This window comes from Meles meles, chromosome X (genome assembly GCF_922984935.1).
Source record: "Meles meles chromosome X, mMelMel3.1 paternal haplotype, whole genome shotgun sequence".
NCBI classification, from domain to species: Eukaryota; Metazoa; Chordata; class Mammalia; order Carnivora; family Mustelidae; genus Meles; species Meles meles.
The window spans coordinates 84,551,428-84,623,516 of record NC_060087.1 but is presented as its reverse complement, the minus strand read 5'-3'; the positions used below and the strand labels follow the sequence as shown (position 1 = coordinate 84,623,516).

Sequence of the window (72,089 nt, the reverse complement as noted above, 5' to 3'; positions counted from 1 at the left end):
TGGGAATCCTTGTCGTGTTCCTGATCTCAGTGGGAAGGCTGTCAGCTTTTCTCCATTGAGAATGATATTCACTGTGGGGTTTTCATAGACCGATTTTATGAAGTTGGGGAATGTTCCCTCTATCCCTGTACTTTGAAGCATTTTAATCAGGAAAGGATGCTGTATCTTGTCCAATGCTTTTTCTTCATCAATTGAGAGGACCATGTGGTTCTTCTCCCTTCTCTCATTGATTTATTCTATCACATTGTTTGATTTGCAAATGTTGAACCACACTGGCATCCCAGGTATAAATCCCATCTGGTCATGGTGGATAATCTTTTTAATGTACTGTTGGATCCTATTAGCTAGGATTTGTTTAGAATCTTAGCATCCATATTAATCAGGGATATTGGTCTGAAATTCTCCTTTTTGGTGGGGTCTTTGCCTGGTTTCGGGATCAGGGTAATGCTGGCTTCATAAAAAGAGTCTGAAAGTTTTCCTTCTGCTTCAATTTTTTGAAACAGTTTCAGGAGAATAGGTATTATTTCTTCTTTGAGAGTTTGGTAGAATTCTCCCAGGGAATCTGTCAGGTCCTGGGCTCTTGTTTTGGGGGAGGTTTTTGATCAATACTTCAATTTCGTTACTAGATATTGGTCTAATCAGGTTGTCAGTTTCTTTCTGATTCAGTTTTGAGAGTTTAGTTTCCAGGAATGCATCCATTTTGTCTATGTTGCCTAACTTATTGGCAGATAACTGGTGGTAATATTTTCTAATGATTGTTTCTATTTCCTTGGTGTTAGTCGTGATCTCCCCTTTTTCATTCAAAATTTTATTAATTTGGGTCCTCTCTCTTTTCTTTTGGATTAGTTTGGCCAATCGTTTATTGATCTTATTGCTTCTTTCAAAAAAACAGCTTCTGGTTTCGTTGATGTGTTCTACTCTGACTGACTTATTTTGCTTAGCATTTTATTCTCTACTTCCGTCCATGTTGTTGCAAATGGCAATATTTCTTTTTTATGGTTGAATAATATTCCATTGCGCATATATATATATGTCACATCTTCATTATACTTCATATATTGATGAAAACTTGAGCAACTTCCATACTTTGGCTACTGTAAATAATGCAGGTATAAACATAGGAGTGTGTGAAAGGGTGCCTGGGTGGCTCAGTTGGTTAAGCATCTGACTTTTGGTTTTGAGAACATGATCTCAGGGGCCTGAGATCGAGCCCCACATCTGGCACCACACTCAATGAGGCGTCTACTTGTCCCTCTCCCTCTGCTCCTCCCCCTGCTCCCTCTTTCTCATATAAGTAAATAAAATCTTTGAATAAAATAAAAATAGGGGTGCATATATCACTTTGAATTAGTGTTTCTGTATTTTGGGGGTAATTACCCAATAGTGCAAGTACTAGATCAAAGGGAGGTTCTATTTTTATCTTTTTGAGAAATCTCCATACTGTTTTCCACAGTGTCCGCACCACTGTGCATTCCCACCAATATCACAAGAGTGCTCCTTTTTCTCCACAACCTCACCAACATCTGTTGTTTCTTGTGTTTTTAATTTTAGCCATTCTAACTGGTGTGAAGTGATATATCATTGTAGTTTGATTTTCATTTCTCTGATGATGAGTGATGTTGAGCATTTTTTCATGAGTCTGTTGGCCATCTGGATGCCTTCCTTGCAGAAATGTCTGTTTATGTTTTCTGTGCCCTTTTAAATTGGATTATTTGTTTTTTGGGTGTTAAGTTGTGTAAATTATTTATATATTTTGGAGACTAACCTTTTATTGGATATGCTATTTGTCAATATCTTCTCCCATTCAGTAGGTTGATCCTTTAGTTTTGTTGATTGTTTCCTTCACTGTACAGAAGCTTTTTATTTCAATGTAGTCCCAATAATTTATTTTTACTTTTATTTCCCTTGACTCAGGAGACATGGCTAGAAAATTGTTGCTACAGCTGATGTCAGAGGAATTATTGCCTGAACTCTCTTCCAGAATTGTAATGGTTTCCTGTCTCACATTTAGGTCTATCATCCATTTTGAATTTATATTGAGTTTATATTTGGTATGACATAAGAAAGGGGTTCAATTTCATTCTTTTGCCTGTTGCTGTCCATTTTTCCCAACACAATTTGTTTAACGAGACCTTTTTTTCCCATTGCATATTTTTCCTCCTTTGTCAAAGATTGAGTTTATAGTTATGGGTTTATTTCTGTGTTTTGTTGTCTGTTCCATTGATTTATGTATCTATTTTTATTGTGCTAGCCATTTTGCTTTTATGAAAGAACTACATTAGTATCTGTTTTCACTAATGGAAAGAAATCTGAAGAGGATTTTCACTTTCATGAAAAACATCTCTTACTTTACTAATGTAGGTCTTTTGTATAAGTGAAGAGGCATAACACCAATTTCAGACAGCAGGAGATGTCTGTATAAGATAAAATAAGCTTTAATTTAGAAGTGGTCACAAGAGACAAATATAATAATTATATAATGATAAAGTGGTCAATTAATAAAGAAGATGTAATCGTTGCAAATATTTATGCACCAACATTGGAGCACCTAAATACATAAAGCAAATGCTAACAGAACTCAAAGGAGAAGCAACATAATAATAGATGACATCAATACCATCTTAATTATGGATATATCATCCAAAGAGAAAATCAAAAAGCAGATTTGACAGCACTGTAAGACAAAAATGTGCCTAACAGACACATAAAGAATATTCTATTCAACAGCAGCAAAATACACATTCTTCACAAGTGGACATGTTAGACTACAAAAGAAGTCTTAACAAATCCGAAATGACTGAAATTATACCAATAATCTTTTTCTATAACAACTGTATGAAACTAGAAATCAATAACAGAAGGATAATTGGAAAATTCACAAACACAAGGACATTAAACACACTCCCAAATAATGACTCAAAGAAGAAATTTTTAAAAAGAAATTAAAAAAACTTTGACATCAATGAAAATAGAAGCACAACATACTAAAACTTATGGGGTGCAACAAAAGTATTTCTAAGACTGGGGTTTATAGCTATTAATGCCAATTTTAAGAAAAAAGAAAGACCTCAAATAAAAAACTAACATATCTCATAGAACTAGAAAAAGAACAAAGTAAGCCCAAAATAAGCTGAAAGGAGCAAATAATAAAAAAATTAAGCAGAAATATATGAAATGAAGAAAGGAAAACAAGAAAAATTATCAAGAAGAATAAGAATTAGTTTTTTCTGAAGGATGAACAAAACTGACAAATGTTTGGCTAGACTAACCAATAAAAAAAGAGAGTAGACTCAATAAATAAAAGTATAAATGAAAGAAAAAACATTACAAGTGATACCACAGAAATACAAAGGACCATAAGATATCACTATGAATAATTATAAGCCAACAAATTGAGTGACTTAGAAGAAACACATAATTCCTACAAACATACAACTTACCGAGACGAATCATGAAGAAATAGAACATGACCAATAATAATATTGGTGTGTGAACAGTAATAAGTAAGGAGACTGAATCAGAAATCCGATACCTTTCAACCAAGGAGAACCCAGTACCAGATGAATTCACTGGTGAAATTTTTTTTAAGATTTTATTTATTGGACAGCAAGAGAGAGAGAGAGAGAGAGAGAGACGGAACACAAACAGGAGGAGTGAGAGAGGAAGAAGTAGGCTTCCCACCAAGCAGGGATACTGATGCAGGGCTTGATCCTAGGACCCCTGATCCTGACCTAAGGCAGATGTTAACGACTGAGCCACCCAGGTGCCACTTCAATGGTGAATTTACCAAATGTTTAAGGAAGAATTAATGCAATCCCTCAAAAGCTTGGGGAAGCAAACACTCCCAAGCTCATTTTATGAGGCCAGCATCACCTTCATACCAAAGCCAGAGAATGACACTACAAGAAAATAAAATTACAGGCCAATATCCCTGATGAATATACATGCAAATATTCTCATCAAAATACTAGCAAATTGAATTCAACAGCACATCTAAAAAAATTATACAACACAATCAAGTGGGATTTAATCATGAGGTGAAAGGATGGTTTGCCATGTGCAAATCAATGAGATACACCACCTTAACAGAATGAAGGATAAAAATCATATAATTTAAGTAGATGAAGAAATTTTTTTTCTAAAATTCAACAGCTTTTCATGATAAAATATCAAGGGACTGGGTACAGTACAAGCCATATATATATAAGTAGCTCATAGCTAACATTATACAAAATGGTGAAAAATGGAAAGCTCTTCCTTTAGAACAGGAATAAGACATGGGTGCCCACTTTCACTAGTCTTATTGAACAAAGCACTAAAGTCCCAACCAGAGAAAATAGGCAAGAAAAAGAAATAAAAGGTATCCATAAAAATCCTCAACAAAATATTAGGAAACCACATTCACCATTACATTAAAAGGATCATTCACTAGGACACCTGGGTGGCTCAGTTGGTTAAGAGTCTGACTCTTGATTTTGGCTCAGGTCATGATCTCAGGGTCGTGAGATGGAGCCTGACATCAAGTTCCATGCTGCGTGTGGAGCCTGCTTGGGATTTTCTCTCTCCCTCTGCCTCTCCCCCATCCCACTCATGTGCTCTCTCTCTCTCTCTCAAAAAAAAAAAAAAAAAAAAAAGTATCATTCACTAAAACCCAATGGGATTTATTCTGGGAATGCAAGGTTGGATCAGTATTTGCAAATCAATGTGATACACCACATTAAAAAACAAGAATAAAAATCATATGATTAGGGGTGCCTGGGTGGCTCAGTGGGTTAAGCCTCTGCCTTCGGCTCAGGTCATGATCTCAGGACCCTGGGATCAAGCCCCACATCGGGCTCTCTGTTCAGCAGGGAGCCTGCTTCCCCCCTCTCTCTCTGCCTACCTCTCTGCCTACTTGTGATCTCTGTCAAATAAATAAAATATTTAAAAATCATATGATCATCCCAATAGATGCAGAAAAAGCATTTCACAAAAATCAATATCCATGCATGATAAAAACTCTCAACAAACTGGATTTAGAGGGAACATACATCAACAAAATAAAGGCCATGTATGACAGACCTATAGCTAACATCATACTCAATGGTGAAAAACTGAGGACTTTTCCTTGAACACCAGGTAAAAAGACAAGGATGTACATCTTCACTACTTTAATTCAACACAGTACTGAGAATACTAGCCATAGCAAACACAAAAGAAAAAGAAATAAAAGGTGTCTAAACTGGTAAAGAAGAAATAAAACTGTCAGTATTTGCAGATGACATGATACTATACATGGAAAACTCTAACGACTCCACCAAAAAAAACTATTAGAAGTAATCAATGAGGGGCACCTGGGTGGCTCAGTGGGTTAAAGCCTTTGCCTTCGGCTCAGGTCATGATCCCAGGGTCCTGGGATTGAGCCCTGCATCAAGCTCTCTGCTCAGCAGGGAGCCTGTTTCCCTTCTTCTCTCTCTGCCTGCCTCTCTGCCTACTTGTGATCTCTGTCTGTCAAATAAATAAATAACATCTTTAAAAAAAAGAAGTAATCAATGAATTCAGTAAAGTCATGGGGTATGAAATAAATACACACTAAATGGTTGCATTTCCATATGCTAATAACAAAGTAGCAGAAAGAAAAATTAAGAAAACAATTCCATTTACAATTGCACCAAAATACAATACGATACAATACAATACAATACAATACAATACCTAGGAATAAACTTAACCAGGACGGTAAAAGACCTGTCCTCTGCAAAAAGTAAAATACTGATGAAAGAAATTCAAGATGGCATAAACAAATGGAAAATTATTCCATGCTCATGGATTGGAAAAATTAATATTGTTAAAATGTTTACACTACCCAAAGCAATCTGCAGATTCAGTGCAACCCCTATCAAAATGCCAACTGCATTTTTCACAGAACTGGAACAAATAATACTAAAGTTTGTATGGAAAAATGTAAGACTCCAAATAGCCAAGGCAATCTTAAGAAAGAGGAACAAAACTGGAGGTATCACAATCACAGATTTCAAGATATATTAGAAAGCTATGTAATCAAAATACTATAGTACTGGAATAAAAACAGACACAGAAATCAATAGAACACAATAGAGAGCCCAGAAATAAACTCATGCTTATATTTTCAATTATTCTATAACAAAAAAGGCAAGAATGTACAATGGGGAAAAGGCAGTCTCCTTAATAAAAGGTTCTGGGAAAACTGGGAAGCTACATGCAAAAAAAAAAAAGAAAGAAAGAAAGAAAGAAACTGGACCACTTTCTTATTCCATTTACAAAAATAACCTCAAAACTGATTAAATACCTAAATGTGAGATTGAAAACATAAAACTCCTAAAACAGAGGCAGTAATTCCTTTGATATTGGCCTTAGAGCTTACCAGCATTTTCCAAGATATGTCTCCTCAAGCAAGGGAAACAAAAGCAAAAATAAACTATTGGGACTACCAAGATAAAAGGCTTTTGCCCAGTGAAGGAATCCATCAACAAAACAAAAGCACAACCTACTGAATGGGAGAAGATATTTACAAATGTTATACCCAATAAAGAGTTAATATCCGAAATATATAAAGAACTTCTACAACTCAACACCAAAAAACCCCACAAATAATTAAATTAAAAATGAGCAGAGGACCTGAATATACATTTTCCAAAGAAGACAGGCATATGGAAAACAGATATATGAATAGATGTTTACCATCACTGCTCACCAGAGAAAAGCAAATCAAAACCACAATGAGATATCACCTTACACCTGTCAAAATGACTAGAATAAAAAAGATAAGAAATAACAAATGCTGGTGAAGATGTGGAGAAAAAGGAACCATTGTTCACTGTTGGGACGATGTAAACTGGCACAGCCACCATTGAAAACAGTATGGAGGCTCCTCAAGAAATTAAAAATAGAATTACCTTATGATCCAGTAACTCTACTACTGGACATTTCTCCCAATGAAAACAAAAACACTAACTTGAAAAGATATGTGTATCCCTATGTTTATCACAGCATTATTTACAATAGTGTACATATGGAAGCAACCCAAGTATCCATCAATAGGTGAATGGATAAAGAAAAGGTAGTATATGTATACAATGGAATACTACTCAGCCATAAAAAATAAGATCCTGACATTTGCAACAACATGGATGGACCTACATGGCATTATGCTAAGTATAGTAAGGCAAAGACAAATACCATGTGACTTTGATTATCTATGGAATCTAAAAATGTATGAATAAACAAAAACAAAAAGCAGAAACAGACCCATAAATAAAAACTAATGGTTGCCAGGGGGGAAGGGGGAATATGGGCAAAGGCGAGTGTGAGGTACAGACTTCCAGCTGTGGAAGGAATAGGTGACAAGGATAAAATGTACAGGATAGGAAATATGGTCAATGGTATTGTAAAAGCTTTGTATGGTGACAAATAATAGCTGTACTTGTGAGCATAGCATAACATACAGAGATGTTGAATCATTATGTTGTACACCTGAAATTAATGTAAGTAACATTGTGTGTCAGTTTTAAAAAAGAAAGAAAAGCACCTAATTTGGAAAGGAATAAGTACACTTATTTGTGTTTGCATTTAAAATAACCTTATATTAAAAAAATCCTGGGACACCTGGGTGGCTCAGTCAGTTAAGCATTCGACTCTTGATCTCAGCTCAGGTCTTGATCTCAGGGTTGTATGTTTGGGCCCCAGCATGGAGCCTACTTAGAAAAAATCAAAATAAAAATATGCTAAAGACTCAATCAAAAACTGTTGGAACAAATTCAGTAAAGTTTTAGAATATACAATCAACACTGAAAAAATCTGTTGTGCTTTTTTTCTTAAACATTTTATTTATTTATTTAAGAGAGAGAGAGAGAAAGAGAGAGCACAAGCCTGGGAGAGAGGCAAGAGACAAAGGGAGAGGGAGAAGCAGGCTTCCTGCTGAGCAAGGAGTCTGATGTGGGACTTGATTCTGGGACCCTGGGATCATGACCCAAGAAGAAAGGCAGATGCTTAGCTGACTGAGCCATGCAGGTGCCCCCAGTTGTGACTCTATATACTAACAACAAAGTATCTGAAAAAGAAATAAAGAAAATAATCCCAAATTACAATAGCATCAATAACAATAAAATACTTAGGGATAAATTTTAGCAGGTGAAAGATCTGTACACCAAATACTAGAAAATATTGATAAGAGAAATTGAAGAAACAAATAGAAAAATGTTCTGTTCATTGATCAGAATAATTAGTATTGTTAAAATGTCAACACTACCCAAAGTAATCTATAGATTAAATGTAATCCCTATCAAAATTCCATTGGAATTTTAACAGAAATAGAAAAAAAATCCTAAAATTTGTGTGAAACCACAGATGACTTCACATAGCCAAAACCATCTTGAGAAAGAAGAACAAAGCTGGAGACATCACACTTCCTGATTTCAAATTTTATTACAAAGATACATAATCAAAACACTAAGGTATTATCATAAAACCATACAAATAGAAAAATGGAACAGAACTGAGAGCCCAGATTTAATCTCACAAATATATGGTAAGCTAACAGTTGACAAGAGTGCCAAGAATACTCAGTGGAGATAAGACATTGCCTTCAATAAACTGCTGGGAAAACTGGATATTCATATGCAAACAAATGAAGGTTGACCCCTATCTTACACCATTCACAAAAACTGACTCAAAATGGATTAAAGACTTAAGTGTCATACCTGATACTTCCTCCTAGAAGAAAACAAAGGGGAAAAAGCTCCTTGGCACTGGTCTTAGCAACTTTTTTTTTAAATATGATGCTGAAGTCAGAAGGAACAAAAGCAAAAATAGACAAGTAGGACTACATCAAACTAAAAAGCTTCTGCACAGCAAAATAAATATCAGCAAAATGAAAAGGCAACCCACAGAATGGGAGATAATATTGGCAAACCAAATATCTGAAAGGGGGTTAATATAAAAAATATATAAGAAAATCAGACAACTGTATAGTAATCATCATCCTCATCTGATTTTAAAATGGGCAAAGGACCTGAATAGACTATTTTCTTCAGAAGATATACAAATGGCTAACAGGTGCTTGAAAAGATGCTCAACACCACTAATCATCAGGGAAATGCAAATCAAAACCACAATGAGATCTCACTTCACACCTGTTAGAATGGATATTATCAAAAAGCAAGAGATAATACCTGTTGCCAAGAATGTGAAGAAAAGAAACTCTTCTGCACTGTTCGTGGGAATGCAAATTGGAACAGCCACTGCGGAAAACCGTGTGGATGTTTTTCAAAAAATTAAAAATAGAATTACCATATGACCCCAAAATGCAAATTCTGGGTATATTTTCTAAGGAAAGGAAATCAATATCTCAAAAAGATATCTGCACCCCCATGTTCCTTTGCAGTATTGTTCACAAGAGCCAAGACATAGAAACTACCTAATTATGCACTGATGGATAAATTAATAAAGAAAATGTAATACTTTTAAAATGGAATATTACTCAGCCATGAAAAAAAGAAAATCCTGCGATTTGAGACAACATAGCTGGAACTTGAGGGCATTATGCTAAGTGAAATAAATCAAAGAAAGACAAACACTATATGTTCTCACTTATGTATGGAATCTAAAAAAAGTCAAACTCATAGAAACAAAATAGGTAGTTGCCAGGTAGGTGTGAGAAATGGGGAGATGGAGTTCAAAGAGTTAATAACTTGCAGTTATAAGATGAGTCAGTCCTGGGTATCTAATTTACAGCCTGATGACTGGAGTTAACTGTATTGTAAACTGAAGTTTGCACGTGCACACACACACACATACACACACACATACATAACTACACAAGGTGATGGATATCAACTAACCTATTTGTGTTAATCATTTCACAATATATATGTATATTGAATAATCACATTGTTCACCTTAAACTTGCACAATTTTTTTGTCAATTATATCTCAATGAAGGAGGAGAAATTTTGAAAAATAAAATAAATTAATTTAAAATTTAAATTAAATCAGGGTGCCTGGGTGGCTCAGTTGGTTAGAGCCTCTGCCTTCGGCTCAGGTCATGATCCCAGAGTTCCGGGATAGAGCCCTATGCGGGGGAGCCTGCTTCCTCCTCTTTCTCTGCCTGCCTCTCTGCCTACTTATGATCTCTGTCAAATAAATAAATAAAATCTTTTAAAAAAATTTTAAATTAAATCTAATAAATTAAATTAATTATTAATTTAAATAATTGCAAATAATTTTGTAATTTATAATATAATCTCATAATTTATAGTTATTATTTATAAATCACTGCTTAAATATTAATAATCATAATTAATAATTATTAATAAATTTTATAAATTAAATTTAAATAATAAAATTTAAGTTAAAATTTAAAATAAAAGTAATCTTAACTTCCAACCTTAAAACAAACTTTCACACATTTAAATGTATATGAAAAGTATTTACTTTTAAATTCAACTTGACCTTCTGATTTTGATTTTAATTTCCTATAGGTGTACATACAGTAAGAGAATCCAATGGATAATATTATTTCCTTTCCCTTGATGTTGCTATTACCCTGTGCAAATTAGTAAACTGAAACTCTGATGTTGCTATTACCCTGTACAAATTAGTAAACTGACACTCTGGATTCTATATAAGCCTTGTGATTTTATTAATTATGAGCTCACCATATATAAATGGATGCTATATTTTTGTATGAGGAAATTAAATTCTGAGCTGCTATGGTTGAGGTAGAGATATTGTGGATTCTTTAAAAAGTCATCTAGGTAATGAGCACCATCATGAAAGCCTTCATGAAAGACAACGAGCTGGCTTTGGCAACACAGACATATTCTTTGACCTGGCCAAAACATTTTCCATTTTGAAATTCCAAGAGTTTCAACGGAGTTATATGAGAATTTCAGTACCTCTCAGCCCCAATCAATATAATGCTATTATATTAAAGATAAGGTAAAATGATAAAAATTAACTGGAGTAGTCTGATCACAGATGTGAATAATGGATATAACATTCCAGATAACCCACAATGCTTATTATAAACTGCAATAAGAAATCCTGTATATTTCTAACACCAGAGAACATTTACCTCAGAAACATACAAAATCAATTCCATACACTACAAAAGAGACACTAGGAATTGTTGGAGTAGAGGCAGATTATTTAATAAATGATACTGGTATTATGTGGAAAGAATCCATGTCCATTTTCCTCTACAAAACACAAGCCAAATTCATTCTAGATAAATGAGTGTTTCTTTCTTTTCACTCACCCATTCCTTTTAAAATATTTAAGATACCAAAAAAAATTTAAGATACCTAGTTTTCCTGGAATTTGCTTATGTGTATCAAGGTCTAACTTTTTTTCCCCAAATGCCTAGGTAAATATTCCAACACCATTTACCAAATGTGTAAAAGAGTTAACATCAAAGACCTGAATTTGCTAGCCTTATAAAGGTCTGCTTGCACGGCTGGCCCTTGGTGGGATTTTATTAGTAGTAATGTATTAGTAATTAATAAATGAACTAATTAATTAGTAATTAATTAGTCAGAAGGATAAAAAAGACAAAAGGGAAGACCCAAGTACTACCATTAGGAATAAGAGAGGTGACATCACTAGATAGTCTACAAATATCAAAAGGATAAGTTGATTGACAAGGTTGTGGCGAAACAGGAACTCTCCTACATTGCTGGTGGGTGTCCAAATGTGTAATACCCATTTAGAGGGATATTTGAGAATACCTAATAAAACTACACTGCACATGCATATCACCCATCCCCACTTCTAGGATCCACTATCCCCATTTCTAGGAATCTACCCTGAAAACAGACCTCTAACCATACAAAAATATATTTGCATGAGGTTATCTGTCCAGCATTAATTATAACACCAAAATATTGGAAATAAATATCCACATATAGAGTGATTGAACAAATTATACAAATTATAGTAGTGACACAAGGGAGTGTTATTCAGGTGTAAAAAAATGAGAAAGGTATCTATGTATCAACTGGCTTCAAGTCTGTAAAATATGCAAATAGATTAGAGGGATTAGTAAAATTTACTTTTCCTAACTATATTTTCCTTAAAAAAAAAAAAAAGAGGTTGATATCCTGTGGCTATTTCACAGTGAGCTCTGGCCAAAAGGGATCAACACAAATAAGGCAGTGCCACAATGGATCACTGTAAATCATGAAGTCTAAAGCTCTGGCCAGAAAATAAAAACAAGGAAGGGTCCCCAGAGACCTGTGAGACCATCCATAAACCATTTTCTGTAGGTGGTTCCTAGAAAGACCTTCCTTTAACGCTCAAGACTGAAAAGGAAAGGACCTCAGATACAGCAGGTAGAGCAGTGACCCTTATCCTTATGTGGGAGGGAGCTATGTTTGTGTGTGTTGCGGGGGCGGATACAATGGGACTAGGCTCTTTCAGAACCTCATATCCAGGGCAGACACCCAGAATGCTGCTGCCTGAGATGAGATCCAGGGATCCTCTTGGGAGTTGAGAAGCTTGCTGTAATACCAATGAGAAATCCTATGTGAAGGGCCCAAAGCATCTAGGGTCCTTCCTCTTAAGTGTGTTGCCTCTCACAGAGCTGGCGAGATTTAGCTTAGTTCCTCTCTTGCGTCTCCAAGCAGCCGGAGCCTTGGAGTAAGTCAGTCTTGTCCACCCCTCATCCCCCACTACAACTCTCCCCCAGTATTGAGCTTAGCCATCCCCACCATTTGAAAGACAGACAACAAAGAGTGCCAACTAGGTGACAAAGGGAGTGGTAATGTAGGTCACATACCCTATCAGTTCCCATCCCTGCCTTTTCAGAAAAACACCACTGGTGTGCAGAAATCGTCAATTCACTGTTTCTTCTCTCGGGCACACCTGAAGCCAACTTCCTCCGTGCGTACACCGCCCACCCCCACAAATAGAAACAGTGTCACACAGAGCTGGGCAGGGAGGCTGGGAGTGGGGCAGGGATGTTCAAAAGGAAGGAGAGAGCAGAGAGGAGGGTCAGGGGCACTCCCTGCGGTACAGGGAGTGGGTACACCAAGTCTCAGTCACCACCTCCCACAGATCCCATTTCCCGGCTGGCCTCGCACCCACTTCCTCCAACAGCAACCGCTGCTTCCCTCCACGTCTGCCTCCCTCAGGATCACTTCCTGCCTCTTGAGATCTCAGGAAAAAGAGTGACCCCGGCTAAGACGCTGGCAATAGGCCGAGGCGCTCTGCGCTCTAGCAACAAATGCTGTAATTCTGATGGCCCAAGAAATTCTTTTCCAGGTTACCTCAGCATGCAGAGACACCCACCCGCCCACCACAACACATTACCACTCCTCCCACGGCAGTGTCTCATTCGTCAAGTGTATGTCCCTCCTGCCCCTTTTCCGTGCTGCACACCTCTGTGTTTGCCCAGGACAGAGCCTGGTCACGTGAGCCACCACCAACATCACGTGACCGTGCACTCAGCTTGCCTGCTGCACCCTGCAGCATGGATGGCAGAATCTTCTGCCCCTGAAGTGGAGATGCTTGCTAGAAGAATCTGAAGCTTCCGTCCCTGGTGAAGATAGAGAGCTGAAGGAAGGCTGGATTTGGAGCCAGAGCTTCCAGCCCTAGCGCTAGACCTGGGCCCTGCTCTGTTAGGAGCACAGGGCTGGTGAGGAATATTCGATGAGGAGTTTGGAGATGAACTGATTTTTATTATTCTGTATGATACTCGGGCAACATATTAACACACACACACACAACAATCGACCTTGAAAAATACTGATAAGCAAAACAAGCATTCAAACTCCAATGTCCACTACCAGAACGATCCCTGTTTGCTTGTGGTTTCTGAAGGCAAGCAAAACTGCCACTTTGTCTTGCTTCCATAAACCTTGAATACCAGAGTCAAGAAAGAAAAAACCAAAACACTCTGCATTCTCAGACAAGCAAAAAAAAAAAATAAAATAACAGGGTCAGCATATCTGGTTATCTTCCTGAAAACAAAACAAAACAAAAAATCAACTTTGTATATTTCCCCTTAACCTGCACTCACCTTCAACCCCTACCCTCCATCCAAAATAACTGTATACCTGACTTTCACTCCTGTCTGAATATATATTACCTTTTTGAATGTGAAAACCCTGTGGTATGATTCAGGAGCTCTGGCAATTTTAAAGTTTATTCCCTTTAACTTACATATTTTTATTTGGTAAGCCAGTTTTTTTTTTTAATTGTGGCTCTTAGATTTATTCCTTTGATATGTTTTATGTTATTACAGATTTTTCCCCATCATCAAATATAAGCTTGCATAAACTTGGTCCATTCACACACATTTACTTTTATAATGGAGTTATAGTTTTCTTGTATACCAATCTTGTTTATTTCACCAAATAAAGCATCAGAGCTTTTCTTAATTCAATTTAAAATCTTACATCATCACTTTTAGTGGCTGTATGGTATTACTGTAACATTTTCCATGGGCACCACCCTGAAAAAATGGTTTTCCTGACTCAGTTATTGCCTACTTTCTTCTTATTCTTTTAATTTTTAGGCAGTATCAAAGAAACACCCATACTTTTTGCAACTTCTCAGCTCTTCAAAACTTACCTCATCCTCTATATCCTTTAACCACTCCAGGCTAACTGGATAACTCATTCCCATGGAAACACCTTTCTCAACTCCATGCTTTTCTTCATACCACCCAGTCTTTTTCAAACGTTCCAGAGCCCAACTTAATTGGATCCTTTTTCTCTGAGGCATGCCCTGAGTAGCAGCCCATGGTAACCTCTGCATTTCAAGTTATTAGAAAAAGCTTTTTCAAGGAGCATATTATGTATGCATTAATTATCTATGTGTGTTTCTGTGTTAAATTTGCATCTATATTTTAAGTTCAAGAAGGGTGACTTCTGACAACTTGAACACAACTTTATTGAAAACACAAATAATACTCAAATAGACCTCAATACACTAGAACAATCGTAAGGGTAACTGGTTTACTTTTGATGGCTCAGTTCACTTTGGCTTAAATACTAAGTGTCACAATCTGGATAAAAATGAAAATACCAAATGTGCTTTCAGTTCTAATATTCATTTGGCATCAGAATAATGATTCAGCTCATACAGAGTTGGGCAAAGTCAGTGTTGGCAACAAAAATGTACATTACAACACAGAACCAACTATGTAAATCAAAACATTAGTCAAGGAATTGCTAACTTAGGAACATAAGGGCAAAGGCAAGTGATTAATCATACTAATTTTCTTGGTCTGCCTCAGGGTCCTCTTGACCATCTGTTTTGCTTTGCAGTTCCTTAGCAAATTCCTCAACTTCATGGAATGCAGAAATAAGTGGCTCAAGACTGAAATCATCATCAGTGAACAACACTGACTCCTCTTTGATATTGTTACCAATATTCTCAAACATTGCTAGAACAACTTGAATATTGTCATTCGTCTCTTTCCTGTTAAAAAGCCTCATAAATTCTGACATTGCTTCAGCACTGAGTAGTTCTTTTGTTATGACAGGATTTTCAGACAAATTCATTAGCATTTTCAGAACATGAAACCTTGTTTTGGTATTGCCCATAGCTAACAAGGAGAGAAATCCAGACATATACTTGACAACTAGTGTGTGGTAGTCAGTAGTTGTAGTGAGATGTCTAACCATCCTTATTCCAGATAGCTGTTCAGGGGAATCTAAGCTGCAAGCAAGGGTTTCTTCACACACCTGACACACATATGTCTGAATCATGTTTAGATTTGGATAAGGTTGAGCCAAGCGAATCATATTTTCCAAAAAACTTGTCCTAACTCGGGAGGAAGGATAATTGAGCAGGGTTTCAATAAGTGAGACAACACCTGAATCCCGAATGAAATCTCGGGTAAATTGAGAAGCACTTCTCATACCCATTGCAATTTTAGATATCTCATGAATAAAAGGATCTCGGACTTTGTCCATTAATAAAAGGAGTTCTTCAAACTCTTCAGAACCAATTTTGAGCTCACATTGTATGCAGCTGCAGGACCAACTCTCAGGCTCCACACTCTCTTGGGTTCTAAGATGCTCCCGAATTTCCCTGACTGACCTATAGGATGGATCATACAGAAATGGGAACTCAGGTTCAGGCTGATCAGGCTGAAGCAAAGATTCCTGCTCTTCCCCTTCTGTGTTAAGTTCCATGTGCTTGGGCTTTTCTCCAAACATTTCAGAGAACAGACATGCTGCCTCTTTTGGAAATCTAAAGGGGACTGGAGATGGGAAGCCAACCCTACCCCATGGACCAGGCTTGAATTGAATGGTGACCTCTTCCCAGCTCTGGGGCCTGCGCAAGGCATCAGGCTCCTGCTCAAATGAACACTCAGACCTGCGAATGGCCCTGAACACAGGCCTAGGATTTGATTCAAAATGGGACTCATCTCCTGCCCAGAACCAGGACCCCACTATGGCTTCATCCTCCTCAGCTACTGTCCTGGTCTCATAGTTGGTCCCATACCCAGTCCTGTTATTGGCCTCATCTTTAGCTCCAAACCAAGACCCAAAAACTGTCCCTTCCTTGTTTTCTGGCCTGGACTCACAGGTAACAACAGTTCCAGTCTCATTAATGTCCTTCTCTCCAGACCAGAACCAGGACTCAACAATTATCTCCTCATCATCCTCTGGCTGAGATGCACAGCATTTCTCTGCTTCTGCACTGACTTCCTTTGCAGCACAGAACCAGGATCCAAAAATGATTTCTTCTTCAGTGCTTGACCTGCTCTCTTCTACTGCCCGAGGCCCAACCTCTGTACTATCTTCTTCTTCAGCCCAAAACCAGGACCCAACAATGATTTCCTCTTCCTCAGTCACTGGCATGGACTCAAAACTGGCTCCTGCCTCCAAATTGGCCTCTTCTTCAGCCCAGAACCAAGACCCAAGAGTGGCTTCCTTCTCTTCGGCCTCTGGACTGGAATTGTTGCAAAAGCCAGTCTCCTTCCTAATTATCTCTTCCCTGGCCCAGAACCAGGACCCAACAATAGCTTCCTCCTCAGCTGCCAGCCAGTCCTTTTCTCTAGCCTCAGCTGCTGTCTTAAGTCTGTCCTCTTCCCCAGCCCAGAACCAAGAATCAATAATGTCCTCCTCCTCAGCATCTGGCCTGGATTCTTCTCTGTCTGTAGCCTCTCTACTTGTTTTGTCTCCTTTCCAGAACCAGGATGTGATCATGGTCTCCTCCTCCATTAGTGCCTTGGCCTCTTCTCCAGTCCCATCATCTATAGTGACTTCTTCTGTAGCCCATAACCAGGGCCCTATAACGATCTCTGGGCTTGTGTATTTTCTGGACCAGAATGGTGAGTCAACAGTGTCCTGTTCCTCCCCTGGCCTTAACTTCCAGCTGCCTCCATTGGCAATATACATGCAGGGATCATCTTCATCCCAGAAGCAAGACTCATTATGCATCTCTTCAGCCCCTGCCATAAATTTACATCTGGCACCAGCTCCATACTGCATACTGACCTCTTCTGTGGTCCCAAACCAAGATGACAGATTAACCTCTTCCTTGTCCTTCAGACTAGACTTGTTGCTGACCTCAGTTCCCACATAAGCTTCTACTTCATCCCAGAACCATGACCCAAAAATGGGCTCCTCCTCAGCTCCTGTCATGGTGTCACAGCTGACTTTAACCCCAGAATCTATCTGAGCCTGGTTTCCAGCCCAAAACCACTCCCCGAATATTGTCTCTTCATCTTCTGGACTGGTATCTTCTCCAAACTCAGCCTCTGTATCGACCTCTTTTCTATCCCAGAACCAGGGACCAATGACCTCTTCTTCCTCAGACCTTGGCCTGGATGCACAGCTGGCTCTAACATCAGCTTCTACACTGGTCTCATCACTGACCCAAAACCAGGGCCCAAAAATGGTCTCTTCCTCAGCCTCTAGGTTGATTTCTTCACTTTCCCAGAAGCAGGAACCAGCAATGACCTTTCCTTTATCATATGCTACCACAGATTTGAAGGCAGCCTCAGCTCCAGCTTCCATACTGATCTCTTCCCCAGAACCAAGCATGGAATTACCAGCAGACTCTTCCTCAGCCCTTGGTCTGGATTTACTGCTGGCATCAGTCCTCATACTGGCTTCTTCTTCAGTCCAGAACCAACTGCCAACAATTGACTCATCCTCCCTTTGAGAACTATACTTGACACTGGACCCACCAACTACACTGGACTCTTCTGTAGCCCAGAACCAGTTCCCAAGGAGGAACTCCTCTTCAGACCTGGCTTCTTCCTTGGCCCTGGCTCTGGCCTTAGTTTTCACCTTTTCCTTTGCCATTATTCTGGTCCTGGCTTTCTTGGACTTGGGCTTTGACAAGTTATCAGTCTTTTCTCTAGGACAGAACCAGGACTCTTTTTTGACTACATCTATAGATCCAGAAACAAAATCAATGGAAGCTTCTTGCTGGGCCCTGTGCCTCGCCCTGACATTGGCCCCTTTCCTGATTCTGGGTTTGGACCTGGATTTGGCTTCCTCCCTAGCCCAGAACCAGGACTTCACAATGTCTTCACATTCAGATCCAGAACCGGACTCAGAGATTTCTTTCTTGGACCTAAACCTGGACCTGTTATTGATTTCTTCCTTGGGCCTAGACCAGGCATTAGTCTTTTCTCTGGCCCAGAGCCAGGATGTCTTAAAAGATTCATCCTCAGAGCCAGAACTAGACAAGATATAGTACTCCTGATTGATAGTGGGCCTAAAAACGACCTCTTCTCTAGCTATGTGCCTGCATCTGGCACTGGCCTTTACCCTGCCTCTAGGATGAAACTTTGTACTGACATCTTCCCCACTCCAGAACCAGGAACTCATAGAGGATCTGTCTGCCCAACTGAAATCATACTTCTGAGAGATCTCTTGTTTGGACATAGGCCTGTGGCACCACCAGGACCCAACATTGGTCTTCTCCTCTGACCCAAACAAAGGCTGTTTTCCTGATTGGTACTTGATCTTGGTGCCAGAAAAGGACTCAATATCCATACTGATCAGTTCCCTATCCATAGATAATGTCTTAGATTTAGCAGCTGACCTAGACTCAGTACTGACCAGTGGCCAGGCTATGGTATTGGTCTGGGACACTCCCCCTGTCTTCAACATTGCTTTACTATCAAACTTAGTTTGGGCCCAAGAATGGGCTTTATCTGAGGGCCTCGACCCAGGGATTGCCTTGGCCTCATTCCTAGGATGCATTGCACCTACTCCCATGGGTTCAGCTTTGGGCCTTGCACCACCTACTACCATGGCATCAGATTTAGGCCTTACCCCAGGAATTACCTGTGCCTGGGTCCTAACCTTGGGTCTGACCACCAATGGGACTTCATTCTCTCTTTCAGCCCCACCCCCAACCTCTTCTCCAGCCTTCTTTTCAGGCTTTGCCTGGGCAGCAGGTTCAATCTCAGCTCCAGTCATGGTACAAGTTACAGAAGAGGCATAGTTAAGTAACCCCACCCCAGTCTCAGCCTCTACCACAGATCTCTCACAGTTCTGTATCTTCACACTCTGATCTTTCAGTGATTCAGGTGGTATAGTAAGAAACAAATGTTAGAATCAATCACTAGTCCATGAGTCAATCAACCTCCTTCTGAAGCCTAGCCTCAGTCAATATCACAGACAAAGTGCAGGAGGCATAACCAAGCTGGGGGATGATGGATGTTCCCGGCTGGGTGCAGACCTGTTGAGGGTAGTGATCAGCAGCAATTCCAACACCACCAGAGCTGTCACTGGAGGTGGATCTACGGAAAGAGAATGACATGGGCTTTGAATCTCTTCTAATTGTGTTGCTCTGTGCAGAGATTCACACAGAGACTGGACTTTGAATGTTTAGCAGGACAGTTGGGACTACTTAGAAAGTCTTCTGTCATCCTCATTTCACCCATGTTTTACCCCAGAGTTTGCCATGTTACTTTGCCTGACACAAAACAGGTATGAAACTGGTAAGTGTTAGCAATGGGAGAGGTTTAGGAGCCCCCAAAGTACCCTAATCACTCTTAGGCCAGTGTTGATTTCCACTTCCCCACCCAAAGCTGTACCTACTCTCATACCAACCTATATGGATGTGGTGTGATTTCCCCCTCCTTCCCTTGATTCCAGTGTTGTCAAACCCTAAAGCAACTTGGAGAATATCCTAGGAATAAGTAAAAATAAAGGAGAAAATGGAGCCCGACTGCTAGATATATAAGAGGGCACATTGACCTCTGATGCAAGTATCTCTTACCATAAGAGTTCCATTTGTCTGTTTCCTGTCTCCTTGTTCCTGCTCTCAGGTCTTCTACTTCCCTTCAGAGCCAATCCACAACTACCCCAAAATTCCTAGTATCTCCTGCAAGAAATGGACAAGGGATGCTGTGGCAGTGTGTAATTTGGCAGCAAACAGGAGAGGTGGAGGAGGTCGCAGACCCACGTGGATCAAAGACACCTGCCATGATCTTACTCTAAAGTGCTCCCCTGATTTACCCACCTTCACACAAACCTCCAGAGATCTGAACCAGTCTCCTCCTCTCTCCTTCCTTACAGAAATGAGCAGCCTTCAAGCAAGTCTATGGACAGACACAAAGGTAAAACATTCAGGAAATAATGGTAGCAACTGAGTGCTTGGTGAACTGACCAACATCAAAAATAAGAGTGTCCATATTATCTTCTAACATTTAGGGTCCTGTTGATAAAATATTCACATTAATTTAAGCCCTCTGTTTTACAGTTCTGGATAACAATTCTTCACATGACACTCTTCCCATTATTCCTTTCTCCAATTATGAGAATTAACCACTAGGTGTTCACACTCCCTTGTACTACAGAAATGGGGGAAAGAACACAGCACATTCCAGAAAACAGTACGTGCAGTGGCACTTGTAATTATGACTTGTGTCTCACCCTCACGTCCTAGCCCAATTTTAGCAGGAATTTTGGGTGGAGGTGAAGGAGGAAGGCAAGAAAAGTGCTTAGAAAGCTAATACAAAAGGTAATTTTGGAAGGTATTCCTGGATGCCTGACCTGTCCTGGTCCCACCAGTCACCCCATTCCAGTGGTTTCCACTAAATGGCTGCTGCCCATTTCCCGAACCACTCCGCCCCCCCGCCAGTGCCACACACCTCCAGAAATCCAGGCCATTGTCTCGCTCCTCCTTTTTCTCAAGCCTCTCCTCTACAGATGCAACCTGCAGGAGGAAACCGCCAGAGCTAACATGCAGAGAGAAGACTTTGGCATCAACCAGGCACCTGCAGAAAGGACAGCACCCACGGTGCGGGGCCCAACAGGTCTCTTTCCAGAATCAGGGCCCAAAGCAGCCAACGCCAAGGGGCATCCGCTCCCGCAAGCTGGGCACAGAGCTCCGAGCCGCCCCGCCCCGCGCCGCGGTGGCCTGTCTGGGCACTCCACACCCCAGCTCCCGCTCCGCTATTTCTTCAGCAGCAGCCCCCACGCCCTCGCGGCCACAGCTCTCTGCCGGCAGAGGCACCGTCGAGGCGGGTCGCGGGCGCCTGGAAAGCTGGCCGCGGAGTGGCGGGCGCAGTTCGCCTCCAGAGGATCCGAGGGAGCCTCTCCGGCCAGCCCCGGTGCCCCGGGCCCGGCCCACGCCAGTCGCCGCCTCTCCTCGCCAGGGGTCCCGCGGCGTTGCGCACCTCTCTCAGGGACCAGCTACTACAGGGTCGCCTCCTCCTTGCCAGGCTGTCAGGGTCTGGGGTCCGGGCAGCCTGGAAGTCGGGCGACAGTGGGGGTCCCCCGCCTCCCCCCACGACACCCCCACTTGCCCTCACAGGCTCAAGGTGCAAGTCGTCGGCCTCCCCCTCCTCTCGGAGCTCTTCACTCGGATTCCCACCGCCGTGCATGCGGCCAGAATCGCAAAAAGGCGTCCCGCCCCCCGCGCTACTACCCCAAACTGGGCAGGGGCTGCGCAGGATGCGGCACGAAACTCTCGCAGCGAGGTGTCTGGAAGGGGGGCGGAGGAATATGGCGAGAATGGGCTCGACGCCCCCTCCCCGGCCCACCCTAGTTCCGACCCAGAGGGGGCGGGGCCAGGAGGAGCCCGAGACTAAGGGGCGGGCTCACGGCAGCCCGCCCGCCTCTGCAGACCTCCGCGGGCGACCAGCCCCTCGTTGCTGGCACTGCAATCTATGGGACCTGGGGACGGTTGGCGGTGGGGGCTGGGATCCAGAGGTCGGGGGCGGCGGGGAGGGAAGGTGTGCGGCGGGAAGCGGCGGATGGATATCAACCGTCCCTCTCGGTGTGTGAGAACCCCCAGGCTGCTCAGTGTCTGTCCACCTCCCTCTCCCCACTTCCCTCCACCATCCTAATTGGAGGCGGGTGGGCCAGGGGCTGTCAGGACAGCAGGCTGGGAGGAGAGAGGCGACCTAAAGCCCGACTGCCCCGGAGGTTCTGGGGTGGATGGCCCTCTCCCTTTCTTCCTTCATTGCTTCGCGGGGCCACGGAAGGGAGGAGGGTGGGGAGGACCCCCACGGAGGCCTCACCACTGCGCCTTTTCTAAAGGAAGGCAGACCTGCGCCTGGACCCTGAGAAAACCAACCCCTGCTCTGCGCCCATTCTTTCTGCCACGCTGCTGTTTCCCTGCTCATTTAAACTGGCAGCATGCTTTGCCATTTTGCAATCCCCACAGTTGCCCAAGAAGGAGGGCCTTTTTTCCTTGTCAGGACCCGCACTGGGTCCTAGGATCTTTCCTGTCTGTTGCCCCCATGGCCAGGGGTCGGGCGGCTCCTAGCTCCTCTTCAACTGTCCTATTAAGTCTTCTCTCGCAGTCACATCCAAGCTCTCATGATCTTTGGTCTTGTGGAGTTGTGGCAGGATCAGAACCAGCTTGGATCTCAGCCACCTGCCATACACGCCAGTCTAGTTTCCCCAGCCATTCTTTGGAAGAAGGCCCCTTCATGTACCTACTTCCCCAGGACAGAGCCTGCGGGTTCTTGAATCTTCTGATTCCTTTACCCCTACACCCTTCCTCTCGTCTTGAGCCCTTCCTTTCTGTGCTCCATGGGGCAAACAGAGCAACGCATTTAAGCACGACTGTGGTTGAGCATGAACCTGCTGGGGCCCATTTTAAACCCAATTAAATGGAACTTTCACTATGATAGGAGGAATAAAGGTCCTTCAATGACCCAGAAGCTGGAATAGGCAAGGAAGCAGATTCTGCCCAGGATCCCTTAGAGAAATGAAGCCTAACCATCACCTTCAATTCAGACCAGTGAGGTCCGTTTCGTGTTCCCAACATCCAGGGCTGTAAGCTAATACATTTGTGCGATTTTAAGCCACCAAGAATGTGGTAATATGTTACAGTAAGAGTAGGAACTAAATTTACTCACCATCTTGTCTTGAAATTCCATTTCCCTTGATTTACTTTACTCAACCCCTGGGAAGGCCAATTTGGGGGCTCATCTCTTACTCCTATAACTACCCTCTCCAGCAATCCCCTGTCTCTGTTTTCTAAAGAAAAGAGACTTTTGCAATGGCCTTTTAGGTTCATCTTAGAGAAAGTCCCCATTTGCTGAAAATCACTGATAGTTTTGATGATGAGAAGGGACTATATTCTTACAATGAATGTTCACATATTTTCATTTAGGTTTTATTTATATTTAAACACTTATTATAACTGTGCAATATTTAAGTGATAAAAAACCATCTGGAGATGATTCTCTACAATATCTGGACTGACAATGGATGTCAATTATCAGAGGAGGGCTGCTTTTTCTGTGCTGTTTAAATGGCTTTAACTGAACTGTGGATCATTTTTTCTTTGTTCCACAGCATACACTCTTGGTTGAATGCCAACCTTCTTGGTTGAAGAAGGTAGTCGGAGCTCTGCTGGGATATGTGGGTGTGTGTCAATCTCCTTGCCTCCTTGAACTGTTCTTTCACTTTCTTAAATTCTCTGGTGCCTTTCATTCATTCAAGAAATACCTAAGAGTACCTTCTTTATCCTAGGCACTGGAGATACAGTAGAAACACAGGTGAAAGAAATCTCTGTTCTTGTGGAAGGTACACAGTAACTTTCTTTCTGTAGTCTCTTTCTTACTCAAATTTTCATTCTATAATTTTATGGTTATACCAGCGTAACGTTGTCTGGTAATTCTCAAGGTGATCCAGTATTGATTCCAAGATATTTACTAACAGGGGAGTAGACCTACCACAAACTGAAAGAGTACAGTGTGAGACTTTGAAATTTTGTTGGACAATTTTTTCTTAATCCATTTACAGAACAGACCCCATTCATTGCTCTTTAATATTTATTAAACTGAGAAAAGTCCTATTTTAAGCTCTGTATGTATTAGCACTTAATGTGTATATATCAGATAACTTAAGTGTCATCTTTAATATCAGAGAGTATGTAAAGTTTTGAAACAGGATATTGATCTATGTCTTTGTGGTGCCAAGTAATAGTCTATTTACTTTCTTCTAAAATGAATTCTGGTCTGATTGTCATTCACACAAATGAATTGGTCTGATTGGACTGGTCTGAGTCATAGATTCACTCCCCAGTATCTCTACTAGCATCTGTCTAACACTGACTAGCTTCTGAAATCGAAATTTCTGTAGTGTTAAGTACTTGCCATTGAGCTTTTGACTGCCAAGGCATCCACTTCAAAAGACATCCACTATACTATATAGGAAACTCTAAAGAGTCCACCAAGAACTATTAGAACTGATAAACAAATTCAGTAAAGTCATAGGATACAAAATCAATGTATGGAAATCTTGCATTACTATACAGCAATAATGAAGCATAAGAAAGAGAAATTATGAAAATAATCCCATTTACAATTGCACCGAAGTAATAAGATACCTAGGAATAAACCTAACCAAAGATGTGAAAGCCCTGTACTCTGAAAACTATAAAACACCGAAGAAAGAAATTGAAGACAACACAAAGAAATGGAAAGAAATTCCATGCTCATGGCTTGGAAGAACAAATATTGTTAAAATGCCTATACTACCCAAAGCAATCTACACATCTAATACAATCCTTACCAAAATACAACAGCATTTTTCACAGAACTAGAACAAAGAATTATAAAATTTATATGTAACCACAAAAGACTGCAACTATCCAAAGCAACCTTGAAAAGGAAAAGCAAAGCTGGAGACATCATAATTCTGGACTTCAAGTTATATTACAAGGCTGTAGTAGTCAAAAGAGTATGGTATTGGCACACAAATAGACACATAGAGCAATAGAATAGAATAGAAAACTCAGAAATAAACCCATAACTGTATAGCCAATTAATCTTCAACAAAGGACGTAAAATTATTCAGTGGGAAAAAGTGTTTTCAACAAATGGTGTTGGGAAAACTGGACAGCAACATGCAAAAGATAGAAACTGCACTACTTTCTTACATCATATATATAAATAAGTGCAAAATGAATTAAAGACCTAAATGTGAGACCCAAAACCATAAAAATCCTAGAAGGGAACACTGGTAAAAACTTCTTTGACATTGGCCATAACAATTTTTTTCTAGCTAGGTCTCCTGCAGCAAGGGAAACAAAAGGAAAAACAAACTATTGGGACTACATCAACATAAAAGGTTCTGCACAGCAAAGGAAACAATCAACAAAACAGAATGGGAAAAGAAATTTGTAAATGATATATCTAATAATGGGTTAGTATCCAAAATATATAAAGAACTGATATCACTCAAGATCCAAAAACCAAATAATTCAATTAAAAATGGGTAGAAGACATGAACATATGTAGAGATCAAAATGGAGTCTCTCATGTTAAGTAGGAGCCTGTGTCAAGCAGGGGCCTGTGTTAAGCAATGACACAAGTAGTTAAAGATACTGCATCCAGGAAATATTGTTGGGATCAGCATCAGCTGACACCCCAGAACTGAGAACAAACAGAACCAGAGGAGGTCTGCAGGGGCCCAAGACTGATTAAATCCCTTTTAAAAAAGAGAGGATTTTTGCAGCAAAATGTCAGATTCTTCAGACATGACCTCTCTCTATGACCACTTAAAGAAGGCAATTGCCACCAAAGGCTCTGCCCAACTATCTCTGAACAGAACTGAGATCCTTTACTGCTTGAACATAAGGAGCAGTTAGTGCCAAGAGCTGACCTGGACTGGACCAACACATTCTCTCAACTGCAAGCCCACAGACTAACTTTGCGTTTGGTTCATTAACTTCCTACACCCTTCTGTTATCTTGTTTGTTGCGAGGTTTCTCTTATGTTCTACTCTGTGTGCTATTTAAGAAGCCAAGTTTAATCATATGGTGAAATGTCACTGAGTTTGGAATCTGGAACCTGCTTTATAATTGTGATTAACTCTGTCTTATGACTGAATAAAACTGACATTGTGGAAAGACACAAACTGTGTGTGTGCCTTCATATTGTGCTCATGATAACAGACATTTCCCCAAAAAAGACATCCAGATGGCCAACAGACACATGAAAAAATACTCAACATCACCCATCATCAGAGAAATGTAAATCAAAACTACAAGGAGATTTCACCTCACCCCTGTGAAAATGGCTAAAATCAACAACAGAAGAAACAACAAGTGTTGGCGAGGATGTGAAGAAAAAGGAACCCTAGGTATTGTTGGCAGAAATATGACATGGCACAGCCACTGTGGAAAACAGTACAGAGGTTCCTCAAAAAATTAAAAATAGAGCTACCCTACAATTCAGCAATCTCACTACTGGGTATTTACCCAGAGAATACAAAAACACCAATTTGTAGGGATACATGCACCCCTACGTTTATAGCAGCATTATTTACAATAGCCAAAATATGGAAGTAGCCCAAGTATCCATCAGTTGATGAATGGATAGAGAAGATGTGGTATAATATACAATGTAATATTATTCAGCCATAAAAAGATTGAAATCTTGCCATTTGCAATGACATGGATGGAGATAGAGAGTATAATGTTAAGCAAAATAACTGAGAGAAAGAAATACCATATGATTTCAGTCATAAGTGGATTTTTAGAAACCAAACAAATGAGCAAAGAAAATAGAGAAAGAAAGACAAACTTAATTACAGAGAAAAAAACTGATGGTCACCAGAGAGGAAGTGGGTAGGAAGATGGGTTAAATTAGAGATGTAGACTAAGGAGTGCACTTGTGATGAGCACTCCTTAGTCCACATGAGATCCATGAGACACCATACTTGGGTGGTGTATGGAATTCTTGAATCACTAAACTATACACCTGAAACTAATATAACACTATATATTAACTAACTGGAATTACTAACACCATGAGACTTAATCCATGAGACACCATACATGGGTGGTGTATGAAATTCTTGAATCACTAAACTATACACCTGAAACTAATATAACACTGTATGTTAACTAACTGGAATTAAAATAAAAACTTAAAAAAAAAGATACCCATCTTGAATAGACAAATGGGTTGATATATGATCCACCTCTTAGCAAAACAACCAGATAAGGAACTCAGCCACCTCCATCCATTAAGTTACCTTTCAAATGCCCCAGTTAACCTAAATAACCGAGTCCTTGACTCATCCTACTTTTTCCTTCCCAGATTTAATTCCCACTCTTATGCCTTAAATTAGCCATTAGGAGTATACTTGTGGAATCCTAGGCTCCCCATCCCCAGATTCTCATAAAGGAAGTGTTTTAGGCCTGTTCTCCCTCCCACCCCCCACAACATTTCTACTCCCATTCAATTGACTGGAATTCAATCACCATTTATTGAAAATACTGTTCACAAGCTAGGACAACTGGATATCCACATGCAGAAGAATAAAGTTGTCTCAGCAGACCAGGAATGGAGCAAAACATCCTTGATTTGATAAAGAACATCTACAAAAACCCTATAGCTAACATCATATTTAATAGTGAGAAACTTAGATTTACTACTAAGATCAGGAAAAAGCCAAGGATATCCTCTATCACCACTCCTTTCCAACACTGTACTGGAATTCCCAGTTAATGCATTAAGACCAAGAAAGAATACAAAAGGACTACAAATTGGGAAGAAGAAATAAAACTGCCTTTATTTGCAGGTGACATGACTGTCTGTATAGAAAACTGAAAGAATAGACAAAAGCACTCTTGGAAGTAATAAGTGGTACTAGCAAGGTTAGAGGACAGGGTTAGTATACAAAAGTCAATTGCTTTCCTGTATACCAGCAATGAACAAGTGAAGCTTGAAATTAAATACCTTTTATATTAGCACCCCAGAAAATGAAGTACATAGGAATAAATCTAACAAGTATGTACAAGATCTACATGAGGAAAACTACAAAATTCTGATGAATGAAATTTCAGAAGAACTAAATAAATGGAGAGATATTCCATGTTCATGGATAGGAAGACTCAATATTATCAAGATGTCAGTCCTTCCCAACCTGGTCTATAGATTCTATGCAATCCTAGTCAAATCCCAGAAAGTTATTTTATGGATATTGACAAGCTGATACTAAGGTTTATATGAAGAGGCAAAAGACCCAAAATACCTAACTCAATACTGAAGAAGAACAGAGTCAGAGGACTGATATTACCTGACTTCAAGACTTACTATAAAGTTACAGTGATCAAGATGGTGTGATATTGACAAAAAGATTGGACAAATAGATCAATGGGACAGAATAGAAAGTCCAGAAATGTAGAGACATATAGTCAATCTTTGACAAATGGCCAAAGGCATATAATGGAGCAAAGATAGTCTTTTCAACAGATGGTGCTGCAAGAAATGAACATACACATGCAAGAAACTGAATTTAGACATAGACCTCACACCCTTCCAAAATTAATTCAAAATGGATCACAAAGCTAACTATAAAAAGAAAAACTATAAAAGTTCTATAAGATAACATAGGAGAAAACTTGATGACCTTAAGATGACTTTTTAAAACAGCTTTATTGAGATATAACTCACATATTAAAAACTGAATATATTTAATATACGCAATTTGGTTAGTTTGAACATATGCATACACTCGTGAAATCATCATCACAAATAACATATTTATCTCCTCCAAAAGTTTACTTGTGATCCATTGTTGCTGTTGTTGTTGTTATTGTAGTTGTAAGAACACATAACACAAAATGTACCTTTTTAACTAAATTTTAAGTGCATGATACTGTATTGTTGATTATAGGCATTATGTTATACCATTCTCTAGGACATATTCATCTTGCACAATTGAAGCTTTACACATCCTCAACAACTCCCCATTTCTGCCTCCCCCCAACCCCTGGCAACCACCACTCTATTCTCTGTATCTATGAGTTTGACAATTTTAGATATCACATATATGTGTAAACTATCACAGTCATAATGTGAAATCATGTGGTATTCGTTCTTCTGTGACTGCCTTATTTCACTTAGCATAACGTCCTACAGGTTCATCCATGTTGTCACAAATGGCAGGATTTCCTTCTCTTTTAAGGCTGAATAATATTCAATTCTAGGTATACCGTATTTTCTTATTATCCATTTGTCAATGGACATTTGGGTTGTTTCCATATCTTGGGTATTGTGAATAATGCTGTAATAAATAAGAGATAATAGAAATCTTTTTGAGATCCTGATTTCAATTTTTGGGGGACGTATACCCAGATGTGAAATTGCTAGGTGATATGGTAGAGATATTTTATATATATACATATGTTTTACGAACCTCCATACTGTATTCTATATGACTGTACATTTTACATTGCCACCAATGATGTGTAAGCATTCCAATTTCTTCAAATCCTTGCTAATTGATTAACACTTGTAACTTTTTTTTTAATAATTGCCATCCTAACAAGTATGAAGTAATATCCCATTTTGGTTTTGATTTGCATTTCCCTGGTGGTTAGTGATGCTAGGCACCTATTCATATAAATGTCTGCCATTTGTATGTCTTTTTTTAATTTTTAAAATTCTTTATTTAAATTCAATTTAGTTGACATATATTGTATGATTAGTTTCAGGGGTAGAATTTAGTGATTCGTCAGTTGCATAAAACACCCAGTGCTCATTACATTAAGTGCCCTCTTTAATGCTCATCACCCAATTATCCCTTACCCCACCTACCTCTGCTCCAGCAACCTTCAGTTTGTTTCCAATAATTCAGCATGTCTTATGGTTTGCCTCCCTCACAATTTTCATCTTATTTTATTTTTCCTTCCCTTCCCCTATATTTATGTTTTGTTCCTTAAAGTCTACATATGAGTGAAATCATATGGTATTTGTCTTTCTCTGACTTATTTTGCTTAGCATCATACTCTCTAGTTCTGTCCACAACACTGCAAATGGCAAGATTTCATTCTTTTTGATGGCTGTGTAATATTTGTGTGTGTGTGTGTGTGTGTGTGTGTGTGTGTGTGTGTGTGTGTGTGTGTGTGTACACACCACATATTCTTTATCTATTCATCTGTTGATGGACATCTGGGCTCTTTTCATATTTTGGCTATTGTGGACATTGCTGCTATAAACATTTGTGGTGCATGGGCCCCTTTGAGTCACTATGATTGTATCTTTTGGATAAATACCTAGTAGTGCAATTGGTGGGCCACAGGGTAGCTCTACTTTTAACTTTTTGAGGAACCTCCATACTGTTTTCCAGAGTGGCTGCAGCAGTTTGCATTCCCACCAACAGTGTAAAAGGGTAGAGAAATGTCTATTCAAGCCTTTTGCCTTTATTTTTTTTTTGCTATTGAGCTATGGGAATTCCTTATATATTTTAGGTATTAGCCCCCTAGATATATGGTTTGCCAACATTTTCCCTCATTCTGCAGTTCGCCTTTTCATTTTGTTAATTCCCTTGCAGTGCATAAGCTCTTTAGTTTGATGTAGTGTCATTTGTCTTTTCTTGCTTTTGTTGAATGTGGCTTTGTTGTTATAACCAAGAAATCACTTCCAAGAACACTATAAGGAAGCCTTTCTCCTATGCTTTTGTCTAGGAGTTTTACAGTTTCAGGTCACATGTTTAAAGTCTTTAATACATCCTGAATTGATTCTTGTGTATGTTAGGACCCTAACATTTTTGGAAGACAAAATTTAACCCATAACAGATGATAAAAATTTTTGAAATAGTGATAATGGATGTATAACTGTGGATGCAATTAATGCCACTTAATTGTTCACTTAAAAATGGTTGAAATGGAAAATTTTGTCACATATGTTTCACCTTAATAAAAAAAAATCACACTTTCTCTTCTCTCCTCAGACCCCAATGACTTCCTATCTCAGCTGATGACCTTGCTTATTCCATTGAACAAACAAAAGCAATCTAAATAGAACTTCCACAAACTCCTACCACCCTAATGTTCTCTGAATGAACTAGCCATGCTCCTATCTAAAGCCAGACTTTCCATGTGTCCATTGGATGATGTCCCATCTCTTCTAGACATGGTCATTATCCCAAAATTTTCTTCTTTCTCTCCTTTATCATAAAATTTTCCCTCTCTAGGGATGCTGGGTGGGTCAGCTGGTTAAGCATCTGACTTCAGCTCTGGTCATGATCCCAGGATCCTGGGACTGAGTCCTGTTATTGGGGCTTCTTGCTCAGTGGGGAGCCTGCTTCTCCTTCTGCCTGCCACTCCCTCTGCTCATGCATGCTCGCTCTCTCTCTCTCTCTGATAAATAAATAAATAAATAAACATTTTTAAAAACTTTCCCTCTAGTGAAGCATCCCCGTCAACATCCAAACATGCTGTACTATCTCCTACCTCATTTCTTTTGCACAAAATTCCTCAAAACAGCAGTCTATAGTTACCATATGACACTGTCTCCTCCCTTTTTCTTGATGTCACTCTATTCTTTTATCTCCAACAATCAATGAAGTTTCACTGCTCTATTGAAACTGTCTGTCATGATCTCTGTGTTGGTAAATCCAATAATCAATTCTCAATCCTCATCTTGTTCTACCACCCTAGTGACCATATAATTTATCATTCAAATCAAATTATTCCTGAAAGTAAAAAAGGCTGTCATTAACAAGTTATTAACAAGTTAACAAGTTATTCCTGTACAAAAGACATTCCTGTACAAAACTAGGATGGTCCTGGGAAAATAGGGGTACTTAGTACCCTTACCTATCTGTAGTGTTGGGCAAAGTTGAAAACTCCCTTCTTGAAATATCTTGACTTAGCTTCCAAGACACCATAATCTCCTGGTTTATCTCCTACTTTACTGACTACTTCTGACGGTACATTCTTAGCTTCTTTTTTGTTGTTGCTTTTGCTAGTTCATTGTCATCTCCTGTATCTCAATATTGAAATGTCCCAGGGCTCAATCTTTGAACTTTTTCTCTTACTACATATACTATCTATATTCCTTAGTGATCTCATCAAGTTTCATGGGATTAAATACCATCTATACCTTGATGAGTCTCAAATATCTCTCTCTAATCTGGATCTCTCTCAAAAATCCCAGATCTCAAAAATCTTATATCCAACTGCCTACTTTTTATCTCCATGTGTATATATAAAAGGCATCTCAAATTCAACATGTTCTAACCTCAGCTCTTCAGATTCCCCTTAAAACCTGCTCTTCCCAGTCTTCACCCATCTTAATAAATGATTACTCAGTTGTTCAGCTTCAGAATCATCATTGAACCCTCCTTTTCTCTTACTTTATATTCATCCACAACATCCATTGGTTCTATCTCCAAAATATGTGTCAAAGCTGCACACTTATCACCATATCAACAGCCAACACCTTAGTCTAAGCCACTATCATCTTTTATCTAGATCACTGATTGCTTCCTACTTCCAAATTTTTCTCCAATTTCATTCCTGTTTCCCTAGGGTCCTTCTATTTACAGTAGCCAGGTTTATCCCTTAAAAACATAAGTCATGTCATGCTGATCTCCTTACAAAAATCCTCTAATGACTCCCCATAACCTTTAGAATAGTACCCATACTTCTTCCCATGGCCTCCAGTATCTCATAAGATCTGGCCCCCGGCCACCACTCTAAATTCACGTTCAACCATTCTCCCTTTGCTTGCTCCATTTGAGCCACACTGGCCTCCTTGTTATTTCTTGAACAAACCAAGCATATCCCTACCTAAGGAGCTCTGCATTTTTTGTTCCCACTGCCTATAATGCTTTTCCCTAAGATAGCTTCATGGCCCATTCCCTCATTTCATTCAGGTACCTACTCAAAGTGAACTTCTTTGATTATCCAATCTAAAACTGTATTCCCCCTTTGAATATCCTTTGTCCCCATACTTGGTTTTATTTTTCTCCATAGCATTTATCACTATTAAATATTATAGTACATATTTTATATACTGACTTTATTGTCTATTTCCCCTATTTACATTAAATGTAAGCTCCATGAGTATTCTATTCTATATATTCCCAACAACTAGAAATAGTGCCTGCCACATAATAGATTGCTCAATAAATATTTGCTAAATATATAAATGCCTCTGAAACCCTAAGGTGTTTTCCTGTTGTTGGTTAGGATCAGTTTACACCATAATTTAAAATCTGAACAGAGTTATTATGCTTTATACTTCTGTCATTGACCAGACTTAGAAGCAGCCTATTAAAATTCTTTAGGCTATTTTGTTGGGAGATAATATTTTGTGTTGGTGAAGGTGAAAGTGTCCCACACAGTGATTTTCCCCGCTATTCTGTCATCTGAAGCAGGTGAAAGCTAATGTGTACAGTACCCACTGGAACATAATACTGAAAAAAAAAGCTGTAGATTTGCTAAGATTTATGCAGTTTAGAATTTTAAAGAAGCTTCCAAAATATTCTATACATTTTTTAAGTTTTAATTTATTTTTACAGTGTTCTAAGATTCATTGTTTATGCACCATACCCAGTGCTCCATGCAGTATGTGCCCTCCTTAATACCCTACATTTACCACAAAGATGGGGCTTCTTTTTTCTCAAGCTGATATAAGATGCTGAGCCAATAAATGAAAATTTGAGGCTGTATAGTTTTGCCGGGGCTACCATAATAAAATACTACAGACTGGGTGGCTTAAACAACAAAAATTTATTTTTTCACAGTTCTGGAAGCTGGTAGTCCAAGATCAAGGTACCAGTAAGTTTGGTTTCTCCTGAGACCTCTTTCTTGGCTTTCAATGGCCACTTTATTGCTATGTCCTCATATGGTCTTTCCTCTGTATGCATGCATGTTTGGTGTCTCTCTGTGTGTTCAAATTTGCACGTGTTATCAGGGCACTTGTAGAAATGGGTTAGGGCCCAGGCCAATAGTCTCATTTTAACTTAATCACCTCTTTGAATGCCCTGTATCCAAATATAATCATATTCTGAGATACCAGAGGTTAGGGCTTCAACATATGAATTTGGACAATTCAGTCCATAACAGTGGATTATCATGGAAAAGAGAGTGTTAAAATGAACCCCTATCATATTTCCAGGAACTCCACCAAAGTACACATTTCCAAGTTGTTTTATATTTCACTGTGAGGTGAAACTTAAAGTGGTCAAATTTCACTTTGTTATGGAAATTTGACACTCATCTGTTTTTACTTATTATAACATATCTTTTTATGATTTCATGGATGGTGACATGGTGATGACTGGATATAAGTCTGTCAAAGATGATAATATAATGCCCCAAGCCCAAAGTATATGAGTAGCCTGCTTTACCACAGCATTTATTTACCCATCTGGAACTTGCTTTACTGTTTCTGTGACTACTGCCTCTACTATAAGTAGTGTGGTAGGTTAAATAATAACCTCCCCCCACAAATATGTCAATGTCCTGATCCCTGGAACCTATCAGTATGTTACCTTACATGGTAAAAAGCTACTTTTGCTAGTGTAATTAAATTAAGGCTCTTAAGATGGGAAGATTAATTATCCTGGATTATGCAAATGGACCAATGTAAGTACAGGATCCTTAAAAGAGGGAGACAAGAAGGTCAAAGAGAGAAGACAGAAATGGGGCCATGGAATCAAAGGTTAGAGTGATTCAAGGAAAGGGCCATCAGCCAAGGAATGCAGGAAGACTATAAAAGCTCAAAAAAGGCAAGGAAATGGATTCTCCTCTCACAACCTCCAGAAGGAACCAATCCTGCTGATACCTTCACTCTAGCCCAGTTAGACGAATTTTGGACTTTTTGACTTAACACTAAAATAATAAAGTCATATTGGTAGTAATTTGTTATAAGAGCAATAAAAAGAAACTCAGCAAAAACTGTTAGAAGAAATAACATTATATATTGACAATAAAGGGCTGATTCACTAAGAGGATGTGACAATTACAAACATATGCACACAACACCAAGTTCAAAAATATATTTAAAAATCACAGAATTGACAGGAGAAATGGAAATTCTATACTAATAGTTAAAGACATCAGTAATCCCACTTTCAATAATGGTTAGAAAATAAGACAGAAGATCAATAAAGAAATAGAGGACTTGAATAACACTATAGACTAACTGGATCTAATAGACATATACAAAACATGCCATCCAATGATAGCAGAATACACATTTTTCTCAAGAACACATGGAACATTCTCCAGAATATACCATATGTTAGACCACAAAACAAGTCTTAATATTTTTTAAAAAGAGGAAATCATACAAAATAACATCTCTGATCACACTGGAATGAAACTAAAGATCAATAATAGAAGAAAAATTGGGAACTTCATAAATATGTGAAAATTAAATAATACACTCTTCAACAACCAACAGGCCAAAAAAGAAATCACAAAGGAAATTAGAAAATAACTGAGGAAATGAAAGTTAAAACAAAACATACCAATATCTATGGGATGCAGCAAAAGCAATACTATAGTTCCAATTACATTTAAGATAGAAGAAAGATCTCAAACCAACAACTAAACCATATACCTTAAGAAATTAGAAAAATACCAAATGAAACCCAGAGCAAATAGATGGGAGAAAGTAATAGCTAGATGAAAGAAATGCAGGAATCGCTAGATGAAAGAAATGCATAGGGCAAAGTATGGGGAATGTATACAGAGCTTCCATGCTCTCTCCCAGCACTCCAGTCTCCCAGAATCTTCATGTGTTCACCAATGAAGAAGCTTTCTGAACCCTGTCCCTCTGAGTATTTATGGAAGTTTTATTATGTAGGCATGATTGATTAAATTATTGGCCACTGGGGATTGCTTCAAATTCCAGGCGCCTCCCCTTCTAGGAAGTAGGGGTGGGACAAGGCGGTAGAGAGTTGGACTGAAAGTTCCAACCCTTTAATCACATGGCTGGTTCCTTTGGAAATCAGCCCCCATCCTTAGGTGCTTTCCAAAATTCACCTCATTAACATAGCCTTATTTGTGATAAAAAGGTACTTGTTATGAATATGAATATGACACCCATTTCATGTTAATGGCTCTAAAGTGGATTTCAGGAATTAAGGACAAGAGACCAAATATTATGATAAAAAAAATTCCCCCATTGCTTTGTTGACTGTTTCCTTTGCCATGCAGAAGGCTTTTATCTTGATGAGGTCACAGAAGTTCATTTTCACTTTTGCTTCCCTTGCCTTTGGAGATTTGTCTTGAAAAAAGTTGCTAAAATAGATGTGGAAGAGGTTACTTTCCATGTTCTCCTCTAGGATTTTGATGGACTCCTGTCTCACACCCACAGAATGGGAGAAGATATTTGCAAACAACACTACAGAGAAAGAGTATCCAAGATCTATAAAGAACTTCTCAAACTCAACACCCCAAAAACAAATAATGAAGTCAAAAAATGGGCAGAAGACATGCACGGACAATTGTCAAAAGACATAAAAATGGCTAACAGACACCTGAGAAAATGTTCATCATCATTAGCCATCAGGGAAATTCAAATCCAAACCACATTGAGATACCACCTTATACCAGTTAGAATGGCAAAAACTGACAAGGTAAGAAGCAACAAACGTTGAAGATGTTGTGGAGAAAGGAGGATCCTTTACATTGTTGGTGGGAATGTAAGTTGATACAGACACTTTGGAAAACAGGGTGGAGGCTCCTCAAAAAGTTAAAAATAGAGCTACCCTAAGACCCAGCAATTGCACTACTGGGTATTTACCCCAAAGGTACAGATGTAGTGAAAAGAGGGGCCATCTGTACCCCAATGCCCATAGCAGCAATGGCCACAATTGCCAAACTGTGGAAAGAGCCAAGATGCCCTTCGACAGAAGAATGGATAAAGAAGATGGGGTCCATATACAAAACTGGAAGGATGAATACCCAACTTTTTCATCAACATGGATGGGACTGGAGGAGATTATGCTAAGTGAAATAAATCAAGCAGAGAAGTAAATTATCATATGGTTTCACTTAATTGTGGAACATAAGGAATAGCATGGAAGACATTAGGAGAGGGAAGGAAAAAATGAAGGGGGGGAATCAGAGGGGGAGATGAACCCTAAAAGATTTTGGACTCTGAGAAACAAACTGAGGGTTTTAGAGGGGAGGGGTGGGGGGATGGGTTAGCCCAATGACAGGTACTAAGGAGGGCACGTATTGTATGGAGCACTGGGTATTCTATGCAAACAATGAATCATGGAACACCATGTCAAAAACTAATGATGTACTGTATGGCGATTAACATAACAGAATTCAAAAAAAAAAAAAAAAGATGCCCCCATTACTCTTATCACTCAGGAAATTCCAAGGGCTTTTGGGAGCCATGAGCCAGGAATCATGGATAAAGACCAAATATATATTTCTTATAAACCATAATATCACACAGAGCCTCCTATAATACTTCAGTAATCTAAACGGTATGGTACTGGCATAAAAAAACAGATATATAAACTGGTAAAATAGACTAGAGATGCCAGAAATCAACCCCTGTACATATGGCCAAATAATTTCTGGCAAGAGTATCAAGTCCATTCAATGGAGAAGAAATATTCTTTTTAAGAAATGGTATTGGGAAAACTGGAAATCATATGGAAAAGAATAAATCTGGACCCTTACCTTATACAATATATAAAAATTAACTCAAAATTGATCAAAGACAAACTTAAGAGCTAAAGCATTAAAACTTTTAGAAGAAAACATAAGGAAAAACTTCATGACATTGGGTTTGGCAATGATTTTTTCGATATGACACCAAAATCATAAGAAAAAAAATAGGTCAATTGGACTTCATCAAAATTAAAATCTTTGGCACATCAAAAGACCCTTTGAAGAGAGTGAAAACACAACCCACACAGAATGGGAGAAAAAACTTCTGAATCATAAATATGGTAAGGGGTTAATACCAAAAATTTATAAAGAACTCCTAAAACTCAACAATGGCAACAGAAAGACCAAACAACCCTATTTTAAGGGCTTATTTTTAAGGAACAAACCCCTGAATAGGAATTTTTCAAAGAAAATATACAAGTGGCCACAAGAATATGAAAGGATGATCAAATCATTAGTCATTATGGACATACAAAGCAACCATGAGATACCACTTCACACACATTAAGATGGGTATTCTCAAACCACTGAAAACAACAAATGCTGGCAAGGATGTGGAGAACTTGAAACCCATTATATTGCTGGTAGGAATGTAAAATGGTGCAGCTGCTTTGGAAAAGAGTATGGTGGTTCCTCAAAAAATTAAACACAGAATTAACATATGATGTAACAATTCCCCTTTTAGTATGTATCCAAACCAACTGAAAGCAGGGACTCGGATAGTGGTATAACCAGTGCTCTTAGCAGCATATTCACGACTGTCAAGGTGTGCAAACAACTAAAATATACACAGAGATGAATGGAATTTTGAAATATCATTCAGTCTTACAAAGAAATGAAATTTTGACACAAGTATAAACTTTTAAAACACTATGTGAAACAGCCAGTCACCAAGTAATAAATATTGTACGATTTCACTTTTGTGATGTATTTAGAGTTGGCAACTTTCTAGAGACAGAAAATAGAATAGTGCTGGTAAGTGGCTGACTAGGAGTGGGTAGTAAAGACTGGGAAGTTACTGTTTAATGGATACAGAGTTTCAGTTTGGGATGACAAAAAATGTTTTGGAGATGGACAGTGGTGATGGTTGAACCACAAGTGGATGTACTTAATGCCAATGAATTCTAAATATAAAATTGGTTAAAATGGCAAAATTTATGTTATGTATATACTACCACAATGTTGTTAAAAAACAGAAATGCATAATACAAAAAGTGAACGCTAATGTAAACTAGAGACTTTAGTTAACAAAAATGTAGCAATATTCATTCATCAACTATAACAAATGTATCACACTAATGTAAGATACTAATACTATGAGAAACCATGTGGGGAAAGAGGGGTGGGAGAGAAGTAGTATGTCTGAGCTTTCTGTACTTTCTGCTCAACAAAGTGCAGTTACTAACTGAAACTGCTCTAAAAACAGTCAAGTAATTTTAAAGCCAATATTATTGCATTTTGGGTTCGTCATTCCTTGTTTTTTTCCTAGTGCATTTAAAAAGACAAATGCATAAAACTATAATTAAAGATCTGCATTAATGAATATGCAATGTATAAAGATCTAATTCGTGACAATAACAACATAAAGAGGGAACCAGAGTTGTAAAGGAGCAGTTTTGTATACTACTGAAACTAAGTTGATACTTGTACAAACTGGGGTTTTATAGACTTAAGATGTTAATTATAATTGCCAGAGTAGTCACTAAGGAAAAAAAACTAAAACATACAGAAAAAACAAGAAGTAAATCAAAATGGTACAGAAAATACCAAATTACTTTGCCCAGTGGCTATACCTTTTTTACATTCCCATCAGAATGTACAAGGGCTCCAGTTTCTCTACATCCTTGCTAACACTTGCTATTACTCACTTTTTAAAGAATTATAACTATTTAGTGGCTATGAATTGATATCACTGCAGTTTTGATCTGAACCATTATTGATTATTTGAATATCTTCTTTGGAGAAATACCTATTCGAATCCTTTGACTATTTTTTAATCATTTTGTCTTTGTATTAGGTGGAGTTATATTTTATATGTATATTAATAAATATAAATTAATATTATTACTATAATATTTATATTTTATATTCTGGGTACTAGACCCATATTATATACATAATTTGCAAATACTTTCTCCTATGCTATGAGTAGTCTTCACTTTAGTGATGGCATCATTTGAAACATGTTACAATGTTTAAAGCCAAATTGAGTAAGCCTAATAGCTTTGTTCTAAAAAGTGCTGAAGGAAAATACTATGGAAAACAGTATTCATTGTATTAATTCAGTATTCAATATATTAATATTCATTATGTTATATTCATCATATTAATCATTAAACCCTGGTATCAATGTAGTAAAGCCAATACATAAGTTACTCAAGATATCCATGCAATTAATTTATTGAATCCTTACAACTCCAGGATATTCTGAAACATTTAGTTTTGGAACAAAGATGCCAGAACAAAAGTACATATTTCAGAGAAATTTGATCAACCAAAATTGACAATTTGCTTCAATCACAATAGAAACTTATCTGTATAAGCTTCTACTTATGACTGGTTTAAAAAAAACATTTTATAGTCTGTGTAATAAAAAGGCTGGCTCCATTTTTTGATCTTTGACTACTGTCAGCTTTTAAGCTTCATCCCTCATTCTATTCTGTCCCACATACAAATAAATTAATAACTTCCCCTTGTGTCCCTTCCCTTTAGAAAAGTTTGATAATCTTACTGAGAAATCATTTATCACACAAATTATTCATGATTTATATTATTTATATAATTATCTGAACAGTATCTCCACATATTTGAAACAAAATAACAAAGCATCTTATAACTCATAATAGTAAACTATCAAATTTATTAGCACTATGAGAATTCTTATCTTTTCTTTGCATACCAGGGATCTGTGAATCTTAAGTTTGTGCAAAAAAAATTTTCTTTTCAGACTTTTCCAAAGCCCCCCAAAAGCTACTATGAATCATCTAGCTGCTTAGAAATTGAGTTGTATTTTTCTTTTTTTTTTTAGATTTTATTTATTTATTTGAGAGAGGGGGGTACAGAGAAAGAGAGAGAGGAAGGGCAGAAGGAGAGAATCTGGAGCAGACTCTACATTGAGCACAGAGCCCAATGCAAGGCTCAATCCCATGATCCTGTGACCATGACCTGAGCTGAAACCAAGAGTCAAGTGCTTAACTGAGCCACCCAGGTGCCCCTGAATTGTATTTTTTTTAAATATTTTATTTATTTATTTGACAGAGAGAGAAGTCACAAGTAGACAGAGAGGCAGGCAGAGAGAGGGAGAAACAGGCTCCCCACTGAGCAGAGAGCCCGATGCAGGGCTTGATCCCAGGACCTTGAGATCATGACCTGAGCCGAAGGCAGAGACTTAAACCACTGAGCCACCCAGGCGCCCCGAATTGTATTTTCTTAAAGGGGAAACTCATATTCCTCATCTAATTCTTCTCTGTGAGTTAACGGAACTTATATATTTTCTTCAATATTAGTAAAATTTTAATTAAAACAAAGTGATACCATTTTGCATCTATCAGATTGGCAAATATGTTTAAATATGTAAATAATCAGAACTGTTAGTGGGTGTAGGGAACCAGGGACTCTCATATACTGATAGTCAGTGGGTAAGATAATATAAACCCTTTCTAAGGAGATTTCAAATGTCTATTAAAATGAAAGTACCTATAACCCAGAAGTCTACTTAGAATCATCCAAAGAAACAAAAATGATACTGTAATACATGAAGTTCAATACAGCACTAAGAAGAAAGACATAGATACATACTTATACAGAAAAATCTCTAAATCAAACTATTGAAAAAATGTTAAAGAATAATACATATACTACGATAAAATTTAATACTTTAAAAAATCCTCAGGATAATTATATATCGTTGTATGTAGGCAATGTATAGAAAAGTTCTAGAAACTGACAAATACGTGTTGCCTAAAGTAAGAGGCTGGGATTAGAGTTGCATTCAAAGAGGTCTTTATTTATGATGTCTAATTTTTTGAAAGTAGAATGTATTAAGATATTGCACTATTAGAGGTTTGAGGGTCCAAGTAAATATCTTCGTCCCCTAACCATGCGCTAGATAAAATGAATAAAAATAATAAAGTAGGGAGTGATGTCAGCAACACAGATGCATAGGGCTTCCTAGTGCTCAACCACCTCAGAAATACCAAATTGAATAACTATCCATGCACAAAAATACCTTCAAAAGAGCCAAGGATTCCAGTTGAGGGATGACAGCACCTGAGTGAAGCACAGAAATAAGAAAAGATGCATTGAGGAGGGTAGGAAAATAGATTCACATTAACTCCATCACCTATCCCCCCAAACCCAGTAGCCCAGCATGGAGAGATACACTTCCCATGGGAAATGGAGAGTGAAGTGAGTGTCCAGTTTCACCAGACTCCAGAGCCAAACTGTCCCAGCACAAGGTCAACTCTTATGGCCTGAAGTGGCTCTGTGCAGTCTCCCACAAACCCAGGCCCCCAGCTCACTGCAGTGCCTTCCAAATCCACAACTTTAGGCATTTCCCATGATACCAGCTCTCAATCAGCTCCTGTAAAACCAGGCTCCTGAATCACTTCAGTACTTTGAGCCCCAGCAGGCCCAAGTGACTCCCATGGTTCCAGACAGCTTCCAGAGCGCCAGACTCCTGGCAGGCTCCCACAAACCCCAGCCTCTGACTCATCTAGGTGTCTGCCAACTCCTGTGGCTTCAGGTGGCTTCTGTAGCACCAGGATCCCAGAGGGTTCTTATGAACCCAGGCTTCTGGCTCACCCTGGCAAAAACCAGCGAGGTGGCATCTGTGGGTCCATATTCATAGCAGGCTTCTGCACACCTAGGTTCCCGGCTTACGACAGAGCTGGCTGTTTCCTAAGGCCATGAATGGCTCTATGGCCAAGGCTTTCAGTATATCCTCATCCTTGCCAACTCCCACAGCCCCAGGTGGTTCCTGTCACCTCAGGCAACTAATCAGCTACTATGAATTCAGGGTCCCAGCTGAACCCAACATCAGGCTGGGTACTGCCTACCCAAGCTTTTGATACACTCCAGAACCAGGCTAGCTCCTGCAGCCCTAGTCCCCTAGCCCACCCCAGTGCCAGACTAGTCCCTGCAGACCTAAACTCTAGGGAAGTTCCTATGGACCCAGGCTCTTAGCCTATCCCAGCACCAGGCCAGCCTCTGCGCTCCAGCATCAAGGATAGCTCCCAGGTGCCTGGCCTTCTCCAGCACCAGAGCAATCACAATGGCCCTTGCCTTCAGGTTGGCTCCTGTGACCAGGCTCACAGCTTCCCCTCATACACAACTGGCCCCTGTGGACTGAGACATCAGGCCAATTCCAGTGGTCCCTGGTGCCTATTAGGTCCCAGTGAACCTAGGCTCCAGGCCTGCCTCCTTGGACCCAGGCACCAGGTGGATGCCCATGTACACAAGCATGAGGCTTGCCCACTTGCTTACCCAGATACCAGATCTGCCCACTCAGAGTCCAGCAGAGAGTCCACCATGGACACCACTGGATAGCCCACCCTGAATCTGTGGATGAGTTCCTTAATGATGGCTTTTGTCTGCAGAAGCAGTCTATAAAGACTAGAAAAGGTTCTAATTCTTCAAATGTGCAGGCACTGAAACAAGGCCACAGGGATAATGAATAATCAAGGAAACACAAATTTACCAAAGGAAACTGATAAAACTCCAATGACTGACTCTACAGAAATGGATCTATGAACTGTCTGACAAAGAATTCAGAATAAGTCTCTTAAATTCAGTGAACTACATGAAAACACAGACAAGTAAATGAAATTAGGGAAAAACAAAATGAGAAGTTCAATAAAGATACAGAAACCATTAAAAAAAAGGCAGAAATCCTAGAAGACACTGAATGAACTGAAGAATTCAAAAGAGAGCTTCAACAGCAGACTCAACCAAGCAGAATTCGTAAATAAGAAGATATCTAAGGGGGCGCCTGGGTGGCTCAGTGGGTTAAGGCCTCTGCCTTCGACTCAGGTCATGATCCTAGGGTCCTGGGATCGAGCCCCGCATCGGGCTCTCTGCTCAGCAGGGAGCCTGCTTCCCTTTCTCTCTCTGCCTGCCTCTCTGCCTACTTGTGATCTCTGTCAAAGAAATAAATAAAATCTTAAAAAAAAGAAGGTATCTGAATATCACTTGAAATCTTTCAGTAAAAAGCAAAAAGAAAGAAAAATGAAATAGGGTGTAGAAATACTACATGAATTGGGGGATATTATTTTTTAAAAATCTCTGCATTACTGGAGTCCCAGAAGAAGAGTGGGAGAAAGGAGAAGAAAGCTTATTTAAAGAAATAATGACTAAGAACTTACCAAATTTGGGGAGAGATCTGGACATATAAGTTCATGAAGGTCATAGGCCAGCCCCAAATTTCAACCTAAAATAAGCTTTTCTAAGACACATTATAACAAAACTGTCTAAAATTCAAGCACACTTTGTCACTGCCAAAGACAAAAAGAAAATCTTAAAAGCAGCAAAGATAAAAAGACTATCACTTACAAGGGAACCTCCATAATACTATCAATGGATTTCTCAGTAGAAATCTTGCAGGCTAAGAGAGAGTGGGGTGACATATTCAAAGTGCTGAAAGGAAAAAAAACTGCCAACCAAGAACACATTACTCAACAAAGTTGTCTTTCACAAATGAGAGATAAATAATTTACCAAAAATACAAAAGCTGAGGCAGTTCATCACCACTAGATCTACCTTACAAGAAATAATGAAAGGAGAATTCATCATTCAGTTCTTTAAGTTCTTAAAGGAATCAATTCTTAAAAAAAAAAAAAAACAACTTCATTTATTTATCTGTCAGAGAGAGAGAGCATGCACAAGCAGAGGGAGCAACAAGGAGAGGGAGAAGCAGGATCCCTGCTGAACAAGGACACTAGAATCATGACCTGAGCCAAAGGCAGATATTTAATGGACTGAGCCACCCAGGCATCCCAAAAGCTTCAATTCTTTAGCTGAAGATAGGGGCATCTGGGTGACTCAGTTCATTAAGTGTCTGCCTTTGGGTCAGGTCATGATCCCGGGATCCTGGGATAGACCCCACATCAGGCTCTCTCAGCTGGGAGCCTGCTTCTCCCCCTGCTTGTGCTCTCTCCCTCTCTCTCTTTCTGTTAAAATAAATAAACGAAATATTTTCAAAAAGCTGAAGAAAACAGGAGGAAAACCTGAAAATTCACAAATAAGTGGAAATTAAGTAACATGCTCCTGAACAACCAATGGATCAAAAATAAAATCGATTTATATGGAAAACCCCAAAGACTCCACCCCCAAACTACTAGAACTCATACAGCAATTCAGTAACGTGGCAGGATACAAAGTCAATGTACAGAAATCAGTGGCTTTCTTATACACTAACAATGAAAATACAGAAAGTGAAATTAGAGAATCGATTCCATTTACTATAGCACCAAGAACCATAAGATACCTGGGAATAAACCTAACCAAAGAGGTAAAGGACCTGTACTCGAGGAACTACAGAACACTCATGAAAGAAATTGAAGAAGACACAAAAAGATGGAAGACTGTTCCATGCTCTTGGATTGGAAGAATAAACATTGTTAAAATGTCTATACTGCCTAGAGCAATCTATACTTTTAATGTCATTCCGATCAAAATTCCACCGGTATTTTTCAAAGAGCTGGAGCAAATAATCCTAAAATTTGTATGGAATCAGAAGAGACCCCGAATTGCTAAGGAAATGTTGAAAAACAAAAACAAAACTGGCGCCATCACGTTACCCGATTTCAAGCTTTACTACAAAGCTGTGATCACCAAGACAGTGTGGTACTGGCATAAAAACAGACACATAGACCAGTGGAATAGATTGGAGAGCCCAGATATGGACCCTCAACTCTATGGTGAAATAATCTTCGACAAAACAGGAAAAAATATTCAATGGAAAAAAGACAGTCTCTTCAATAAATGGTGCTGGGAAAACTGGACAGCGATATGTAGAAGAATGAAACTCGACCATTCTCTTACACCGTACACAAAGATAAACTCGAAATGGATAAAAGACCTCAACGTGAGACAGGAATCTATCAGAATCCTAGAGGAGAACATAGGCAGTAACCTCTTCGATATCAGCCACAGCAACTTCTTTCAAGATATGTCTCCAAAGGCCAAGGAAACAAAAGCAAAAATGAACTTTTGGGACTTCATCAAGATCAAAAGCTTCTGCACAGCAAAGGAAACAGTCAACAAAACAAAAAGGCAACCCACGGAATGGGAGAAGATATTTGCAAATGACAGTACTGACAAAAGGTTGATATCCAGGATCTATAAAGAACTTCTCAAACTCAACACACACAAAACAGATAATCATATCAAAAAATGGGCAGAAGATATGAACAGACACTTCTCCAATGAAGACATACAAATGGCTATCAGACACATGAAAAAATGTTCATCATCACTAGCCATCAGGGAGATTCAAATTAAAACAACATTGAGATACCACCTAACACCAGTTAGAATGGCCAAAAGTAGCAAGACAGGAAACAACGTGTGTTGGAGAGGATGTGGAGAAAGGGGAACCCTCTTACACTGTTGGTGGGAATGCAAGTTAGTGCAGCCACTTTGGAGAACAGTGTGGAGATTCCTGAAGAAATTAAGACTAGAGCTTCCCTATGACCCTGCAATTGCACTGCTGGGTATTTACCCCAAAGATACAGATGTAGTGAAAAGAAGGGCCATCTGTACCCCAATGTTTATTGCAGCAATGGCTACGGTCGCCAAACTGTGGAAAGAACCAAGATGCCCTTTAACGGATGAATGGATAAGGAAGATGTGGTCCATATACACAATGGAGTATTTTGCCTCCATCAGAAAGGATGAATACCCAACTTTTGTAGCAACATGGATGGGACTGGAAGAGATTATGCTGAGCGAAATAAGTCAAGCAGAGAGAGTCAAATATCATATGGTCTCACTTATTTGTGGAGCATAACAAATAACATGGAGGACATGGGGAGATGGAGAGGAGAGGGAGTTGAGGGAAACTGGAAGGGGAGATGAACCATCAGAGACTATGGACTCTGAAAAACAACCAGAGGCTTTTGAAGGGGCGGGGGGGGTGGGAGGTTGAGGAACCAAGTGGTGGGTAATAGGGAGGGCACGTACTGCATGGAGCACTGGGTGTGATGCCAAAACAATGAACACTGTTATGCTGTAAATAAACAAATAAACAAATTAAAAAAATAAAAATAAAATCGAAAAGTAAATTTTAAAAAATCTTCAAACAATGAAAGAGGAAACACAACATACCAAAACTTATAGGATGTATCAGCTTGTTTAAGAGGGAGATTTGTAGTAATAAACCCCTGTGCACTGTTGGTGGTAAGGTAAATTTCTTTAACCACCATAGAAAATAGAAAACAGTATGGAAGTTCCTTGAAGAATTAAAAATATAGGGGCGCCTGGGTGGCTCAGTGGGTTAAGCCTCTGCCTTTGGCTCAGGTCATGATCTCAGGGTCCTGGGATCAAGCCCTGCATTGGGCTCTCTGCTCAGCGAGGAGCCTGCTTTCCCCTCTCTCTCAGCCTGCCTCTCTGCTTACTTGTGATATCTCTCTGTGTCAAATAAATAGATAAAATCTTTAAAAAATAATAAAAATAAAAATATAACTACCACATATCTAGCATTCCCACTTCTAAATATGTATCTGAAAGAAAATCACTTTCTCAAAGAGACATCTTTACCTCCATGTTTACTGTAGCCTTATTCAAATTGCCAAGACATGGAAACAACTTAACTGTCCATTGACAGATGAATGGATAATGTAAATGTGGTTTATATACAAAATAATATTATTCAGCCACAAAACTGGAAATGCTCTTTAGGGACCCTAACAATGGACCTTGAGGGCATTATGCCATGTGAAATAAGCCAGACAGAGAAAGACAAATACAAAATATTCTTACTTATATGTGGAATCTAACAAAACAACTCACAGAAATAGAGAGTAGCAATGGTGGTTGCCAGGGGCTGGGGATGGATGAGATGAGATGTTTGTCAAAGGGTACACATTTCCACCTATAAGATGAATAAGTTCTGGTGATCTGATGTACAGTATGGTGACTATAACTAATAATACTGTATTACACATATGAAAATTTAATCCTAAATATTATCACCACAAAAAAATGGTATTCATGTGATGGAGTGATGGTGTTAACTAACCTTATAGTGGTAATCATTTCACAATATATATTTCTATCAAACCATGATGTTATATAACTTAAATTTACATATGTTGTATGTCAGTAATATCTCTGTAAACCTGGGGAATAAAAGAATCTTTGTTACTGACAAATTTGATACAGACGAATGTGACTTAGAATTCCAGACAACAGTGTTCCTAAAAATAAATCCAAGAATTTGTTACAATATCCCACCTAATTAGAAACTGGGGATATATTTCACTGCACACATGAAAACTTATATTATGGAAAAGAAAAGTAGGACACAGCCCTTTGTGGTAAGGCAAACTTTCAAAGGGAAAGGGAAGATGGAAAATTAAGAGGGAGCAAGGATGAGGGCAGAGAAACGTCACAGTTCTCATTCTAATGAAGTTCCCACTAACAGTGTGTGCTAACACTCCAGGTGTATTGTAGGAAGATTACTTGCTTTACTTCATGAAAGGAAAGATGAGAAATCCATCCTGATTTTCACTCCCAGGCAGCAACATTTTAAGAGGAGTAATATCAGATCAACTCTGATCCTACATGGAGTTCCCTGAATTATTTTTCCAGGAAAGGAGTGAAACAAGGAATGAGAAACAGGGTTTTGACTTCAAGCACACCCCAGGAACAATTTGGGAAATGACTGTCTCTCATAATTCCCACCTAAGGGAGACCATCAGCCTCTTATTTTAACACAAATACCTGCATATCCCACACTCATTCTTCTCTTTAGCCAATGGAAAATTCCATAGCTGACTGTGTGCTCCATAGGGCATGAGACACAAGAGTATTTCCAAAGGGTCTGGCCTAATTGTATTGGGAAGACTCCAACTCTGAAATTAGTACACATGGCTGGAATTCCAAGGGACTAAAAAACAAATTATAAACAGGCACCTGGGTGGCTCAGTAGGTTGAGCATCCGACTCTTGATCTCAGCTCAGGTCTTGAACTCAGGGTCCTGAGCTCAAGCCCTGTATTGGGCTCCACACCAGGCGCAAAGCCTACTTATAAAAAAATTATAAAGAACTTCAAAAATCATCTAAGTAGTAACTGCACATTGCGAAATCCCTACTTTTTTCACCCTTTAGTGCACATGTGTGGCCAGCTGTCATTCATTTTAACTCTTAGATATATAAAAGATAGGTTTAGAACTGACCTTAATAGAAATTAAACTAGGCATGGCTTCTAAAACTAGGAATACATGAAACCATGTTGAGACTTTTCAGTTTAGGCCTTCCCCCAAATACATAAATTAGGAGCAAGAGGAAGTTCAAAAGAATGACTAGTATTTATACACTGATCCTAATATCTGTATTTCCCAATTCTTGGCAGTAAAGGAAAGGGCCAATAATAGCAAAGGAGGCAAAGGTAACCCCAGATACCAATCTATACCCTAGCATTCTACGTCAGTAACCCCTAGCCAGAACCTAGCTTTCGTTAAGTATGAACAGGAGGACCTGAAGAGGTATGGACCACATGGCTTCAGCTCTGTAAACTGCACAGATAGGATAACGGAATTGGGGGAATTAATTTCTTCCTAACTATACATGCTTAAGGACTTCAGAGTCCTGCAGCTATCTCACTGAGCTCAGCTTGCTCAGCTTGCTCAGCTCCAAGCTACCTACTACCAAGGATAGGTGCAAGTTACCAAGCCCAAAGCATTGGCCAGCAAACAAAAGCAAGGATGAGAGTAAACAGTCACCAAGGTAGGACAAATGAGACTATCCTTGAAGCAGCTTCTGTAGTTAGTTCCAGGAAGACCTCCCTCTGAGGCCCAGGACTACAGGGAATGAAGCAGTAAACCTGGTCCCCTGTTGGGGGTACCTAGATTTTGAGGGCATGGTGGGGCTGGGTCCTTTCAGAACCATATTTCCATGGTTTTACTGAGTAGGGCTGAGAACCAGGAATCCTCCTGGGAGTTAAAAAGCTTCAAGATATCCTGATGAGAAATCCTGTGTTGAAGGGTAAACCCAAGTTCAGGGACTCAGACTGGAATGAAAGAATCTGTGTTTCCTTTCTCCTAGGTCTGTGTCCTCACCCCTTTCCCTAGATCTGCCCAGATGTCATCTAGTAGCACAGTCCTGTCTTCTTGTGTAGAGTGATTCCATTCCTTGAACATGTTGAAACTAGAAGATCTATCTATGCAAACTTGTTTTGTTTGTATCCTCCTACATAGACAGTGCTCTTTATCAACTTTGTGGTGATTGTGCTTTATCCTTCTGACTAGACTTCATTCAACTGAAGAACTAGGACAATGTTTTCACCAGTTTGAGCATGCAACTTTATTAACATGTAAATAAAGTCTCAAACGAATACATTTATGTCAATATAAAGCACAGAAATATAGCTTACTCAGAATGAATAGGTTAATTATCAGGTAATGTTGCAGAAATGCTAAAAATATCTCCATTTATATAGCACAATAAAAATGAACATTCAAGCTCTCAAGATCATTCAGTATCCATAAAGTTGTCTCCTTCAATCAATACAAATAACATAAATATTGAGCTTAGATGAACTTAGTTAAAATATGCATGGCTTCATATTACAACACCAAAAAAAATAGTTCACAGTTTTATAAGAACATACAACCATTCAGAGTTTCAGTATTAATCGTATAACTTTATCTCTCACCTCAGGATCACTGTGATCTGCTAAGTCTTGGAGTTTCTGACCAAACTCTTTTGCTTCCTGGAATATGGAAATAAGCTCAGATTTAGTGAACTCTTCCTTGGTAAACAGCTTCACCTTCTTTTTGAATTGGAAATTTATATTCTCAAATATTTCAATGATATTAAGAATATTGGCCTTTGACTCATTCTTGTTAAAGGGCGCAACCAATGATGATAGTACTTTGGCACTAATCAGTTCTCTTGTATTGGCTTGATTTTTAGACAAGCGCAAGAACACTTTTAAAACATAAAACTTGGTTTTGACACTTCCCTTGTTTAACAAGGTAAGAAAATCTGGAATGTAATTAGCAATTATATGGTGATCCTCAAATTTCACACTCAGGTGCACTAATAATTTTAGTCCAGCCAGTTGCACGGGGGAGTTCAATGGGTAAGAGATTATGTCCTTACAAACTTGATGTATGTACGACTCTGCTGGTTTTGGTTCTTCAGAAGACTCAGAGTTGTCATCTACCGTATTTAAAGCTCTAGGGTGTTCTGTAACACTGGGATTATTGACCAAGTTTTCAATCATAACAGTAATACCTACATCATGAATTATATCTTGGGTAAATGGGTAAGCTGGACTGATGCCCATTATCATAGTAGCTATTTCATGAATAAAAGGATCCTTAGTTAACTTAAGTAGGGCAACAAGTTTATCAAATTCTTTAGGCTCTAAACTAAAGTCACGTGATTTGCAACGGCAGGCTCTTGGATTGGGCCCATACTTTTCCCTATACTTCACCTGTTTTTTGATCTCAGCTAAGGTTTGGAAGTAAGGCCCATTATAGGGTGGGATCTTGGTCAGAGGCCGAATCCCCAGAGGAGTTTCAATCAAGGTCTCAACCAGAGTCCAATTCCCTTCTGGAGGCAAGGATGGCTCCCCTCCTTCTATTGGGACTAGGACACTATACCTGGCCCTTGACCATGCTGCTGCTTTTTGTTTTATAGTGAGTTCTGGTTTGGGAATGGGCTTGGCCTCTTCCTGGATCTTAGGTGGAGGCTTATAAACTTGAGAAGGGGTCTCCTCTTCAGGCCAGAACCAGGATCCTACACTAGGTTCTTCTCCGGTCCAGAACCAGGAGCAGACATTTTCTTCATCCTTATCAATGGACTCGGTTACAATACCAGCTCTGTCCTCAGCCCCAGCCCTGAATTTGATGCCATCCTCCCTCTTTCTCTGGGGGCTGGACTCAATATTGGCTTTATCATCAGCCTTGGCAAAGGAACTGATATTGGCTTCACTTCCAGCACGAGCCTTGACTTCATACTTGGTCATTGCATTGACCCTGGCCATAGGCATCACCTTTGACTTGGTTTGGGGCACTGTACCAGGTTCTGCCATGGATTTTGCCTTAGTCTCAGTCATGACTCGATTCTGTCATAGCTTCCATCTTGCCCACATTCCTTGTCATAGCCACGGCCTCAGTGTAGGTCACTGCATCCTGGCCACTGCTCCATCCCCAGCCTTGGCCTGGGTCACTGGTCCTGTTTTCAGTTCTGCCTCAGCTACTGCCTTTGCCTGGATCTTAGCCTTGGCTCTAGTGATGGCAGGGCCACTGATTCGAGCTTTTAGGGCAGCTCCAGCTCCTGCTCTGCCCCTGCCTTAGCCTCAGAGCCAGTCATGATCCAAGTTAAAGGCAAGGCCAAGTTATATATCACAACCCCGTCTCAACCTTGACTGAAGTTCTGTCCCAGGTTGGTGTTTTCATACAAAGTCCATTTGTCACTCGGCCCCCTTTCCAACTACAGGCTCTGCCAATGATATAAACAACGTGCAGAGGAAGCTCACTCAGGTAAGGGAAGAATGGCTGTGTGCCTGAGCGCAGCCCTGTGGAGGGTGGTGGTCTTCAGCCACTCCAAGGACACCAGATCTGCCACTGAAGTTGGACCTAGGGGTGGAGGAAGGAAATGGGGCTTTGAGACGCTTCCAATTTATGTTGATTAGTACAGAGAGACAGGAGACTATGAACATTCAGTACTAAGTGGAAGAGGTAGATAATAATCAGTCTCTCCTCATTTCACACTCTCTACAAAACTGCAGGTGCTACTAATCTTCTTTCCAGACACAAAACAGGAATATGGAGAGTGGGAAAGCTTAATGGAGGTGAGAGAGACTGAGGAATCCCTAGACTGGCTCTTTATCCCTGCTGGACTCCTACTTCATCTTATATGTCTACTGAGGAAGTCTCCATACTCATACCAAACTTCACTGATCTGGAGCAATTTTCTTCTCCTTGCTTCCAATGTTGACAAGCCCTACAGCAGACCTACAGGCAGATCTACGGACAAATAAACAAACAGAATATGGAAACTGACCTCTTGGTAGAAAGACCTTGGTCCCTGGTCCCTATATTTGTAGTCTGTCTGGTGTTTCCCTCCTTCTGTCCCATACCACCATTACCCTAATTCAGGACTGATCCTCTGTCTCCTTGCTGCCCACCATTTTACTGTTCAGTGACTGTCCTTGCATTTCTCTAGTTTAAAATTGGCCTGGGTGAAGCATAAGAATAAGAAAAGCAAGTGGGAAATAAAAAAAAAAAAAAACAAGTGTTACCCTTCTATACTCCCAAAGCGTTCAAAGATTCCCAACTAAATTAGCAGGGGATCAAAGAGGGATTTGTAAACTGGCAAAACAAAAGAGAATGGAATTTCCAAGTCTCAATCTTCTCCTGTTCACCTACCCTCACACCAATTCTAACAGACACAGGGCATGTTTCTCTTTTTTGTTATTTCCCAGGTTCCAGTTGGGTACCATTGCAAACTTTCATAACAACTGAGAGTTCCACAGACCTGGGGATGGGTCTATACCCAGGGTTTCACAAATGCAGAGATAAATAAATAAATCAAGCCACAGGAGACAATGGAGACTGGGTCCTTGGTAGAGATCAGCACCTGGGACACCGACCTTTTCTGGAAACAGGTACCTGTTTGCCAAAATTTTCTATGGCCCTTTCTTTTTCCTTCTTCCTCCAAGTTCCTCTGCTCCATCCCAAAGTCTGCTAATTCTCCTGCACAACCAACGCAAACACCCCCGCAAGATAGTGGTGGTGGTGGTGGTAGAGATGGAATGCTCAGACAAGCCATGGAAGCTGGCTGGAAAAATGAAAAGTATTATCTCCAAGTTTCAACTAAAATTTTATGTCTCCTTCCTCTCCCTAAAGCCTAACATTTTCTGCAATACAACAGGAGTAACGGAGGACTGTCTGGAAAGCATGCACAAAGGGAATCCACAGTTTTCCCCAGAATCCTGCCTGTTCTAGTCTTAGCCATCTACCAACTCCAAGCACTGCCCACTTGGCAAAAATTAGGCCAAGTTTCCTTTTCTTAGCCCCTCTCTTTGAGGTCCACAGCCTTCTACAGATCTTTACAAAAACATGCTGTACCGAAAATTTAATAACAGAACGCATGATACACACCTAAGGACCAAACGAAAACACAGTGGGAGAGACTTGGTTATCAATGGTCAGACTAGCAGGACAGGAGAACATTTTCTAATCCAGGACTTTGATTATCAAACACAACTTCCCTTTTACACTCTCCCTCCCAGGACTTCCCTGACAACTGCTCTCAGGAACAGCAGCAGCCCCTCCTCCTATTACATAAACCGCCATTTCTCCGCTAAAAGCCGCTGTTATACTCCTTTACCTTCCCAAACACGGTCGGAGGTGATTAGTGTCTGGAAATCAAGCTAGCAAGATCATTTTAAATTTATAGTTGCGTACCACTCAAATTAACCATGTCCCCCTCTCCCTTTCACCGCCCGCGCCCCACGACCAGATCACGTATCCCACATTCCTCTCTGATACCCATATCCACACTCCCAAGCGATGCCCGCCTTCTCACTGACCTGCTCTGCTTGGATCAGAGGCAGTTTTCTTATTTCCTTGCCTCAAGGGGTGCCGTGCCCTACGGAAAGAGGGACGGACAGTCAGATGGACAGGAGAACACGAGACAATGGCGGCGACTGCGTTTGGGGATTGGCCCGGCACCTGGGATTTAGGACACGAAACCTGCTTTGTCAGATTAAGGGCCTTAACTGGCAAACAACTGCCCCTTTCTGGTACTCCCTTCCTCCCGTCCCCAAAGCTCCTGCGAGACCCACGACTAGTGACTAATTAATCGCTACCTTTTCTTCCGCAGACTCGGCTTTGCCACGTCCCCCGGACCCAAATCTGCAGCGGGAGGAGCTAGAGAACGGTGTAAGAGGATCCGGCCTCACGGAAGCGGAGTGATACCAAGCTTTGCACAGCACCATTCCGCCCTCTGTCGGTGAGCTCAACCCTAGCATTTTCTCATTTTGGCAAGGGCTGGAGCGACATGTGAACATAGAGAAAGAAGCGCAATACGGAGAGAGGCCAACCAGTAGCAAAGGGTCTTAGCATTACTTGCCCTCTATTAGGTTCTCCCCCAACCAAGTCTATATATATTTTTTTTCTTCTTGAACTGAAACGCATGCGGGTATGGGACGGTTTCGTTGCTGACTCCACGCCAGGCCAAGCATGCGGAAGGATACCGTAGGGTTGTGTTTATACATTCACTTCTCCAAAGTCCTAGGCTTACAAAACTAGGGGGCTTGGGGAAGGGATAAGAGCGTGGCAGGGAAGAGGGGGGGGAGCTCAAGACTGAGAGAAGAGGGTACCTTCTAATCTATTCCAAAAGTTGTGTCCTTCTATGAGAGAAGACCCTCCAAGCTGCTGCTCCAAGCCCTAAATTCTCGGCACAAACTGGGCTACTGTGGACTTGGCGTCTGGAAAACCACCCTGGTCTGACTTGCTGATCCATGTCAAATGTCTTAGTCTTTTATTGTTCCTCTCCTCTAAGGCTCTCATTTTATTGCCTACAATGTTTCTTGCACTGAAATAGTTGAAGGTAAGGTGGGAGAAAGATATAGGGGAATTAGTGATGGATAAGAGAAGCATATTAATGCCTATCTACCCCTGTGTGTACATATGCCATTCTCAAGCCCTGCCTCCCCTCCTGATGTCCACAATATTCCCTGGACCTACATATGCATGGTCCTAAGCATGTGCATGAGGAAAACAACTCTGCAGTCATGAAAGAGGTTTAATAGTTAAATAACTTTGTACCTGTAAACCACTTGTGCTGGAGGGTCTATAGTGGCCTCCCCAAGTTTTTTCACTGCTCCTGGGCCATGGAAGAGAAGAAGGTGGGAAGGGGCTCCCACGGAGGCCTCACCACTGCCTTCTAAAAGAAAGCAGATCTCACCCTCTAACCCGAAGAAACAAACTACTGGCCTGTGCCGAGTCTTTCTGCCACACTGCTTTTTTTCTAGCTTTACACTGTATCATTTCCAGGTCCTTACAGTTGCCCAAGAAAAGGGGCCTGTTTCTGTAAGGATCCAGACGGGGTCATGCAGTCCTCTCTGTCACCTCACACCCAGGTGTCAGGAGCTAGTTAGGAGCGGTTCTAGCTTCTCTTCCACACTCCTCTCTAAGCAAAAGGGATACTACCAATGTACTTCTTAAGGCAGAACCTAGCTGCTCTTCTGACTCCTTTTCTCCCACCTGCCTAATGAACGTATTTGCTCTTTCTCCTGAATATATAAAATTCTTTGAATTTCCATTTCAAGTAGTATCAGGAGGGAATTTGAATTATACTGTAAGTTCCACAAAGGAAGGGTGCCTTTCTCAGTCTTGGTTCACCACTGTATCCTCAGTGTCACACATGAAAGAAAGAGTAGTCAGTTAATAGTTGAAGGAGGTGAGGGCCACTGAGTAATGAGGATACCATGGTATATTCTGGTGGTTGTAGACCAATATCTGTCTTTAAGTGTGTCTTTGTCTTTGATGTCTATAACCCCAGGACTTAGTCTAGAGTCTGTCACACAGGAGATGTTTTATATGTAATTTTTCCATGGAGGAAGGAAGAAATAGTTTACTAAAATATATTTTAGAAAGAAACATAGGGTATCTTAATATCTCATACTGTAATAATATTTGGTGGATACATACTGTCATAATATTTGGTGGATACATTTGGATTTGGTGGTTTGTTACTCTTTTTTTGTCTTCTATTCATGTTTAGAATTATACCTCACTAAGTTCCCAAATATATAGCAAAGCCCTATGAATTTGTGAAGGAAAGATAATGACCAACAATCCAATGGAAAAATAAATGAACTGACTGTTCATTAAAAAGAAAAGTCAATGTTTTATAAGTATATGAGACAATATTTCATTTCACTGATAATGTAAATGCAAGTTATACTTACAGTGATAAATTCTTTCTCATCTATCATATTGACAAAGAAAGAAAATTTGGAAACAAAGCTTATTGGAGAAGAGGTTAGAAAACTGGCATTCCTATATGTTAACCAGCTGGAGTATAAATTGTTTCACCCTCTGTGAAGGTTATTTGGCAATGCTTATCAAAATACAAATGCACATAACTATTGACTAGCAATTATCCTTTAAGAATCTATCCTAATGGGGATGCCTGGGTGGCTCAGTTGGTCTGCCTTTGGCACAGGTCATGATCCCAGGGTTCTGAGATCGAGTCCCGCATGGGGTTCCCTGCTCAGTGGGGTGGCTGCTTCTTCTTCTACCTGCTGCTCCCCCTGCTTGTGCTCACTCTTTCTCTCTGACAAATAAATAAGTAAAACCTTAAGAAAAATAAAATGAGCATACAGAAATCTGTTGCATTTGAATACACCAATGATGAACCAGCAGAAAGAGAAATCAAGGAATTGATTACATTATAATTACACCAAAATCCATAAACTAAAAAAAAATTAACTAAAGAGGTAAAAGATCACTACTCTGAAAACTGTAGAATACTGATGAAAGAAATTGAGTTGAAGAGGACACACACAAAAAATGGAAAAATATTCCATGCTAATGGATTGCAAGAACAAATATTATTAAAATGCCTAGTCTACCAAAGCAATCTACACATTTAATGCAATCCTATCAAAATAACACCAGCATTTTTCAGAGAGCTAAAACAAACCATTCAAAAATTTGTACAGAATCACAAAAGACTCTGAATACCCTTTTCTTGAAAAAGGTAAGCAATATGGAGGCATCACAATTCTAGATTTCAAGCAATAATACAGTGCTGTAGTCATCAAAACAGTATGGTACTAGCACAAAAACAGATGCATTGATCAATGGAACAGAATAGAGAACCCAGAATTAGACCCACAACTGTATGGTCAACTAACCTTCCAGAAAACAGGAAAGATATCCAATTGAGAAAAGATAGTCTCTTCAATAAATGGTGTTGGAAAAACTGGACAGCAACATGAAGAAGAATGAAACTGGACCTCTTACAGAATACACAAAAACAAATTCAATACGGATGAAAGAGCTAAGTATAGGACAGGAAGCCATCAAAATCCTAGAGGAGAAAATGGCAGCAACTCATGCTGCCATGGGTTGGCAGCAACCACTCTAAACTCTGCCACAACAGCTTCTTACTATACAGGTTTCAGGAGGCAAGGGAAACAAAAGCAAACATGAACTATTGGGACTTCATCAAGATAAAAGTCTTCTGCACAGCAAAGGAAATAATCAATAAAACAAAAATAACCTATGGAATGGGAGAAGATATTTGAAAATGACATTTCTGATAAAGGGTTAGTGTGCAAAATCTATAAAGAACTTATCAAATTCAACACCCCCCCCCCAAAAATTATCCAGTTAAGAAATGGACAAAAGACATGAATAGACATTTTTGCAAAGGAGACATACAGATGGCTAACAGACACATGAAAAGATGCTCAACATCATTCATCATCAGGGAAATATAAATCAAAACCATGATAAGATACCACCTCCCATCTGTCAGAAAGGCTCAAATTAACAATACAAGAAACAACAGATGTTGGCCAGGATGCAGAGAAAGGGGAACTCTCTTACATTGTCAGTGAGAATGCAAACTGGTGCACGCACTCTGGAAAACAGTGTGGAGTTTCCTCAAAATGTTAAAAATAGAGCTACCCTACAACCCAGCAATTGCACTACTAAGTATTTATCCAAACACACAAAAAATTCTGATTTGAAGGTACACTAGCATCCTGATGCTTATAGCAGCATTATCGACAATAACCAAATCATGAAAAAGCCCAATATCCATTGACTGATGAACAGATAAAGAAGTGGTATATATACACAATGGAATATTATTCTGCCATGAAAAATGAACACTTGCCATTTGCAACAAAGTGGATGGAGCTAGAACGTATTATGCTAAGTGAAATAAGTATGTCAGAGAAAGAAAAATACCATATAATGTCCCTCATTTCTGGAATTTAATAAATGAAACAGATGAACATAGGAAAACATAGGAAAAAAAGATGGAAACAAATGTAAGAGACTCTTAACTATAGAGAACAAACTGAGGGCTGATGGAGGGGGGTGGGCAGGAGAAGGCCTAAACAGATGATGAGTAAAAAAGAAGTCACTTGTCAACGTGGATGAACTAGATGGTATTATGCTTAGTGAAATAAATCAGTCGGAGAAAGACAACTATCATATGATCTCCCTGATATGAGGAAGTGGAGATGCAATGGGGGAGGGGGGTTAGGGGGACTGGAAAAGAATAAATGAAACAAGATGGAATTGGGAGGGAGACAAACCAAAAGAGACTCTTAATGTCACAAAACAAACGGGGAGAGGGGTGTAGGGAGAGGGTGGTGGAGTTATGGACATTTGGGAGGGTGTGTGCTATGGTGAGTGCTGTGAAGTGTGTAAACCTGGTGATTCACAGACATATACCCCTGGGGCTAATAATACATTATATGTTTATAAAAAAATTTAAAAATTAAAAAAAAGAAGTCACTTGTGATGAGCACTGGATATTATACATAAGTGATAAATCACTAAACTCTACACCTAAAACCATTTTACCATGTATGCTAACTAGAATTGAAATAAAAATATCACAATATTTAACACAAAAGAGAGACAGAGTACCCAAATAAAATCACAACTGAAAGAGGAGAAATAACAGCCAACACAGAAATATAAAAGTTTATAAGAGAACATTATGAAAAAATTAAATGCACCATTTATTGAATAGACTGTCTTTTTTCCACTGTATATTTTTTCCTGCTTTTCTTGAAGATTATTTGTTGGAAAGGATGTGAAGAGAGGGGAACCCTCTTATACTGTTGGTGGGAATGCAAGTCAGTGCAGCCACTTTGAAAAAGTGTGGAGATTCCTTAAGAAATTAAAAATAAGCTTCCCTATGACCCTGCAATTGTACTATTGGGTATTTACCCCAAAGATACAGATGTAGTGAAAAGAAGGGCCATCTGTACCCCAATGTTCATAGCAGCAATGGCCGCAGTCACCAAAGTGTGGAAAGAACCAAGATGCCCTTCAACGGACGAATGGATAAAGAAGATATGGTCCATATATGCTATGAAGTATTATGCCTCCATCAGAAAGGATGAATACCCAACTTTTGTATCAACATGAATGGGACTGGAAGAGATTGTGCTACGTGAAATAAGTCAAGCAGAGACAGTCAATTATCATGTGGTTTCACTTATTTGTGGAGCATAAGGAATAACACGGAGGACATGGGGAGAGGGAGAGGAGAAGTGAGTTGGGGGAAACTGGAGGGAGAGATGAACCATGAGAGACTGGATTCTGAGAAACAAACTAAGGGTTTTGGAGGGGAGAGGGGTAGGGGGTGGGTGAACCTGGTGGTGGGTATTATGGAGGGCACGTATTGCATTGAGCACTGGGTGTGGTGCATGAACAATGAATTCTAGAACACTGAAAAGAAATTAATTTAAAAAATGAAACAAAAAAAGAAATAGAAAATTGAACATAGAAATTACCAGCAAGGAAATTGAATCAGTAATCAAAAACTCCCAACAACAAAAAAGTCCAGGAACAGATGGCTTCACAAGCAAATTCTACAAAACATTTAAAGAAGAATTAATACCTATTCTCTCAAAATAATCCAAAAAAAGGAGGAGAAAGGAAAACTTCCAAATTCATTTTATGAGGCCAGTATTACCCTGATATCAAAACCAGATGAAGACACCACAAAAGAAAAATACAGGTCATCATGTCTGATTAACATACATATGTCTGATGAACATACATGCAAAAATCCTCAACAAAATCCTAGCAAACTGAGTCCAACAATACATGAAAAAAAATCATTTATCACAATCAAGTAAGATTTATGCCTTGGAAGCAATCATGGGTTAATATTCACAAATCAATCAATGTGATACATATCAATATGAGAAAGGATAAAAAACATATGATCATTTCAATGGATTCAGAAAAAGTACTTGAGAAAGTACAACATCCATTCATGATAAAAATCCTCAGCAAAGTAGGTTTGAAGGAAGATACCTCAACATAATAAAGGCCATATATGAAAAAACCACAGTGAACATCATAGTCAATGGGAAAATACTGAGAACCTTCCTGCTAAGGTCAGGAACAAGACATGGGTGTCCACTCTTACCAGTTCTATTCAGTATAGTACTGGAAGTCCTAGCCACAGCAATCAGACAACAAAAAGAAATTAAAAGGCATCCAAATTGTGAGGAAGTGGTAAAACTTACCCTATTTGCAGATGACATAATAATATATATAGAAAATCCTAAAGACTTCACCAAAAAACTACTGGAACTGAAAATGAATTCAGTAAAGTTGCAGGATACTAAATCAATGTAGAAAAATATATTGCATTCTTATACACTAATAATGAAGTAACTTAAAGAGAAACTAAGAAAAACAATCACATTTACAATTACATCAAAAACCATAAGAGGGGCACCTGGGTGGTTCAGTGGGTTAAGCCTCTGCCTTCGGCTCAGGTCATGATCTTGGGGTCCTGGAATCGAGCCCCGCATCAGGCCCCCTTCTCAGCAGGGAGCCTGTTTCTCTCTCTCTCTCTCTCTCTGCCTACCTCTCTGCTACTTGTGATCTCTGTCTGTCAAATAAATAAATAAAATCTTAAAAAAAAAACAGCCATAAGATACCTAGGAATAAACCTAACCAAAGAGGCAAACGATCTGTACTCAGAAAACTATAGAACGCTCACACACACACACACACACACACACACACACACACACACAAAATTGAGGAAGACACAGATGGAAAAACTTTCTATTCTCAGAATTGGAAGAACAAATATTCCTAAAATGTCTATGATTCCCAGAACAATCTATACATTCAATGCAGTCCCTTTCAAAATACCATCAACTTTTTGCAGAGAGCTGGAACAAATTATCCGTAAATTTGTTTGGAACCAGAAAAAAGCCCAAATAGCCAAAGGAATTTTGAAAAAGAAAACCAAAGTTGATGGCATCACAAGTCTGAACTTCAAGCTGTATTACAAAGCTGTAATCATCAATATAGTATGGTACTGCCATAAAAAAAAGACACATAGAACAATGGAACAGAATAGAGTCCAGAAATGGACTCTCAAATCTATGGTCAACTCATTATCAAAAAGCAGGGAAGAATACCCAATGGAAAAAAAGTCTCTTCAACAAATGACTTTGGGAAAATTGGACAGCCACATGCAGAAGAGTGAACCATTTTCTTACACCATATACAAAAATAGACTTAAAATGGGTGAAAGACCTAATGCGAGACAGGAATCCATCATAATCCTAGAAAAGAACAAAGGCAGCAACCTCTTCAACTTTGGCCACAGTAACTTCTAGTTAGATATGTCTCCAAAACCAAGGGAAACAAAGGCAAAAGTGAGATATTGGGATTCATCAAGATAAAGGCTTTTGCACAACAAAGGAAACAGTTGAAGAAACTAAAAGACAACCTACAGAATGGAAGATTTTTACAAATGTTTTATCAGAGAAAGGGTAAGCATCCAAAATCTATAAAGAACTTATCAAACTCTACACCCAAAGAATAAAAAATCCAGTCAAGAAATGGGCAGAAGACATGAACAGACATTTCTCCAAAGAAGACATGCAAATGGCCAACAGACACAAGAAAAAAATGCTCCATATCCCTCAGCATCAGGAAAATACAAATCAAAACCACAATGAGATACCACCACACACCAGTCAGAAAAGCTGAAATTAACAACTCAGAAAATAACAAATGTTGGCAAGGATGCAGAGAAAGGGGAACCCTCAAACTGCTGGTGGGAGTGTAAGCTGGTGCAGCCACTCTGGAAAACAGTATGGAGTTTCCTCATGGAGTTGAAAATAGAGCTTCTCTAAGACCCACCAACTGCACTACTATGTATATACCCCAATGATACAAATGTACTGATTTGAAGGGACACCTGCACCCCAATGTTTTTGGCAGCAATGTCCACAATAGCCAGACCATGGAGAGACCCCAGATATCTATCCACAGGTGAATGGATAAAGAAGTGATATACACACACAATGAATGGATAAAGAAGTGGTATACACACAATGGAGTATTAGTCAGCCATCAAAAAATTGAAACCTTGCCATTTGCAATGATGTGGCTGGAACTAGAAGGTAGTATTCTAAGCAAAATAAGTCAGCCAGAGAAAGACAATTATCATATGGTTTCACTCATATGTGGAATTTAAGAAACAAAACAGGAACATAGAGGAAGGAAAGATGTAATCAGATAGGAGAAAAACCATAAGAGACCCTGAACTCTAGGAAACAACCTGCGGGTTGCTGGACAGGAGGAGGTTGTGGGTGTGGCATAACAGGGTGATGGGCATTAAGGAGGACATGTGATGTAATGAGTACTGGATGTCATACACAACTGATGAATCACCGAACTGTACCCCCAAAACTAATAATACGCTATATGTTAATTAATTGAATTTACATAAAAAAGAAAATATTTCTAGCCCCAGGAATAAAGATGTTGGTTGAAAAAGAAATAAATTCTAAGAGCTCTTTATTTATTCAGGATACACATCCCTTATCAGATATGATTTGCAAATATTTTCTCTCATTCTGTTGGTTATAGTTAGTTGTCTTTGATGCAAAAAATTTTATATTTTGATGAAGTCCAATTGATCTGTTTTTTCTTTCTTATTTTGTGTTTTTGCATTTTATTTCAGAAACTTCTACCTAATTCAAGGTCACAATATATATTTTTTAATTAATTTTTAAATTTTTTATAAACATATAATGTATTTTTATCCCCAGGCATACAGGTCTGTGAATTGCCAGGTTTACACACTTCACAGCACTCACCAGAGCACATACCCTCCCCAATGTCCATAACACCACTACTCTCTCCCTCCCCCCTCCCCCCAGCAACCCTCAGTCTGTTTTTTGAAATTGGGTCTTTTATGGTTTGTCTCCCACCTGATCCCATCTTCTTTCATTTTTTCTTTTCCTACCCCCCAACCGCCTCATGTTGCATCTCCAATTCCTCATATCAGGTAGATCATATGATATTTGTCTCTCTCCAATTGACTTATTTCGCTAAGCATAATACCCTCTAGTTCCATCCACGTCATTGCAAATGGCAAGATTTCATTTCTTTTGAAGGCTGCATAGTATTCCATTGTATATATATACCACTTCTTCTTTATCGATTCATCTGTTGATGGACATCTAGGTTCTTTCCATAGTTTGGCTATTGTGGACATTGCTGCTCTAAACATTCAGGTGCATGTGCCCCTTCAGAGCACCACATTTGTATCTTTAGGGTATATACCCAGTAGTGCAATAGCTGGGTCATAGAGTAGCTCTATTTTCAGTTTTTTGAGGAACCTCCAAGCTGTTTTCCAGAGTGGTTGCACCAGCTTGCATTCCCACCAACAGTGTAGGAGGGTTCCCCTTTCTCTGCATCCTTGCCAGCATCTGTCATTTCCTGACTTGTTAATTTTAGCCATTCTGACTGGTGTGAGGTGGTATCTCATTGTGGTTTTGATTTGTATTTCCCTGATGCTGAGTGATATGGAGCACTTTTTCATGTGTCTGTTGGCCATCTGGATGTCTTCTTTGCAGAAATGTCTGTTCATGTCCTCTGCCATTTCTTGATTGGATTATTTGTTCTTTGGGTGTTGAGTTTGCTAAGCTCTTTATAGATTTTGGATACTAGCCCTTTATCTGATATGTCGTTTGCAAATACCTTCTCCCATTCTGTCAGTTGTCTTTTGGTTTTGTTAACTGTTTCCTTTGCTGTGCAAAAGCTTTTGATCTTGATGAAATCCCAATGGTTCATTTTTTGCCCTTGCTTCTGTTGCCTTTGGCGATGTTCCTAGGAAGAAGTTGCTGTGGCTGAGGTCAAAGAAGTTGCTGCCTGTGTTCTCCTCAAGGATTTTGATGGATTCCTTTCTCACATTGAGGCCTTTTATCCATTTTGAATCTATTTTCATGTGTGGTGTAAGGAAGTGGTCCAATTTCATTTTTCTGCATGTGGCTGTCCAATTTTCCCAGCACGACTTTTGAAGAAGCTGTCTTTTTTTCCATTGGACATTCTTTCCTGCTTTGTCAAAGATTAGTTGACCATAGAGTTGAGGGTCGACTTCTGGGCTCTCTATTCTGTTCCAATGCTCTGTGTGTCTGTTCTTGTGCCAGTATCATACTGTCTTTTCTTTATTATTATTAATTTATTTATTTTTTCAGCGTAACAGTATTCATTGTTTTTGCACAACACCCAGTGCTCCATGCAACACGTGCCCTCCCTATTACCCACCACCTGGTTCCCCCAACCTCCCACCACTGCCCCTTCAAAACCCCCAGGTTGTTTCTCAGAGTCTATAGTCTCTCATGGTTCGCCTCCCCTTCCAATTTCCCCCAAATTCCTTCTCCTCTCCATCTCCCAATGTCCTCCATGTCATTTGTTATGCTCCACAAATAAGTGAAACCATATGATACTTGACTCTCTCTGCTTGACTTATTTCACTCAGTACAATTACCTCCAGTCCCATCCATGTTGCTACAAAAGTTGGGTATTTATCCATTTTTTTAAAATAAACATATAATGTATTTTTATCCCCAGGGGTACAGGTCTGTGAATCACCAGGTTTACACACTTCACAGCACTCACGATAGCACATACCCTCCCCAATGTCCATAACTCCCTCCCCCTCTCCCAACCCCACCTCCCCCCAGCAACCCCCCATTTGTTTTGTGAGATTAAGAGTCATTTATGGTTTGTCTCCCTCCCAATCCCATCTTGTTTCATTTATTCTTCTCCTATCCCCCTAAACCCCCATGTTGCATCTCCATGTCCTCATATCAGGGAGATCATATGATAGTTGTCTTTCTCTGATTGACTTATTTCACTAAGCATGATACCTACTTGATGATGACAGCTTTGCAATAGAGCTTGAAGTCCAGAATTGTGATGCCACCAACTTTGGCTTTCTTTTTCAATATTCCTTGGGTATTTGAGGTCTTTTCTGATTCCATATAAATTTTAGGATTATTTGTTCTATTTCTTTGAAAAAAAACTGAATGGGATTTTGATAGAGATTGCACTAAATGTGTAGATTGCTTTAGGTAGCATAGACGTTTTTCACGATATTTGTTTTTCCAATCCATGAGCATGGAACATTTTTCCATTTCCATTTTCCATTGTGTCTTCCTCAATTTCTTTCATGAGTTCTTTATAGTTTTCTGAGTATAGATTCTTTACCTCTTTGGTTAGGTTTATTCCTAGGTATGTTATGGTTTTGGGTGCAATTGTAAATGGGATTGACTCCTTAAATTCTCTTACTTCTGTATTGTTGTTGGTGTAAAGAAATGCAACTGATTTCTGTCATTGACTTTATATCCTGACCCTTTACTGAATTCCTGTACAAGTTCTAGAAGTTTTAGAGTGGAGCCTTTTGGGTTTTCCACATATAGTATCATATCATCTGCAAAGAGTGATAGTTTGAGTTCTTCTTTGCTGATTTAGATGCCTTTGATTTCTTTTGTTGTCTGATTGCTGAGGCTAGGACTTCTATTACTATGTTGCATAGCAGTGGTGATAACGGACATCCCTGCCGTGTTCCTGACCCTAACGGAAAAGCTTTCAGTTTTTCTCCATTGAGCATGATATTTGCAGTGGGTTTTTCATAGATGGCTTTGATAATATTGAGGTATGTGCCCTCTGTCCCTACACTTTGAAGAGTTTTAATCAGGAAGGGATGCTGCACTTTGTCAAATGCTTTTTCAGCATCTATTGAGAGTATCATATTGTTCTTGTTCTTTCTTTTATTAATGTATTGCATCACATTGTTTGATTTGTGGATGTTGAACCATCCTTGAAGCCCTGGAATAAATCCCACTTTGTCGTGTTGAATAATCCTTTTAATGTACTGTTGGATCCTATTGGCTAGTATTTTGGTGAGAATTTTCGCATCTATGTTCATCAAGGATATTGGTCTGTAGTTCTCTTTTTTGATGGGATCCTTGTCTGGTTTTGGGATCAGGGTGATGCTGGCCTCATAAATTGAGTTTGGAAGTTTTCCTTCCATTTCTATTTTTTGGAACAGTTTCAGGAGAATAGGAATTCGTTCTTCTTTAAATGTTTGGTAGAATTCCCCTGGGAAGCCGTCTGGCTCTGGACTTTTGTTTGTTAGGAGATTTTTGATGACTGCTTCAATCTCCTTACAGGTCTTCTATTTCTTCCTGGTTCAGTTGTGGTAGTTTATATGTCTCTAGGAATGTATCCATTTCTTCCAGATTGTTGAGTTTGTTGGCATAGAGTTGCTCATAGTATGTTCTTATAATTGTTTGTATTTCTTCAGTGTTGGTTGTGATCTCTCCTCTTTCATTCATGATTTTATTTATTTGGGTCCTTTCTCTTTTCTTTTTGATAAGTATGGCGAGGGGTTTATCAATCTTATTAATTCTTTCAAAGAACCAGCTCCTAGTTTCATTGATTTGTTCTTTTTTTTTTTTTTTTTTTTTTAGTTTCTATTTCATTGATTTCTGCTCTGATCTTTATGATTTCTCTTCTCCTGCTGGGTTTAGGTTTTCTTTGTTGTTCTTTCTCCAGCTCCTTTAGGTGTAGGGTTAGATTGTGTATTTGAGACCTTTCTTGTTTCTTGGGGAAGGCTTGTACCACTATATATTTTCCTCTCAGGACTGACTTTGTTGTGTCCACAGATTTTGAACCATTGTGTTTTCATTATCATTTGTTTCCATGAATTTTTTTTCAATTCTTCTTTAATGTCCTGTTTAACCCATGCATTTTTTTAGAAGGATGCTGTTTAGTCTCCATGTATTTGGGTTCTTTCCAAATTTCCTCTTGTGATTGAGTTCTAGCTTCAGAGAATTGTGGTCTGAAAATATGCAGGGAATGATCCCAATCTTTTGATACTGGTTGAGACTTGATTTATGACCCAGGATGTGGTCTATTCTGGAGAATGTTCCATGTGCACTAGAGAAGAATGTGTATTTTGTTGTTTTGGGATGGAATGTTCTGAATATATTTGTGATGTCCATCTGGTCCAGTGTGTCATTTAAGGCCTTTACTTCCTTGTTGATCTTTTGCTTGGATGATCTGTCCATTTCAGTGAGGGGAGTGTTAAAATCCCCTACTATTATTGTATTATTGTTGATGTGTTTCTTTGATTTTGTTATTAATTGGTTTATATAGTTGGCTGCTCCCATGTTAGGTGCATAGATTTTTAAAATTGTTAGGTCTTCTTGTTGGACAGACCCTTTGAGGATGAGATAGTGTCCTTCCTCATCTCTTATTATAGTCTTTGGCTTAAAATCTAATTGATCTGATATAAGGATTGCCACCCCAGCTTTCTTCTGATGTCAGTTAGCATGGTAAATTTTCTACCCCCTCACTTTAAATCTGGAAGTGTCTTTGGGTCTAAGATGAGTTTCTTGTAGGCAGCATATTAATGGTTTTGTTTTATTCTGATACCCTGTGTCTTTTGATTCGGGCAGTTAGCCCATTTACATTCAGTGTAACTATTGAGAGATATAAATTTAGTGCCATTGTATTACCTGTAAGGTGACTGTTACTGTATATTGTCTCTGTTCCTTTCTGATCTACTACTTTTAGGCTCTCTCTTTGCTTAGAGGACCCCTTTCAATATTTCCTGTAGAGATGGTTTGGTGTTTACAAATTCTTTCAATTTTTGTTTGTCCTGGAAGCTTTTTTTTATCTCTCCTTCTATTTTCAATGATAGCCTAGCTGGATATAGTATTCTTGGTTGCATGTTTTTCTCATTTAGTGGTCTGAATATATCATGCCAGTCCTTTCTGGCCTGTCAGGTGTCTGTGGATAAGTCTGCTGCCAATCTAATGTTTTTACCCTTGTATGTTACAGACTTCTTTTCCCAGGCTGCTTTCAGGATTTTCTCTTTGTCGCTAAGACTTGTAAATTTTACTATCAGGTGATGGGGTGTGGACCTATTTTTATTGATTTCGAGGGGCATTCTTTGCATCTCCTGGATTTTGATGTTTGTTCCCTTTGTCATATTAGGGAAATTCTCTCCAATAATTCTCTCCAATATACCTTCTGCTCCCCTCTCTCTCTTTTCTTCTTCTGGAATCCCAATTATTCTAATGTTGTGTCGTCTTATGGTGTCACTTATCTCTCGAATTCTCTCCTCGTGGTCCAGTATTTGTTTGTCTCTCTTTTGCTCAGCTTCTTTATTCTCTGTCATTTGGTCTTCTATGTCACTAATTCTTTCTTCTGCCTTATTTATCCTGGCAGTAAGAGCTTCCATTTTTTATTGCACCTCATTAATAGCTTTTTTGATTTCAACTTGGTTAGATTTTAGTTCTTTTATTTCTCCAGAAAGGGCTTTTATCTCTCCAGAGAGGGTTTCTCTAATATCTTCCATGCCTTTTTTGAGCCCGGCTAGAACCTTGAGAATCATCATTCTGAACTCTAGATCTGTCATATTACCAATATCCATATTGATTAGGTCCCTAGCCTTCAGTACTGCCTCTTGTTCTTTTTTTTTTTTTTGTGGTGAGTTTTTCCAAATTGTCTTTTTGTCCAGATTAGAATGTATAAAGGAGCAAATAAAATGTTAAAAGGGTGGCAAAGACCCCAGGAAAATGTGCTTTAACCAAATCAGAAGAGACCCCCAAATCGTGGGAGGGAGAAAGGGGATGAAAAAGGAGTTCAGAAAAAAAAAAGAAAAGAAAACAAATAAAGAAAAAATATTAAAAAAAGAATATATATATATAGACATATATATAATATATAGACATATATAGATAGATAGATATAGATATATATTAGACTGGTGACTAGAACAAGGTCACTCACTTAATTTGGGAGTATTTTGGTCTCTTAGTAAGAACTACCTCCCAAAATTTTAAAGGATGAAAAACATATATAAGGGTAGGCACAATGAAGCGATGGAATAAGCCTATAAAGGTGATAATTATTTTTTAATTTCCAAAAAAATGAGTTGATAAAGCAAATTGGTTGGGAGAATAAAGAAAAAGAAAGTGGAGAGAATTTGTTCAGGCTGGAGACTAGAACAAGCCCAGAGTTAGATTTAGGCTATATTTTGATCTATTAGGAGAAGTTGTACCCCCAATTTTTTTAGAAGAAAAAACCCTATGTGTATACCAAAAATATAGGTAGATACAATGGAGGATAAAACATGACTATAATAATGAAATTTCAAAAAAAGATTATTATTTTTTGTAGGGTATTGTTAAGATAAACTAGTTAAAAAAAGGTAAAAGAGGAAAGGGTAAAAGTTAAATAAAATTAGCAGAAGAAAAAAGAAAAAAATATTAACTGCAAGACTAAAGAATCATGGAAGAGCCATGAATTCCTTGCTTTGCTTTCTTCTCTGGAATTCCGCTGTTCTCCTTGGTAAGTGAAGTTGGTTTTGACTGGTTTCTTGTTGTTCTTCTGGGGGGAGGGGCCTGTTGTAGTTATTCTCAAGTGTCTTTGCCGAGGCGGAATTGCCTCACCCTTATTAGGGACCAGGCTAAGTAATCCTCTCAGGTTTGCTTTCGGGAACTTTTGTTCCCTGAAGCCTTTTCGAAGAGTTCTGGAGGATGGGAATGATAATGGCAGCCTCCCAATCTCAAGCCCAGAGGAGCCAAGAGCCTGCGGCCCCGCTCCTCAGTGCGCCCTCAGAGAAAAGCGCTTAATTGCTCCCTTCTCCCTGGCTTCTGGCCGGGCTTGGAGAAAAGCACTCAATTGGGGCACCTGGGAGGCTCATTGGGTTAAAGCCTCTGCCTTCAGCTCAGGTCATGATCCCAGGGTCCTGGAATCGAACCCCACATCGGGCTCTCTGCTCAGCGGGGAGCCTGCCTCCCGCTCTCTCTGTGCCTGCCTCTCTGCCTTCTTGTGATTTCTGTCAAATAAATAAAATCTTAAAAAAAAAAAAGAAAAGTTCTCAATCAGTTGCACTTGCAGAAGAGCACTGGGTCGCTCCCATCCCCTGTCTCCCCGGCCTCCAGCCGCGCGCTTGGAGAAAAGCGTTCAGTCACTCCATCTCCCTGGTCTCCGGCCGCGCTCTGAGCTCACCCTGCCTGTGCCCGGTTCAAGGTAACCCCGAGTTGAGGGCTCACTCCTAGACTTTGTGCCTGCAGCCGGCTTCCCCGCTCTAATACCTGCAAGCTCTGCGACACTCAGACACCCTTGATCCTTCTGTGACCCTGCAGGACCTGGGGCTACGCTGACCCCATGTGGGCTTCACCCCAGTTTAGCCTCTGGAGCGATGTCCCTCAGTGGAGCAGACTTTTAAGAAGTCCTGATTTTGTGCTCTGTTGTTCCGCCGCTCACTGGGAGACGGCCCCTCCTCCCGAGGTCTATCTTCCCGTTGCTTTGGATTCACTTTTCCGCCAGCCAAAACCTTTCAGGAAGTGATCGATTTTCTGTTTCTAGGATTGCTGCTCTTCTTCTCTTCAATTTCCCATTGGATTTGTAGGTGTTCACAATGGTTAGATAAGCTATCTAGCCGATCTCCTGCTACCTGGTGTTGTCTCAGCCTGCTACTTCTCCACCATCTTGACTCCTCCCCTCAAGGTCACAATATATTTTAAGATGTTTTTAAAGTAAGCTTTATGCCCAATATGGGGCTTGAACCCACAGCCCTGAGATCAAGAGTTGCAATGCTCTACTGACTGAGCCAAGCAAGCATCCCTCTTTTATTTTTTAAAGATTTTATTTATTTATTTGACAGACAGAGACCACAAGTAGGCAGAGAGGCAGAAGGAGAGGGGGAAGCAGGCTCCCTGCTGAGCAGAGAGCCCGATGCGGGGCTCCATCCCAGGACCCTGAGATCATGACCTGAGCCAAAGGCAGAGGCTTTAACCCACTGAGCCACCCAGGCACCCCAAGCATCTCTCTTTTAAGATATATATATAATAAATTATATATATAAATTAAATAATAACATTATAAATGTTATTAAATAATAACATTATAAATGTTATTAAATAATAACATTATAAATGTTATTTAATTTAATATT

At 39.4% G+C, this 72,089-nt stretch overlaps 2 protein-coding genes across 4 annotated transcripts; both read right to left on the bottom strand.

Annotated features, from left to right (window-relative positions):
- Positions 1-14,880: 14,880 nt before the first annotated feature.
- Positions 14,881-54,665, bottom strand: GPRASP1 (G protein-coupled receptor associated sorting protein 1). Of its 3 annotated transcripts, XM_045994636.1 has the most exons (7): positions 54,613-54,626; positions 50,722-50,778; positions 42,077-42,117; positions 21,092-21,156; positions 20,461-20,539; positions 20,218-20,322; positions 14,897-19,735 (listed from the first exon to the last, which is right to left on the bottom strand). In XM_045994636.1, exon 7 carries the CDS (start codon positions 19,410-19,412, stop codon positions 15,234-15,236), a length of 4,179 nt encoding a protein of 1,392 aa, XP_045850592.1. In that variant the 5' UTR covers positions 19,413-19,735; positions 20,218-20,322; positions 20,461-20,539; positions 21,092-21,156; positions 42,077-42,117; positions 50,722-50,778; positions 54,613-54,626; the 3' UTR covers positions 14,897-15,233. The 3 variants fall into 3 exon arrangements, with proteins under 3 accessions (XP_045850594.1, XP_045850592.1, XP_045850593.1); XM_045994637.1 differs by lacking the exon at positions 50,722-50,778 and having other exon boundaries at positions 54,613-54,665; XM_045994638.1 differs by lacking the exons at positions 20,218-20,322; positions 20,461-20,539; positions 21,092-21,156; ... (1 more) ...; positions 50,722-50,778; positions 54,613-54,626 and adding an exon at positions 20,049-20,109 and having other exon boundaries at positions 14,881-19,735.
- On the bottom strand, positions 50,345-55,020 carry ARMCX5 (armadillo repeat containing X-linked 5). The gene is given in 5 exon segments (XM_045994799.1): positions 50,345-52,138; positions 52,140-52,206; positions 52,209-52,367; positions 53,690-53,858; positions 54,892-55,020. Coding segments are annotated over 5 exon segments (1,980 nt in total). The 3' UTR covers positions 50,345-50,682.
- Positions 55,021-72,089: the final 17,069 nt, after the last annotated feature.

What these genes read in the sequence shown, in the direction of transcription:
- GPRASP1 (XM_045994637.1), bottom strand. Translation starts at nt 19,412, where the DNA reads ATGACTGGAGCTGAGATTGAACCTGCTGCCCAGGCAAAGCCTGAAAAG.